This window comes from Perca flavescens, chromosome 18, assembly GCF_004354835.1.
Source record: "Perca flavescens isolate YP-PL-M2 chromosome 18, PFLA_1.0, whole genome shotgun sequence".
NCBI classification, from domain to species: domain Eukaryota; kingdom Metazoa; phylum Chordata; class Actinopteri; order Perciformes; family Percidae; genus Perca; species Perca flavescens.
In genome coordinates, this window is record NC_041348.1 from 2207503 (window position 1) to 2279591 (window position 72089).

At 40.7% G+C, this 72089-nt stretch overlaps 2 protein-coding genes across 3 annotated transcripts in view; both read left to right on the forward strand.

Moving 5' to 3' along the window:
- The first annotated feature begins 1104 nt into the window (after positions 1–1104).
- lama4 (laminin, alpha 4) lies at positions 1105–57382 on the forward strand. Its single transcript, XM_028604499.1, has 40 exons — positions 1105–1913; positions 9269–9370; positions 9715–9842; positions 9937–10017; positions 11731–11945; positions 13133–13233; positions 13712–13892; positions 14350–14433; positions 14549–14700; positions 15732–15842; positions 16161–16272; positions 17680–17844; positions 18885–19078; positions 25477–25593; positions 26132–26280; positions 27127–27268; positions 27809–27902; positions 28010–28126; positions 30077–30262; positions 30924–31063; positions 31616–31780; positions 33700–33845; positions 34702–34864; positions 34969–35102; positions 37275–37446; positions 37971–38102; positions 38182–38324; positions 39512–39641; positions 39891–40028; positions 42599–42732; positions 43232–43396; positions 44628–44781; positions 45165–45346; positions 47627–47816; positions 47933–48088; positions 49488–49647; positions 50822–50949; positions 52650–52743; positions 54677–54796; positions 56415–57382. Exons 1-40 carry the CDS (start codon positions 1812–1814, stop codon positions 56558–56560), a joined length of 5625 nt encoding a protein of 1874 aa, XP_028460300.1. The 5' UTR covers positions 1105–1811; the 3' UTR covers positions 56561–57382.
- Positions 57383–61121: 3739 nt separating this feature from the next.
- Positions 61122–72089, forward strand: part of tube1 (tubulin, epsilon 1) — a 22874-nt gene continuing 11906 nt past the window's right edge. For both annotated transcript variants that reach the window (XM_028605123.1, XM_028605124.1), the window contains exons 1-8: positions 61122–61339; positions 61602–61675; positions 63368–63420; positions 63519–63576; positions 64162–64277; positions 65903–66024; positions 67058–67245; positions 68767–68939. In XM_028605123.1, the coding sequence (XP_028460924.1) occupies positions 61315–61339; positions 61602–61675; positions 63368–63420; positions 63519–63576; positions 64162–64277; positions 65903–66024; positions 67058–67245; positions 68767–68939 (809 nt within the window). In that variant the 5' untranslated portion in view covers positions 61122–61314. The remainder of the gene's footprint in view (positions 61340–61601; positions 61676–63367; positions 63421–63518; positions 63577–64161; positions 64278–65902; positions 66025–67057; positions 67246–68766; positions 68940–72089) is intronic.

A 72089-nucleotide genomic window follows, 5' to 3' on the forward strand; every position in this document is an offset into this window, starting at 1 on the left:
ATGATGTGTGATATGTGTGGACTGACAAAGAGACTGTAACGCTCCTCACAATAAGACATGAGATAAAAAGAAATGGTTTGACTGGAGCTATTTTAATTCCATCATCTTGTTGGGTCTACTTCTTCTTCTACAACAACTGAATGGCACCCGAATGGACACTCCAAATAGAGGCTAGGTAGCCTAGCTTGCTAGCTTCAACTTCCCAAGTGGAATACAAACATAACTGCACAATGGGTTTTCTCAATGTTCAATGTTGTAAAGGGACAGACATCTTAAAGAATGTATAACCAAAGCGATGTGTTTTTTTTTTTTTAAAGGGGGGAATGTCTTATTCCAACGTTCAAAGGGTACAATGGCTTATAATGTGTTCCAGTCGGTTTACAACACATCTCCTAGCAATACCAGCTTACAGATGTCCGTCAACCTCTTTCATTGCGAAACACACTCCGATTTCTTTTGTGTGTTGAAAGAAAACATCAGTAGAAAACTAACGGTCAGGATTAATGTTGGTGCCTTTTATATTCAACTCAATGTTCAATGTGTTCAATAAAAGAATGTTGCAAACGATTACCTTACATTTGTTTTAAATTCAACCAGCAATTTATTGTATTCTACAGAATACTGAAAGCAGCAGAACTGAGTACACTTTAAGATCTGTTTAATTATCGTTAGTAATATAGTTATCGTGATATTCAACAGCGTTATCGCAAATCTCCTATTTTCCTCATATTGTGCAGCCCTAATACGGCCTGTGGCCTTGTTTTGGTCTTGTATGACATCGCTGCCATACATAACTGGAATGTGACAACCTGTTTATTGGTCACTTGAGACATATAACTCCCACATGGTCCTAAGGGCTAGCACAACATAACTTGGACGTATTTGGAACTGCCTACAACATGGTCTTTGTGGTGAAGTCACAACAGTCTTTGGACCTGTTAGCTTTGATCACGTGCATGCATGTGGCCTTTACAGTATCCAGCTATTCAGATCTTACGGAACTACTGTTTTTAGCCTCTGACAATACATCCTTTGTGCTGGGAGTGTTACACTCAGGCTCTTCCTGTTTGGAGTCTCACACAACATTCATAAATTTAGCAGCGTTTTGATGGTCTGACCTTGGAAAACCAACTCACGTCTGGGGCTGTGAGCTGGAGAACGGGCCGGGATATCGGAGCAGCTGTTTCTTTCCTGCCTGCCCGAGTGCAGAGTGAGTGTTGAAGCTTTAGACCCTCTGCCCACTGAGGGGAGGGGGAGTGCAGAGGGAGGGGTGCTGCCTGCCTGTTGAGCCCAAGGTGAAAGGGTGCCACGGATCTGCAAATGGAGACGGGGAGCTAACACTCAATCTGACTCTGCCAGTCAGAGGGGGGGATATGCAGTTTGGATGGGTGGACTGTCTGCCTGCCTTCTGCTCAATAGACAGAAGCCCTCTATGACTCATTCGCCTCTCTGTCTGTCGTTCTCTCTCTCTCTCTTTTTCTCTCCCCCCCCTCCTTCTGTCTCTCAGTTTTCAGCCTTCCCATCTGTATGTGATTTAGGCACAGGCTCAGGGGAGAGGCAAGTCCGCTAGGGGAGAGGAATCAGGGCAGGGAGGGAGGGAGCGAGAGAAAGGGAGGAAGTCCACACAAGTTTGTTTTACAGGACTCTGGCCGGGCCAGGACAAGACGCAGTGCTGCATCTGGAGGTCGGAGCAGCGGAGAAGTGAAGCCAACGGTGCAGCCGAGCAAGAGGAACTGCCCAGAGACGCTCCTACAGCCAGGAGAAACAGACAGAAAGGGGGGATCAGTGCTCTACTGGGCAAACACACAAATATGGCTGCTAAATCCCTGTCCTGCCTTCTCTGCATCCTATCAGGGATTGCCTATCCAGCTTCTGCCACCAGGCTGGGGGAACAGCAACAGTCGGTGCTGAAAGTAAGATATGGTTTAATCTTTTTTTTTGTGCATGCTATGTTTAGTTTCTGACCTTTTCTACCCACTGCACATGTATGTATGGAATGAGGTAGATGATCATGTACACAAATGTTAAGGTCAAAACTGTGAAAGATAAGGCAGGTTTGGAAGTGTTTGGGTAGTGATTTGTTATGGCAGAGCTCTCTGAGGACTTCTGTGTGTCTGTGTGGACTTCACAATGGTCCTGCTTTGTGTTTACTCATGTGTGTGTGTTTGTGTCGTCAGACGTGCCCCAGAGCTAAAGCTCGGATGGTCTCTGAATTACTGTCAGCACCACTGTCATGCACCCCCTGCCCCTCCCTGGCAGTTACCTAATGGAAACCAGCTGCCAAATGTTGAGCAACACCCCAGAGAGAGAGAAAGAGAGAACACAATAGACAGTAAGGGCATGTGAAGCAATACATGACCACTGGCCAATGTTTCCTTGGCTTAATATGCTCCAAAGGATCAGCTCAGAGGCCAAGCTTTCAACTGGGCGATCAAATTGTACTTTTTATATATAGAGAGAAAGAATGAGAAATATATATACAGTATATACAGTATCTTCTGATATTTATATTATATTTATATTTTCTGTATTACTCTAAAGTTGTATAATATGTAAGATTTTGATTATTTAAAATCCATTTTCGTAATGCAATGCATGTACGCATGCATTCCTCCCCATACAGCAGTTAGATGTTACTGGTAATTCAGTCTTCAGCCCACGTTTCAAATTGTGTATCAACCGACAAAAGATTCACAGGAAACGATGCATGTACTGGATAAGTTGCCAGTGCATCTGCACAGTTCACGTAATGCGGAATACAAGGGGGTGGAGGTTGCAGTGGTGGATGTGCGTGTTTGGCATCTTTCATGCAGGAAACTGTCACAGAACTGCACATGATTTTTGGTTTTTATGAATAATACCTGTGATCTTTCCCTAGCCCTGACTTTGTGTATTAGTTGTCTAATAATACTGTAACCATCATTTATTTGCCATAACCACATGCTTTGACTAACCTTGACCTTACCATTGTTGCATGCATAGCCTTGGTAGAAAGCCCTGGCATTGGAAGTAAAACAACATTTTCTTTATCTTAATCTTGATTTTTGCAGAGTTGACCAATATTGAAGTTCTTGTCTAGCAATAGGGTTGTTATCATGAACTCAATCTAAGCAAACTGTTCTAAATGCTTTACAGAGAGCAACATCTGGCTTGCCAGATTGTGTGATGTGCAACAAAGTTCTAATAAGCCAATGCATGTTTGCATGTCCTGATTTCTTGTTCTACAATCAGATTGCTTGGTTGACAGCATTCTTTGCTGCACACCCTTGTATAATGTACATGTGCTAGCTGCCTGCAAATGCAAACGAGTAGAACAAGATGTCAGGCCATAGATGAACCACAACTTTATCCTTTTACAGACATTTTCCCTTACACTGTGACTGTAATTATGTGGCTCCTTTGGATGCTTTTGGGGTTGATTTGTGTCCATTGGCCCCATAGAACTGTACCGGAGAGCCATGATTCTTGGCTCTGTAGTGACTTTGCTCAAAACTGATCAGTATGAAGAAACATCCTGGGGAAATGAATGTAGAGGTATTCAATCCTCAAACTATTTATTTTCTACTGTATGTGTTTATGAGTTTTCTGAGTTGAGGGTCCCCAGAGAGGAGGCCTCGCCCCCTTCAGCCAGACTGTCTGTGCACAGTTATTGAGTTAGGATGAGATTCTCATGACCCGAGATCTGTCCCGTCCTGAGGAGTTAGCATGACCAAATCCAGTGTCTGAACCCCTCTTCAAGGTCAATATAAATACAGCAGGCAGATCCAGTTGGGAAGCAAAGCGGAAATGAGACACAACCTTCAAGCTTTAACATTTAATCTGCTTAATTCTCCGAGTCTGGGAAAACTCTGTCGGCAGGCAGATGTACATAGAAACACACAGAACACATGGCATTTAAAAGTTATCTTTATACAACATAATTCTTGAGATCCATTTGTATCATAGAGGCTTCCCACCCCCTCACACACTGCAGAAAGAGGGCATGGCCACAGTTTGAAGCTACATGACCAGAGAGTTTGTTGACTTTGGACAGCACTCATCTGTAGAGCCAAATCCTGTTTTGTGCTTGATACCTGCTTGTTCAGCTCTGTATCGCAGAGATAGAGCCTTATCGTGTAACCTATAAGCTCTCAGTCAACACACAGGAAGTACACTGATAAATACTAAGAGGTAGCTTCACATGAAAACAGAGAGAGGCTATATAACATGAATGTCATCTTTGTTCTCCACTGTAGTGGTCACGGTGGGAGGGCCACAGAAATAGTTAACATTACTGAGTGTGCTCATACAGTAGTTGGCAGAAGGCTGCAAATGTCAATTGTTTTAATTCTCATGATAGCTATTTATTAAAGTAACCACAAAGTTTTAAATTCCATTCAAACTTTCAGATGTTGTATTACAGGACTACCCTCAAGAGAAATGGGTCTTAAATAAGTAGTTTAAGATTGCAGAAATACACTTATTTGCTCTTTTTCTGAGAGTAAGATGAGAAGATTGATATCAACCTTATGTCTGTGTGTTAAGTTGGGCTAGAGCATTGGTTCCCAAACTGGGGTACGCCAGGGGTATACAACACCAGGGGTACGCAAAGTGATGTAGACGGTACATGAAAATAAAAATGACATGACGGGACTGTAAAACGTTGGGGAAACGCTGGGCTAGTGTAAAAGACTAGTTAGCCTAGCTTAAAAAGTGAGAAGGAAACAGCTTGCCTGGCTCTGCCTACATTTAAAAGTAAGGCTACTAACAGCTTTGGAGTTCATTAATGATGTTTCACCCAATGGGTCTCAACTGGTGGACATTACAAAAAGGGAAAATGTGGAAACAAATGTTGAGTGAATGATTAATGGGGTACCAATAAACAACATGAGTGCTGGCTAGAAAGACTCAGGTTAGTTCAGACAGAAAAAGAAGTTTGGCATATTTGTTAAGCTAATCAATGCTAATCAAACAAACATGTCAGTCAAAACTAAATTATGACACAGCCATCTTACTTTCAAGTTCACTGTCAATGTAGTGGGAGAGCTTTGTGTAAGAAAAAGTTTGGGCAAAGAACTTGCTTTAGAGTTTATATGGCTAACTTGTCAGCACAATATTAGCCCCATACACAACAAAGGCACAGAGCAACATTAGCATTCATTTAGAGTTGTGTCAAAGTGTGTCCAAAGGATGTAAGTTCAAAATTCACTACTTTTATCTATGTTTTTGGTCTCCAGCTCTTGAGGGAAATGTCTTTCTCTGTAGCTGCTAAATGCTCCACTACGTTCACAAGCTAGTGTCCGTCTGCCGTTTGCTGCTGAGCAGGGTAGGATGATATTAAAAAAGTAGTTCCAACACGCCTAAATTCCCCTTCTTAAATTTCTGTTTATGTTCCAGTTAACAAGATACCACATGTTAATTGATGAGTTTTTGATTAGTTGGAGGCATATTTTTAAGATAAGATAGACTGTATTAATCCCACACTGGGGAAATTCCTGTGTTCTGTGTTTTAAATCTTAATGCTATGCTATGTGTTAGCCTAAGCTTCATACTCAGATGAGATATATATCAATCTTTGCATCTCACTCTTAGAAAAAAGTGGTTAAGTGTCAAAATGTTGAACTACTCCATTTAGGTCTGGAGCCTAAATTATAAATGCAAATGATTATGACACCAAGTCATCCAAACATGGGCAGAAAAATGTTATTCCACAAGCTGCTGGGTTGTATACTTGAGATGCATTCCTTTGTTGCATTTTAGAAGGATCTAAGGAGTCCATGTCCTACCTCAAGACCATCTGCTGCACAATCCTCTAACCCTCTACCCTGTGCTCCCCTGTGTATACACACTGCATCTGTTTGACCCATCACAGACTGTCACACAGCTAATAGGTCGGAAGCAATTCAAAACTCTTTTAAGTGGCTTTACAAATGGTAAGTAGCTTGGGATCTCAGTTTTTCCCCATAAACCGGTTTATGGTTCATTACTCCTAATGGCTTGGACTACCATTTGGGGCGAAAACTTGTATCTTATTTCTCTGAGCACCGAACCCATTTGCATCATTAGCAGCATTTTACGATTTACGATCATAGGATGTGTTGTTTACGTGAAAGGTCGACAAATTGAATGTTTACATGGTAATGATGTATGGGTCTGGTATCAGTGTTCACTATGGGTCAGGAAAAGCAGCAGGAAGAATCAGTGCTGCTATTCACGTGTTGTTTCACATTTAGCTGGCTACAGAAGCACGTCTTTGTTTCACAGCCCATCTGTGAATAAATCAAAGGAAAATGTGACTCATAAATAGGCATGCAGTACTGTTTGTCTGTGGAATGTTCCATCTTCTGGCTGTTCTGGATGCATCAATGTCCAGTTAACTGAGCGGAACAAGGCGGTCAAGCTATGAAGTTCTTACAGACTGCTATTGTACAGTAGGCCTCATGAATGGTGCTGCTGCTTCAAATGTTCAAAGATGTTCAAAGGGCTCTGTGTGTGTGTGTGTGTGTGTGTGTGTGTGTGTGTGTGTGTGTGTGTGTGTTGGGGGCGGGGGTGGGTGTCTCTGAACTATGACATCACACCATCCTGAGAAACCGTGGTGAACAAACATCAGACAGGATGCCGGTTTTAAAATCACATTCTGTAAATGGAAGGTAGCTGCTGCCTTTCAGAAGACTTTCCTTACAGCTCACTTGGTACAGAAATCATAAGGTCAATGCCTAAATGAAATCAAACAGAAAAGTTACACTGCAAAAAAAAAAAAAAAACAGACTTACCCAGCCATACCGCCCAGCCCTACTACCCATAATATAATAGCACATGTCATGTAGACCATAAGCTATAGATTATGGTCAGTGAGTATAGAGCTGAATAGCTTTTAACAACCTTTTAAAGTTGGTTTTCCTCACATGGTCAGGCAGGGAGTTCCACTGATTTTACAGCAAAAAAGCCGATTGCCCGAATGCAGTGTGGCGAAATTGTATGGTACAATCTTGTAGAGAGGATCTTCTTGAAGATCTTACACAATTTTCTTAGCGAGTAAACACAAAGTCACATAGTGTGAGAGAGGCCAAACCATTTAAGATTTCATAAACCAGGCACAAAATTGAGTATTTCTGCAGTAGCCTACACTGATGAGAATGTGACGTCTTTTTGTCCAATGTTTTTAGTCTGTTTTGTATGACTCAAGAGGTCATATGGCTGTTTCTCCAGCCTGTCCCCAGCATGTAATGCAATAGGATATGCAGTATAGGAAAGGATCATAGTATGCATTAATATCTTAGCTCAGTCCACAGAGGGACAGTTTCTGATATGTCTCCAATTTGACAAGTTGTACTTTTTTTATGATCTTTCTTAAAGTTCAAATTCAATCCAGTATCACGCCAAGATAGATACTGATACTGATGAGTGACAATGTTAATCCTTTCACCTTTAATAAGAATAACCATGTTAGGAGGTTGTAACCATGGATTTAGAAAAAAACATACTTGTCATTCATAGTTGAGGCTGAGATTTGCAATACCAAGGGTTGAAGAGTAACTGTGTTAATATTGGAAATACAATATTGTTTAGCTTTGGCGCGGATATTCACTTGATCATGAATGCTGCAGTATGCTTTTGGTTTCATTTTGCATCCCTATCTGCTTGTGAAAAATCAATCTATCTTTGAATTGCCTCTCCCATTAGGTTCCATTTCCACTTGAATTGAATTTGAATTTTTTCAATTAAATGTATTGAAAGGGTAGCCCCCTTGAGGGGAGCCTATAAACACAAATATATACAGTACCAGTCAAAAGTTAGGACACACTTTCCCATTCAAGTGAACGGGAAAGTGTGTCCAAATTTTTGACTGGTACTGTAGTTATAAAATACATACAAACAAAACAGCATTACATAACAAAAACACACTGCAAATACACATACAGAAATCTTGCTTACCCTCTGTCACCCACACCCCCTGTTACACAAAATAGAAATTAGATACAATAATAACCTGGAAAATAAATCAATTCCATGAGAACTCTGACAGAGCTCAGGCTGACTCAGGAACAGTTGATGTTATAGGCCGATAAACCTACAAAGACACTGTATGTGAGTTTGGACTACACCTCACTTGAATTTACTTTACCATTTAATTTACCAAATTAGGGCTGTATATAATTTTTTTATCCTCATTCTGATATAAACTGGCGCAATAAACCCCTTATTCCTTTTTTATAGTGGTGCCTTTTTATACTCAATTCAATGTTCAATTTGTTCAATTCGCTGAACTGAGTACATTTTAATATCTGTTAATATATCGCAAGTAATATCGTGATCACACATTGCATATATTCCTCATATCGTGCAGCCCGAATCCAAATGTACACCGCAGATGAGAGTAGTTTAAGTGATTCCTGGAATCTGCTGTCTCAATTAGTCACTGAATGATTGACTGGATGGTCTTTAGCCAAATCAAGCAAGTCAAGTCAAGCTTTCGCTGCAGTATTTTTGCCAGCTACGAGTGGGACCTCATGATGGTGATGTTGGTTAGTCTGTGGGTCAGTCTGCTAATCTGCCTCCAATTCTGTCCTAGAACACAAACTTTTTAAAACAAAACAAACTTTATTCCTTAATGGTCACGTACACAGAGTAGCATGTAGAGATATTCTCTTACTGCATACTAAGTATTGAGAGCAGTAGACAGCTAAACATACAGCGTCCAGGGAGAAACTTGGGGTTCAATGTCTTGCTCAGGGACACTTTGACATGTGGCCTGGAGGAGCATACGATTGATCTGCCAACCTTGTGGTTATGGAGCGACCATTCTACCTCACGCCACCAGCCACCCCGACATTATTCACATTGATAGTATTGAAAGGTACGAGCCAAATCAACATGTGGATTTTAAGGTGGTCTCCTAAAAATGTGGGTAACCCCCTGACCTTTGCACTCATCTCGTTGTAACTTCCTAATCTAATAGACAGTTTGTTTTGACATTCACTGAACACATTCATGCTCCTCAGATGAATGGGTTAGGGTTAGGCTGGGGTAAGATGATTTGGACCCTCCTTTCCTCTTCTGCCACCATCTTTGCACAAACACCAAAGGTGTGCGAAAGACTTTAACTCCCTGATTTCAAAAGGAGCACGGGCATTTTACTCAACATGAGCATCTTCACCGAGAACGATGGAAGACAGAATATGCGTGCAGTTTACAGGGCTCTTGTGGTTTAGAAGACTTCAAACTGAAGTCGCTGGCTTACACTGCTGTTCTACTTAAGTAAGAATGTATATTTCTGTTCCCACTGCAGGTGTGTGCAAAGGGGTTTTTCATGAGTGAGCAGAACATTTGCTTGCCATGTAACTGCAAAGGCCAAGCCGACTACTGTGAAGACATCACTGGCGTTTGTTTTGTAAGTTTCCCCCACATTTATGATCTCTCACTGAAGCATCAGGGCAAACACACCACTTCAGTTCACTTTATTTTAATACCACGGAAAAGGATTAGGGCCAATGTGGAAACTGTATTTGAGTTCTGAGTTTGAAGTCAGATTTTACACTTAGAATTCTGACTTCTGATTTCAAAGTTTAAAGTCAAAATTCTGACTTTAAAACTCAGAATTCTGACCTATTCTCACATTTCCAACTGTTATCTCAGAACTCCAATACATTATTCACATGTGGCCCTAATCCTCTTCCGTATAATACCAATAACCAATAGATCTTTTTATTAATATTTTTAATATCTCCCTTTCAGAACTGCAAGGACCACAGTACAGGTGATTTCTGTGAAATGTGCGAGGATGGCTACATGCTGGCTCCCAGCCTGGACGGACGCCACACCTGTCGACCCTGCGCCTGCCCCCTCTCCGTCCCCTCCAATAAGTAAGCCCTTCTGTTCCTGTTCCTGCAGCCGCAAGACTGCATGTTGGCAAGCAGTGGCTAATCTCTGAAATACTTTCCCCGTGTGTCCGGCCAGCTTCGCAGTGAACTGTGACAGAGGAGGTGCCATTCTGCGCTGCAAGTGCCAAGAGGGCTACGCTGGTCAGTTCTGTGAGAGGTCAGTGCTGAGCAGGCTTTAAACAACCAGTCCAGAAGTTATATATTAATGCTCTCTGTGCACATTCAATAAAAACTACTGACTTCATGGCAATATAACAAACATCCATGCAGAAGCAGTGGTGGAAGAAGTAATACAGTTCCTTTACTCAAGTAAAAGTACAAATAGCACGTTGTAAAAATACTCTGTTACAAGTAAAAGTCTTGCATTGAAAATGTTACTTAAGTAAAAGAATGTAAGTATCATGAGGTACAAAATCCTCCCATTTTAGAAACTGGAAACGATCCCAACAGCGATTAATAGTCTAATCATTTCAGCTGGACTTCTACATCTGTATATTGTTGGTTAGTTTAATTTATAATAACACGTCTTATTTTATAAACTACATGTGTTTTGTGTGCAAAAATCTATATTTGTAAAGTAACTAAAGCTGTCAGATGAATGTAATGGAGTAAAAAGTACAATATGTATCTCTGTAATGTAGCGGAAAGAAGAAAATAAAAGACAAGTAAATTACAAGTGCCTCAAATTTGTACTTAAGTACAGTACTTGAGTAAATGTACTTAGTTACATTCCACCACTGTGCAGTAGGTTACAGTGCGAGCAATCATAGAATGCCTGCGACATGTGGTATCTATGTAGCAACCACTGTATCTTCCATAGACACACACACAGGAACTACATTTTTCGCGTTTATACACACATTTTCTAGGCTATGATTACAGGCCAATCTCTTGGCAACCACCCAAATCCTGCAACCATTGACATCACGTGTGAGTGTAAGAAAACAACGCCTACAACAACTGGCTGAAAAGAGATAACACACTTCATCAGGTTTTAGTTTAGAGCCACCGATTCTGATGAAGATGTAAATGTGCTACCTCTCTGTAGAGCTTCCCCATTTCTCTCATCCAAATGTAGCATTTGTTAACTGTACCACTTTGACAACACATATGTAGCATTTATCAATCACTCAATTTATTTGTCATGTGAAATCATACAAAATACAATTTCAGTGTAACATAAAAACAGAAAATAAGAAAACATATTCAGCAGTTTAATAACACACCGGCTTCATACATAAATATGCTGCATGCAGCACCAGTAAACCCAGAAACAAACAAACCTAACACAAAAATATGATTTTTCGGTAACACTTTACTTGGAGGTATCTACATAAGAGTGACATGACACTGTCATGACACAGTCAATACATGAACCCTAACCTTAACCATAACCTTAACCAGAACTTGTCATGACAAAAACCGAATGACCCAAAAAGAAGTGTTATGTCATAAAGATTTATGACTTGTTTATAATGTTAATGACACGTTCATGACAGCGTCATGTCACTCTTATGTAGATACCTTCAAGTAAAGTGTAACCAATTTTTCTTTTTGTCTTTTTTTTTTATACGTTTCAGTGTGCTGAGCTCTCTTAGCACCTGTAACTTGTCCAGCTGTTGGCCACATGTACATGACATCCCATTTGCAGTTCAGCCACTTTCAGAAATATCATATTATACCCATTATATGCTTGGTGCCTGTGTTAGTTACGTCAGTCTTTCCGTACGCCATCAATTTACCCCAGTGTTCAACAATTGAGAATCGAGTATGAATCCCCAGTCAGTTAAATAAATGCCCACATTGACTCCGATTCCGATACTTCCCGATCCAATCGGGACATCACTAATCTGCAGTCTTTCCCATCCAGGTGTGCTCCAGGTTACTATGGCAACCCAATGGCGATTGGTAATTCCTGTAAGAGATGTGACTGTAACAGCAACTCCGACCCTAACCTGATCTTCAGCGAGTGCCACAATGTGACGGGCCACTGCCAGCACTGCTGGGGAAACACTTCCGGGGCCAACTGTGAGAGGTGTGCCCCAGGTTTCTACGGCGACGCCATCAGTGCGAAGAATTGCAGAGGTGGGGGCAACGAATAAACGCCTCTATCAAGATATGTTTGAGCCTTAACCTCCCACACATTTTTAAGGGTTAGGGTTAGGGAGATAAAATCTGATACAAATTTATGAAAAAGGAAATGAGGGAACATAGGGCCTAATTTTGTAAAAAAAATCTTTGAAATATGGGAACTGTGGGAACATTAGGCCTAATTTTGTAAAAAAAATCTTAGAAATGTGGGAACATAGGGCTGTGGGAACAGGCACGCTCCCTTTGATCCATGCTTGAAATACTCACGATGCTAAGAGTAGCTTCCATGTTCAACAAGAAAGTTGGAGACAGCTTAGAGCCCAAAAGGACACAGAGTTGGCTAATTTCCACCTCAACTGGTAGCTAAGCATTAGCTTCAGGCTAATTTTTTATGGCTACAAGGGACAGGCATTTTATATAATTTCAACATTCGTGTATTCACATTGAATTATATCCTTTAGCCTGTTCAGCGGCCATAGCCGAAAACTGTGAGTTATTTTAAGCCAAGAGGGGGGCCTGTAAATCGGGAAGAGAGGAGCGTGAGTTTGCAGTGTGTTTAATGATTGTTGCCGTAATTGTAAGCCGAGAAAGTGCGTTCAGTCAGGTGGAGAGGACGGCAAGGTTGTGTTTTTAGTGGTTCATACCGTAATTTTAAGCCTAGGAAATGTGTCTGTCCATCGGGTGGAGAGGACAGGGAGGTTGTTGTGTTTTTAGCGGTTCATACTGTAATTTTAAGCCGAAAAAGTGTGTCTGTCAGTTGGGTACAGAGCTCCGCGTGAGCACGGACTTTTATGACTGTCAATATAGCCAGCATCTACCGTTAGCTACTCGGCTGTGCTATGAAGTAATGACTGACTATGCGAGACAAGCGTTTAGCAACATTGTTGTGGATGCTGCGGTCTCAGCCTGGCAACCTCCGTGAACTTTCAGTCTGGGGAGGAGGGGGCGGGGGAGACAACTCTCTCCAGCATTTTGGATTTGGACTGCAGTAACTATTTTCAGTATTACATATTGCACCTTTAAGTAAAAGTACTAATACCACCAAGGTGACAATTCAGGGTTGAGGATTACTGTATGCCTTGGGAGGCCCTGCAGGTCCAAAAATAACCCTTTCCACCATTGCTGTGACATCACTTGACCCTCATGTTCTCATCATTAAATGTGCCCTGTGTCTGCCGCAGAGTGCGAGTGCAATGAATGTGGCACCTCTTCATGCGACGACAGGAGAGGAGTGTGTCACTGCAAGCCGGGGGTCACCGGACGACTCTGCGACCAGTGTGAGGTGAGAGGAAACATGCAACTGTGCGTTCAGAAGTCCAACTGCTGTTTCTTCTGGGAGACTCAGGGATTTAATCTGAAGCAACGTTGAAAGGATAATTCCAATTTATCACAACGTGGGTCTTATTTTTATTCCTGTTAATAATAATAAGTATTTCTGGCAATGCAGCGACGTATGACGTGGCAAGAAACCTGACCCAGGTTAGCCACAATTATTTGGAAGACAAAACACAAACAGAGTGAAAGTAGAAAAGGGGGTATTCTACTCAGTACTGGTGAGTACTGGACCATTTCAGGAACTGGGTGTCATACTGAGTATGATGCTGCATAATTGATGATGGCCAAAACTACCAAAATAAGACCCCAACTAATAGACCAGAATTATCCTTTGAATTGTGTAGAACACTATGTTTCAAAATGGCCACGAACAGCCAGATACTGGGATCTAATGGTGTTTTTTTTCTTTCATTCATGTAATCTAGGAGGGCTACTCTGGTTTCTCCAGCTGTCAGGGCTGTCGGAGGTGTGAATGCGGGCCAGCTTCCCTTCGCTCCACCTGCCATCATCTCACCCACAGCTGTCCATGCCGCCCGGGGGCCGGAGGTCGTTACTGCGAGCGCTGCCTGCCGGGCTACTGGGACTACAGCCCTGCCGGTTGCCAGAGTAAGTCATCTGTCCGTCATACTACATGTCAGATGTTCTCTCACTCTCTTAAAAAAAACACCCCCAGACCCTTTGTCCAAACATTCACCGCAGAAAATGCTTTCCCAGAAGAAAGGCTGCGCTGAGTGTTCATTTTCCCACACCCACTACCACAGTAGTGCTCATGATGTCAGAGAAACATCTGCTGAGAGCTGTGACCCTGTGGCCGGAGACTCTCTGCCGAGCGCTGGATGACATCACCATAGAGCCCAAATCTATACACACAGCTTTCAAAACCATCAGTCCCACACAAGAGAGGCCACAAGACAGATGTGCAGGCCTCAAGCCAAACTACCATCTGGGTCTTTATATATATTTGGCAAATGCACTGAGCTGTTTCCAGCTGATCATCCATTTAGGCTGAAGTGCAGAACTGTCTGTTTTACAGTCGATGATGAGGTGCATCTGTTTTTTACAGAGTGTGACTGTGAGAGCGGCCACTGTGATATGCATACAGGAGAGTGCCTGCCAGAGGCTGCAACGGTCAACCTGTGCAACAACAGTAAGTGGACTTAACAGCTGTAGCAGAGACTCCACTTCAGCAGAGTACTGTTCTGAAAAGGATAAAACACAACTGTGCTGTAATGCTGTGATCCAGGTATCTCCTTTGGTTTTAGGTTGTGATAATTGCATTTGGCATCTGATTGGGGACCTGCGGCTGTCCAATAAGACACTGGACCAGCTGAAAGTCGGAGTGTTGAACATCTCCACTGGCGCTGCTGCCAACGACAGGCTCAAATACTACAACTACACTGCTCAACGACTGCAGGTACATACACACATAAAAAAATAAATAATTCAGTAGTACAGTAAATGCAAGGACAAAAATAAATGCATTGAAGCATGACAGATGCATTAAAAGAAAAGTTAAAGCTGCACTAATCAATATTTTTATATGAACAATCGATCGATGTGTAATGTGAAAGCTGTCGCTTGTAGAGACAAACCCACAGATAATTATGACTCTAGCTCTCTAGAGATGATATCAGCCTCTTTTAACTCATTGTTTTGGTTTTTGGCTTTTATGCAAGTGGTTTTAGCTCCAGTAGAAGAACTTATCTTGGTTTAAACTAACACGCCCAAACCTCATACCTCATCAACATTCTCAGGATACTGGGCATGCGCATGACGGGGTAAACAGAAGACAGCATGTATACTCCGCCCATTGTCATGGTAACGTTATTGGCTTAGTCTCAGAGACCGAGACGTCGTGACCCAATCAGGCGCCAAAACCTTGGCGTCAGTGTCGGTGTTTCCAAAGGTCTCCGTTTGCGGCCGTTGAGACTGCAACACAACCCCGCAGATTCCAAACCATAACGGGTCAGAAGTGCTTCCAAATGTCTCCGGTTTAGGGGCTCGGAAACTCCAGAGCAGGGGGAATGAGAGGAGGAAACACCAGAGCAGGGGGAATGAGAGGGGGAAACACCAGAGCAGGGGGAATGAGAGGGGGAAACACCAGAGCAGGGGGAATGAGAGGGGAAACACCAGAGCAGGGGGACTGAGAGGGGGAAACTCCAGAGCAGGGGGAATGAGAGGGGAAAACTCCAGAGCAGGGGGAATGAGAGGGGAAAACTCCAGAGCAGGGGGAACGAGAGGGGGAAATTCCAGAGCAGGGGTAATGAGAGGGGGAAACGCCAGAGCAGGGGGAACGAGAGGGGGAAACGTAGCAAAAGATATTTGGTTTTTTAAACCAAAGTAGCAATGTAAATTTAGTCTGAGGGTTTATGTTTTTTTTTTTTCTGTTTTTCTGTTCTTTACATGAGCTGGTCTATTAAATTCATAAATGTGCTTTGCTCCCAGACTCAGTTTCTTGGCTGGAGAAACAAGTCCTCTGTGATGAAGGACCAGACTGGGGAGCTGGAGGAGGACACAGACGCTGTGGTGTTGGACATCAAACAGCTGGGAGAATCGGTCAGTAAAGCCATCGTCTTTCAATTGCGTTAACCATTTAAGGAGAGTCTCAAATGCTTTAGACGTTTAAGCATCAGTTCTTAACATGTGCATCACAGTCACAATCAGATTAACTACTATATTTAAAATTACACTATATCCATATGCTACTATACAGTATATGCCAATACAATCCTATACATTCTTTAAACATCATAGCATAGCCTACAAAGTTGGACTTGACATCTTCCAGTTATTTTGACTTATTTAGACCCCTGCATGGTCTTCACCCACTGATTGATGTGTCAGTGATTAGTTTTTGGGGTTTTCATTTTCCAGGAGAGCGTGGTGAAGACTCTGGGGAACAAGCTGGACAACGACACGCTGGAGACGGTCACTCTGGCTGAGCAGCTCAGCACAAACCTCACGGATCTCAACCTACGCATCGAAGGTACCCAACGGCTCCGGTCACTGCAGCTTGCCTCCTAACGCCTCCTCTGTCCTATCAGGGACTACGTTGACATGCACATAATATTCTGCTTTTTGCCCTTATTCCGAAAAAGACAGATATTCCAACTACGATGTTTACACGGCTAATGAAGTAAATATTCTCCTAATATCCCGTTTATATGTAGCCGTGCAAAATAAGACTTGTTGGACCATGCGAACACAGCGTCCCTCTTTCATTCCTTCAACCAGCTTCTTGAAAAGGTCGGCGTAGCGATGTGTATGCACATCCAAAATCCTGTTGATATCCAAGTCTTTGATAATGTTTAAAAGTAACTGTGAATTCTCCTTCTTATCGGGTCTGCAGCCTTGCAAACTGTTGGCTGGTTGGTTTGTTTACAGAAACCATAGCAACGCACAGAGCTGACTGTAAGCCGTAAACAGACAAGAGGCCAGAAACTGGGCGTAAACTGCGGTAAAAACCCAGATTGAGACGCATATTCTGAATGCGCTGTATACATGTCCAAAGAATGCCTCTAAAACCCAAATAATACCGGAATATCACAATTCAGTGATTCAAATTCAAATCATGCTATATTCGGAAAAATGCCTTATTCTGAATATTCAAACGCAATATGCTGTTTACATGGCCTGTATGAATTTCGGAATATTGTCATATTCGGAATAATAGTGGAATACTGGGGTGCATGTAAACATACTCACTGTCTCACGCGTTTCCTGCAATCATGAAGTTGTACTAGAGTTGGAGAGATTAAATGTTACTAACTTGGAGTTGATTTTGCAGGCTGCATAGTCTTTTACATGAACAACATTTCATTTTTTATTTTAACAAAACATTATTATACATTAACAACAACTGGAAACATGAACATACCCTCCCCTCCATCAACACCACCCCCCATGACATTAACTGCAATATTCAAGACCATAGAAAAGCATAATAACAAAATAGCCACACCATAAACCAAATAAACATATGTACAATGACAACACCATAAGCCCATCATGCACATCTCTCCCCAGCACAAAGCTTCTTAGGAGCCCTCCAGAAAGTTCAAGTACCGTTCCCCATTTCCTAGTGTAGACCTCCAATCTTGAAAAATGTTTATATTACATATTTTTAAACGCCGCCACATCTAGCCATCTCACAAGAACCTCTTGAATGAACGGCACCCCTTCATTCCTCCATCCTCTTAAAAGAATCTGTCCGGTTATCATGAAACTAGTTTGAGTCCAGCTTCTTATGTACATATCTATTCCGCTTAGGATTCATTTGCATACAGTCCTTTTGAAACACACTAAATGGGCAGTATCTTAATAGTGCTGCATTTTTTTAAACCATAAGTCTGACTTATGTAACTCATCTATGTGTGTTAATGTATGTGCACAGAGATGATCCATGACTGGGAGCTGTACAGTGTTCACCAGGATGTGGATCCCGAGGTGGCCAGGCGGAACACTGAGCGGGCCCAGGGAATGGTGGACTGGATGAGGACACTGGACCTGTCCCCACGAGAGCCCATCGCCACGGACGAGTCGACTGAAGCCCATGACTGTGAGGAGATATCAGAAATGCTCGCAGAGCTAGAGTCCAAGTCAAGTCTCAAGTCTCTGAGCTAGAGTCCAAGTCAAGTCTCAAGTCTCTGAGCTAGAGTCCAAGTCAAGTCTCAAGACTCTAAGCTAGAGTCCAAGTCAAGTCTCAAGTCTCTGAGCTAGAGTCCAAGTCAAGTCTCAAGTCTCTAAGCTAGAGTCCAAGTCCAAGTCATGTCTCAAGTTTCTGAGCTAGAGTCCAAGTCATGTCTCAAGTCTTTGAGCTAGAGTCCAAGTCATGTCTCAAGTCTCTGAGCTAGAATCCACATATTTTGCATTCAGCTTTTCTCTTGTTTGGGTCTTGTTGTTAGGGCTGGGCAATATAAAGAAAATCTAGAAGAAAAACTAAATTGAAATGATAATGCCTGGTAAAAAACTAAAGAAAATTACATAAGTTAATCCTTTTAGTTTTACTTTTTTAGCTATAATATATCACTACTGACACCATGAATATCCGTCAACTCTTGTGATATTGAATCACAGATATTGAACGGAGTTGACGAGCTGGCGCTGTGCCGTAATTGCTTTACATCTGACACTTAGGTAGCTAGGTTAACTATTAAACATCATGGCCATTCTCCAACAATGTATTATGTATTATGTATATGTAGCTACAAACTTCTGACAACATAACATACAAATAACTAAAACTTAGCCTTTCTGAAAAACTGAAACTAAACTTAAACTAGCAAACCCACTCTGAAAACTAACTAAAACTACAATTAAATGAAATCCAAAAGTCAAAACTAAAATAAAATTAAAACTAATTGAAAATGCAAGACTATCCAAACACAGATATCTGTATCTAATGTCATAGCATCCAATACTTGTCAGAACCCCTTGTTATCTGTACATAATTGCCTTTTCATTAGAAAGTTTTCATGTATAAAGTTATCAAGTGCAATGCTCTCTATTGCTTTGGCCAGTGTGTCTACAGTACCAGTTCATGAGCGACTCAAATATGTAAATGATAAAGTAATGGCTCATGCGGCCCGTGTTTTTCAGTGCTGAGGCGTATCCGTCAGATGGAAAAGAAGTTGATGAGCACAGACGGCCGCCTCCCGCCTGTCAGGGAGACCCTGTCCCGTTTCTCCGCCAAGCTGTCTGACGCTCAGGGCTCTCTCCAGCTAGCAGCCAGCACCATCCAGCAGACGGAGGACAGGAACAGAGCCAGCGTCCTCAAATTCCAGAGGAATGAGGTGATTTCCCATGAAGCCTCAAGGCTCCTGCTGAGCGTCACTCCGCTTTGTCCTCTCTACCCCTCCCTTCTCTTTCTGTGTTTGTCAGTATGGATGCATTAATAAAATGTTGGTCTCGCATTGCCAGACCTTCCTCCACAGCGCTGCGGAGGAGGGGCTAGCTAGTCCACACACCATTCCTGGATGGGAGACAAACGTGCTCTGGTTTATTGGCATTTCTTTAAACCAATCACAACCGTCTTGGGCGGTGCTAAGCTCCGGACTGAGCCACAGTGTCTCTGCTAAATAGCCTCGGGAAGGAACTTGTTTTGGTGGAACATGAGTACGCTCAAAAGTTGTTTTAGTCGTGCAACAGAAAACTCTGATTGGACAGATAGTCTAGCTAGCTGTCTGGATTTACCCTGCAGAGATCTGAGGAGCAGTTAACCATAGTCCTCACAAATTCACCGGTTTAGAATGCCAACACAAAAAAGCAGAAGGTGACGGACATCTGGATGAAAAATGAGGGACATCCGGCGGAAATTCCGGCGGCACCGAACAATCCTGTCATTGAAATAGACTAGTAAACTGTTAAAGAGCTCACAGCCTTTCCTCACTGCTGTGAGGAAGTGTACTGGCATGGAGTTCATCTCTGTCTTTGGCTGGCTTTATCGTCTCAAACAATGTTGAGTTTTGCTCAACCACACTGAGGTATCTGGCCTTTTCCTTGTAGGCATGCACTGCACTTATTGTGCATCCACTGCACATGCAGAAATTGAGAGAGAGAGAGAGAGAGAGAGAGAGAGAGAGAGAGAGAGATCTGGTTGTTGTTTGCCACGCACATCAGAGAAGTCTATTATTGGGGGTATTTAAGTGCTGAGAACCGAAACACAAAACCATCTGTGGGAGCTTTGCACTGTTACATTAGGAGGAGGCCCGCACAGGGGGAGCAGCAATGCTGCAATACAAAACATTTCCCCATGATAATATCCAGAGCCTACACACAGAAACATGACTTTATTTTCCCATGATACAGCCCACAGAATCATAACTGTACAGGGGAGATTTGTCCTATCCCAGATCCACGAGAGCAAACCAAAATCATTTAGACTGCTCAGCAAAACATTATTCAGTCTGATAGATGCAGTAGATAGGAAGTGACAATATACGCAGCGATAAAGCATATACTCTCCTTTGGGCAAGAGGATTTGCCATATATCTACTATAATGTAGACACACTGTATCAGTATCTGTCTTGCAATCTCCCTGGCAACAGAAGTAGCACCCTAAAGGCCCAGCCGCACCAGTATTTAAAATGACTGTTTGTAGAGGAATTAATGTAATTCAATGGAATCAGTGGAGTTCAACTTTGGTGAACTTTAAAATGCAAATCATCTTCTTAGTGCTGACCTCTGTGGAAATGGAGAAAGCTATTATAGCATATTAACTGTATTGCATCTGCTTTTTTTAAACATGATGGCATGATGCTCACTGTGATGGATTACCAGCAGTATCCAGCCTCTGAATGTTCATGCTGTAGTGAGTCATAAAAACCATGTGCTGTCTGACAGGTAGGACACACATAAAAAAAATAAAAAAATTGAAAACATATGCTATGGGAAATGGTTGGCAGTAATGTCAGTGCACATGATTTTTGATAAATGGGTTGAAACCCCATTATGGACTTCCGAGTCCTTGAGTTCATATGCTGTCTTTTAATGTGGTTTTCCTGGATGTGTTGATTTACAACTCATAAAAAACATATGTGGTTGGCATTTGGATCCAGGAAGTTGCGATCCAGCCCTGGTCGCCATGCCGTTTGACATGATGGGTCTGCTGTCCAGCAGTTGTTCACTGCTGCTCAATGCTGTGTGTCTGTGTTTGTGTATTCTTTGGTTGTGCGTGTGTTATCAGGAGTGGGGATCTCCATGATCAGGGTCTCTGCTGTAAATCAATGCCATGAGTGGTGCACTAACCAAACACGGAGCCTCTCCTAATCCGGGGGCTCTTCCTCGCCTCAGCGCAGACCGGTTGACACCAGCTGCAGCCACGGTGTGTGGGTCACCCAGCCAATCAAATGATCGCATCATTGTGCCATACCAAAGATCCTTTATACTAAAGATAGTGCATTTCAAGCATCGCCAATGGTATGAAACGGTACATACTTCCTGTCTCCTAAAGAGGCGTGGCCTCGTTTGAGCATGTAGTGAACGTCATGTGGATAAATGAAAAGTTATATTTGTATAATTTATTAATACGTTCTTTTGCTAACGTTAGATATTTACACAGCTGAAAAAAAAATAACTATTTGCTATGTTAATATAAAGAGGAAAATATTTTAACTAATAGATTTCACCATGAAGCTTCCCCAGTTGATTACTTACATTGAGAAAATTATTTTTGTATTACAATTTTTCTGACATTTTTTTAATGTTTAAATATGCAAACAAGTCATTAGCTAATGCTAACCTTCGGTTAATTTAGGAGAAACCTACAAGCGCAAATAGACAACGTATAGTACAATAAATCCCCAAATATATATAATATATATATATATATATATATATATATATATATGTCAGCGTGATGGAGCGTGAAATTACTATTGAAGATCCCCCTGCCACTTTTAAATCATTTGTGTGGCAACATTTTGGTTTTCCTGCGGAAATAATAAACGGCGAAAGAGTGAGAGCTGTGGTGGTGCTGTAAGTGTTTTTGCATAGTGCTCGTGTTAGCCGCGGTAAACGGCATTTTTTTCTTACAATGTTTACATATTGCGTTTGTCTTGTCTGTCACTCTTTCGCCGCAGCTATAAAAATGGCAGAATTATCCATAGTGCATGATATTTCAAAAAACGCGTTTCATAGATGGCAATGAGTTGTTAATATTCACGAAGAGGTATCAAGCCCAGCAACAATCTATCTAAAATAACACCTTTTGGGAGTACCATTCATGATATATAGTAAAATATTGAAGTTGTGGGAAGTTTATATGGCTTAAATTGTATGTTTCATTCGTCCCCCCATGCTGTTTCAATCGTCCCGACCAGGAACCTGGAGCTCACCGCCAGTGTTTCAGTTTGACTGTTAAAAAGTGTTAAGATAATAAAAAGGTATTTATTTAGAAGCAGGCTGGTTGGTTAGTTGGCTAACGCTAGCTTGCTATTCCACTAAGCTTCCATGCTAGCTCTTAAGCCGGACAGAGTTGTTCCTCATCTGGCGATAGAAACCCTGCTTTCCCCGTTCCGTTGGCTCAGAGCTCCACAGACACAGTCCAGTTACAAATTAGTTTTGCACCAAATGTATCGCAAGAAGTGTTGCAAAAGTTGAGGCGCAGATGAGCACATATGTGAAGTTGCAGTGACAGATTCGAGAGTTTGTAATCACTGAGTTGTGGTTGTGATGGAAAATAAACCTGAGTAAAAAGAAATAAAGTACACGAGTAAATGTTGCATTACAAGTTTGCAGCTGTCATTGTGTTCATGCAAATATCAATCTACACATTTGTGAATATTTTTATACGACTTCAAATTCAGATCACGTGTGTGAATATTTTTTACAAGTGCAAATTTTAGCATAGTTCAGATTTTTTGTTCTGCAAGTTCTCACATTCTATTCTACAAGCTCTCACCTTTTACACCATATTTACCTTCATACCCTGCTGGTAGAAAGGGGGAACAGTTTGGTACGGTGGAAACCACATTAAATATTAATTTAATTATATAATACAGTGCTAACAGTAACAATTCTGCACACACAATAAGTTTTAGGTTAACTATTACCAACTGTATTGAACCAATGCATGCGCTCATTAAACGTGACTGGTGATGTGTACGGGATAGGCACGATATTAAATCACTGTAATAAACTACTGTTGCTAACATATTTCTTTCGGTCCAGGTTTATATAAGCCTATTTATTGATTGATTTTTTTCTTCTTCTAACGTTACTCTGGTATAACGTTAGTGCTGCATATTATGACCGTTCTAAAAGCTTGGATTTTATTTTTATAGGCTTTATCGCGGGCCGTGGCTTTTAAATCTGGTAACGCCGCTGCTTATAAGCTGTCCAGATATTCTTTGGAGCGGTCCATAAAAGCTGCTAAACGAGCTTATGGAGCTAAGATAGAGGGTCATTTCATGGAGGGGGACCCACAACGTATGTGGCAAGGGTTAAATTCTATCACTGCTTGGAAACCTAAAAGAGGATCTGTCACTAATGTTGATCCATCCTTGCCAAACGAAACAAACTAAATGAGTTTTATTGTCGTTTTGAAATCGGAAATGTTGAACTTGTTTTTCCTGCTTGTAATGAGCAGAGTTTTAACATCATTCAAGAGGATGTCCAGAGGGTTTTGGCCAGGACGAAGGTTAGGAAGGCCCCTGGACCGGATTGTATTCCTCCTCGTGTCTTTAAACTGTGCTCCGAGCAACTTGCTCCTGTTCTGACAGATCTTTTCAACATATCACTAAAGAAGTGCACTGTTCCAGCTAGCTTTAAAAGATCAATTATAATTCCAGTGCCCAAGAAGACACCTGTGACGTGTAGAATGACTATCGGCCAGTGGCCCTCACATCTGTCCTAATGAAAACCTTTGAGCGGTTGGTGTTGGATTTTATCAGAGATCAAATCCCTGTGTCTGTGGACCCACTACAATTTGCATACAGGAAAAACAGAAGTGTTGAGGACGCCATTTCTTTTGCTTTAAACTCTGTCTATAAGCATCTAGATGCACACAAATCATATGCTAGAATGCTATTTATAGACTACAGTTCAGCTTTTAACTCAATGGTCCCAACAAAGCTCATTCATAAATTGAACTGTCTTGGACTTGATGATGCCATTTGTAAATGGATTTTAAATTTTTTGACTTGTCGACCACAAAGGGTCAAAATCAATGGTTGTATCTCAGATGAGCTGTATGTTAGCGCTGGTTCACCGCAGGGGTGTATTCTGAGCCCCCTGCTGTTTACATTGTATACTCATGACCTCGCAGCATCTCATGATAATAATGTCATAATCAAATACGCCGAAGATACAACTATCTTTGGGCTAATCAGCTCAAACGATGAATCTCATTATCGCGAGGAGGTGGAGAATGTTGTTCAACGGAGTAATGAAAACAACTTGCTTTTGAACACTTCAAAAACTTGTGAACTTGTTATTGATTTTTGTCACAATAGGATTCAGTTGCCCATTACTATTCATGATTCTGATGTTCAGATTATTGAGAAATGTACATTTTTGGGTGTGACTCTTTCTCATGATTTGAATTGGAGATCTAATACGACTAATATTGCTAAGAAAGCGAGACAGCGCCTTTTCTTTTTACGTAGGCTTCGAGAGTTTACTCAAAATACTACGATTTTATTGAATTTTTACTATTGTGTAATTGAGAGTGTCCTAACCAGTTGTATTACTGTGTGGTTTGGTAATCTCACTCAAAAAGAGAAGAAGGCTTTGAATAAAGTGGTTCGCTCAGCCAGCAGAATTATTGGCTGCACTTTTCCGCTCCTGGAGTTCACATATAAAGCTAGACTCTTGAATCGAGCTTTACAACTGGCTAATGATGCCTCAGGTCATCCAGCAGGGGCTTTCTTTGAGATGCTTCCCTCAGGGAGAAGGTATCGTTCTGCCACACAGTTTCTTTCCACAAGCTGTGATTGCTTTGAACAAAGCATCTTAAACTAGGCACTTTAAATTTATGTATGGATTTCATTGTACGGCATTTTTATATTGAGCATTTTTAATATTGAGGCTTCATGTGGCTTTGTTTGTCTGTTTTGATGTTGTGTCCTCTGATGTGTTGACTTTGCACTTTGAGCTACTTGCACATTTTTTTTCCAGTGCAGGTTACACTGCAAATGGCTAATCAAGTGAATCTGAATCTTATTTACTATTACTTCCGGGTCACGTGGCCAGCCTGTCTTTCTTTTAACGGAGAAAAAAAGGAATTTCAAAAAACCAAAATCGGACCGTTATTTGAATTTGGTTTAGTCGTTTTTCGTATTTGGATTCAGAAACCAAAAACGGAGAACGGCTCGGAGAACCGTTTCTTTGTTTTTGGTTTGAAACGACAAATGAAAAACAGCTGGTTTCTCCTTATTTTGTTTTGTGGTTCAAACGAAAAAACAAACTATCAAAACGTACACGGACCCTCGTGGAGTAAGCGTCTCGTCACACCTCTAATATATATATATATATCTACTGTATCATAATTCTGAAGCTTGAATTGTTTGTATTTTTTGTATTTTATTTTGTATTTTTTGTATTTATTTTTGTAATCCTCAAACACCACCTTTTCACCACAGCCTACAACCTCCCTCAGCTCTGTTTCCCCGGTAATGTGTTTTTTTTGGTTTTGTGAAAGGCGCTATTATTATTATTATTATTATTATTATTATTTCATTGTGCCTCCAGGCAAAGCAGCAGAGGCTGACAGAGGACCACGCTGCTGTTAACGATACATTGGAAATCGCCAGAGGCTCCGTCTCCGAAGCAGAGAGGACTGTGGCTGAGGTGGATGCTATGGTGCAGGTGAGGCCTACATGTCTGTTAGGAGGACCCATGAGTATGTATCATAATCTAATAGACTGTGATATGGGGCTCCCGTATCTCAGTGATAGCATTGAATTTATTCATGAAATGGATTCCTGAGACGCAGCCTGTGTTCTATTCTAAAAGTGGGCAATTTGATTTGGAAGCAATTTGTGGATGGCCATAGATTGAATAAACTGTGTGCTCAAACAGCTCTCCCTTTTTAGTCGAGTAGCTCTCTATTGGGTTACTCTGTCGGGAATTACAAGCATCCTGAGGTAACAGTGTTAGCGCTGTGTGTGTGTGTGTGTGTGTGTGTGTGAGTGTGTGTGTGTGTTCTCATACTTGGGCTGGACTTTGAGTAAAAACAGGGTAAAAGGAATCAATTTCTGAGGATGTAACACAGAATAGCACCTTCACAGAGGTATTTGTGGATTCTGAGAATGGGACACAAATGCAAAGCAGTAGAATGTCCTTGGTAATAGTAAATGATATAACTATGTGTTTTTGCGTGTTTGCCATGTGTACGTCTGTACAGAACGTGAGCGGATACCATGCAGCGATCGATGGCGCCAGCCAAAAGCTGATGGAGAAGACTGAGCGTCTCTCGCTGGCTGACAGAGATCTGGTGCAGAGGGCCGACGAGCACGCCGACGAGCTGGACCGACTGGCCAACAAGCTGGAGGAGTGAGACACAATTCTGGATTCAATTTCTTAGTTACAAATAATCAGACCCATGGAAAGAGCAATTTATAGTGTCAAATCACAACAGGAGTTATCTTACTTTACAGATAGAGTAGGTCTACACCACACTCTATAATTCCCAAAGACCCAACAATTTCCCACGAGCAAGCATTTGGAGCGACAGTGACGAGGAAAAACATCCTTTTACGGGCAGAAACCTGGGACTGACCCAGGCTCTTGGTGGGCGGCATCTGCCACTGCCAGTTTGGACACAGAGACACTGATACAGAAATATAGAAATACACAAATACAGAGATACAGAGATACAGACATACAGATATGGAGAAATGTGATTCATAATAATTATGGCAGTTGTAATGGTGAACTGTGGCAATTATAGTACCAATAAAGATAATAGAACTATGACTAAAACTACTATTAGCAAAATAATGCATTAGTCCATCTCAAGACTTCTCTACCCGGTCTGTGGCACTGACAAATATAAACCTTCGAAAAATGAAATGTACTTTTTGTTAACGGCTCACTAAAATTCAAATATAGCAGGGCACTGTAGTTTTTAGATAACTGCATATGAGTACTGTATATAGTGCATTTGTGGAGACTAGCCGTAGATTAATACACTTTTTTTTTTGCATGATAATTCTCGTGGGTATCATTCATTTCATTCAGTCATTTGATCTAGCATTGTAAATATAGAAATATTGATTAGTGCAGCTTTAATTTAATATGGTTTCCAGGAGCATTGGGAATTTGTGATGCTGTTATATATACGTACCATATGGAAACCCTGAAATGAAACTGTAACGTCTATCATCCTGTCTTTACCAGGGACCTGAAGGAGAGCGACGCCAACGGCTTTGTGCAGAAAGCCATAAGTGCTGCCAACGTCTACAACAACATAGTGAAATACATCCACGATGCCAATATCACCTCGCTCACCACCCACAACTTATCCCAAAGAGCTGAAGATGTATGTCATATCACAGAACTACAAAGCACACATCGCTGTAATACACGTGTCAAACTCAAGGCCCGAGGGCCAAATCTGGCCCCTCGCAGATTTTGATCCAGCCCGCATATTCATTTAGGTTCACAATAAATTTTGGTCCACCTAAGTTTTTTGCTTTTTCAAAGTTTTTGGCATTCCGTTAGATGCTTTAGGCGCTTTTTTGACGCTTCTTTTAATGTTTTTGCCACTTTTTGCAACGTTTTTGTTGCTTTCTTCACCTTTTTTGGCGCTTTTTTCAACATTTTTGGCGCTTTTTTCTATGAAGGCTAAGGACCTTTATGAGGCACAAACTGTAAGTTAGAAAGCTATATGAGCCATGCAATAATACAGTCAACATATTTGACTTTTTCTGTTAAATAAAAGCATTTCAATAAACTATACATGTCTGGCCCTTAACAGGATTCTCATTTTCCAGTCTGGCCCTTGGTGAAATTGAGTTTGACACCCTTGCTGTAATACCTGTCGACATGCTGTAGCTTAGTTATGTGTTCTGTGTTTCAGGCCATCGCTGGGATCAATATGCAGCTCGGGTACCTGGTAACGAAGAGCGACAACGTTTTTAAGGAGTCTGTTTCATTACGTTCAGAACAAATTGGTATGGGGCTGCATGGGTCACTGAATGAAATACCAGATACTTGTTTTAATTGCAATATGTGCACTGTCCAATGTCCCTTTGACATTTAATGTATCTCCCTGTGACAGAGGTTGAAGCTGAAGTGATTGACAAGCTGAAATACATTGAGGAGACCAAAGAGACCATGGACCAAAACCACAAAAAACTTGCAGAAATAGTGGAGGATATCAGTGGAATTCATCCAGGTAAGACAACACGTGGTTGTTTTGAAGTAACAGTCTGACATTTTGCTGTCAATTCAATTCAATTTTCAATTCAGTTGTATTTATAGTGTCAAATCACAACTATACAAGGAGTTATCTTGGAACACGTTACAGATAGAGTAGGTCTAGACCACACTATAATTTACAAAGACCCAACAATTTCCCACGACTTTGAAATCGACATCCACCAAGCCAAAATGCTTATGTTATCAATAGTTAGCTCATTCTGGTTTCCTAACTGCATCACGAGTTATAGGAGCTTAGCTGGGAGCTTCATGGAGACAGCTAAAGTTAATGTTGGCTGCCCTACAGCTGTCAGAGTTAGCTTCCACTTCATAGATTACCTTCTAACAGCTGGATTCTCAGTAACGTGACAATATACAAGAAACAGGTTGCTTATAAATCACTAAAATAGTAGTGACAGCACCATTAGCATCATGGCTAACACTATTGTTACTTTATGACAAATCGTTTCGGCTGTGCTTTCTAACATGATGTCGTTGTGCTAACCAAGCTAGCTACACTTGTTAGATAACGTTTTGTTACAGAGTTCTCTGTTGATTTGTGTTTGTCGCTGTGTGCTCGTGGTGGAATATAATGTAAACAGAGAGCGGCGTGCCAGAAATGCAATGTGCCGTAGATGAACGTAGATCCCCTTTAAGGCCAGGCTGATGTTGGAAGTCCCTCTAGTGGACAGAAGGTGTAACAACCACCACATGCTTATAGTGGCATTGAAAGCCTGAAAAGTGTAGTACATATTAACAACAGGCTGCATTTTAGCATTAAATATTTGAATATTATTTGAATATTTAACAAAATAACAAATGAAATTTGAATGGTATTATGGAGGAAGACTGACAGCTCTATTACAGATATAGAGAACTATGTTTCATAATAATTATAGCAGTATTTATGATATACCGTAGCAATTATAGTACTGATAAAGCTAATAGAGCTATGACTACAAATAATAGTAGTAGCAGTGCAGGGCATAGCAGGGCGTTGAGCAGGACCACGGAAGCAGTCACAAGCATTTCTGGGACATGAATGCTCATGGATGGAAAGAAAGAGGAGCTCAGTGTGTCAAAGGAAGTCCCCCGGCAGTCTAAATCTATAGCAGCATAACTATTAGCTGGTCCAAGTCAAACCTGAGCCAGCTCTATAAGGGTTGGTAGATGAAACTATGAAGAGAAGTAGAGAGAGGGAGGAAAGCGTCAGCAATATAGAATAGAATATCTTTATTGTCATTGTAACAGATACAACAGAATTAAGTGCAGGCCTTGTCAGTGCCAAACATCTATAAGGTAATATATGCCTAAATAAATAAATACATAAATAAAAAATGCTAATACAGCAAACATATTATATTATTGCTAAAAGCACATGGGAGACACACTCATACAGGCATCCACTTTTAAAAATTGCATTTAGCCCTATTGACATATAGATCAGTGGTGGGAACTATACTTTAGCAGCATTATTCAATGCACTTACGGCTGTTGGATAAAAGCTGTTTCGTAGTCTGTTTGTTCTCGATTTCATGGACCTGTATCTGCTGCCTAACCTACGGCAGTAGTTCAAACAGTGTGTGACCGGGGTGTGATGAGTCCTGTAGGATGGTTTTGGCCTTTTTGAGGCAGCGGGAGCTGTGAAGTTCTTCCAGGGAGGCTCTCCCCTCAGCCAATAATTTTCTGTGCTGCCTTTATTTCCGTGTCAACAAGTGTAGTTCCTGTCAAACAGTTCTTTTAATGTTTGAATTAAAGGGTTGTTATAAAAAAAGATAATTTCTCAGGCGTACTTAGGCTGCAGTGATAGATTTTTTTATTTGCCCAGCTTTAAGATATGCTATCTGCCAGTTTTTGTTCATTTAGATAAACTGACCATTTGAAGCATTGTGTTTCAATGACAGTCATCCTCTGCATCCATTTACAGATAGAACACCACGTCGACTGGAGTTTACCCTGGAGGTGGCTGAGGGGACTCTCAACCGCTCAGCAGAGGTCCTTCAAACCATCACCCCCATCAGCAGCAAGGTGGAGGAGTGGGCCAACAACATGAGGAACAACGAATACTCCACAGATGCTTATGAGCAGGCCATCCAGTCTGCCGGGGAAGCAGGTATCATAAGTGTTGCAATGTTCACAGCACATACATTCATATTTTAAAGGTCCTCAGTGGAAAATCACCATTTTTAATACCATTTTCAATCAATCAATCAATCAATCAATCAATCAATCAATCAATCAATCAATCAGCATTTATTTATATAGCGCTTTACAGCAACCAGCAGATATCCAAAGTGCTTTACATGAAGTAACAACAGTAAAACATAACCTATACAGTAACAGTCAAACGTTTAGACACGTTTTCTCATATACTTGTATGGGTAAGCATGTCCAAACTTTTGACTGGTACTAAATCAGAAAAGAATAAAACATACAGTAAAATCAGAAAGGAATAAAACATATATGGGGTTGCACTGGCCAGTTTTGATTATTAGGGGGGGCTGTTATCCCCCCCCCATTCCGCCATGTACAGAAAATTATACCTATGCGCCAGAGTCCTAAAAAAACAAACATTAAAATATGAAAATCAATTCTAAAACACACTGGAAGCTAATGGGGAGATGTAAAGAACAGGGGTAATGTGTGCACGCCTGGAGGACCATATATATATATATAACAGAACAACTGATGTTCACTTTCACTTTTCATTTTCTACATATAATATATATACTGTTTTAATTCTTGTTTTCGTCTCATTCTATGTACTTTTTTAGTGGACAACCTGAATGTTCTCGTTCCTAAGCTGCTGGACAAGCTGAAGGTGGTCGAGCAGAAGAAGCCCGTCAACAACGTGACCACCAACATCATGAGGATCAGAGAGCTTATAGCCCAAGCCAGGAGTGTGGCCAAGAAAGTTAGTTGCTTACAATATGGATGACTTAGGACAGTTAGTTTTAGAACTGTCCCATTTACTTACCATTGAGGATGCACACGCAGACCAGATTGCACAAAACTCCTCATAGCTTATTTAAGGACATTTTCACTATTTTTAAATGTAGCAACTTAACAAATTACTTTTATGGAGCCTTCAACTTTGCATTTCCAAAGCTTTTTTTACTGTACATATTACACTGACAGACAACTGTTGGCTCTAGATAGCTAACATTACTCATGGAATTTCCAGCTCCTAGCTGTATTGATGCTAACGGAGACTACACAAAGTTAGCTTTTGCAGGTATTAAGAAATAAAGTGTCAATGTGTTCCAGACCATTGATTAGTAGCACAGGTTAAAGGGGGAACACCGCTTAAATTAGAGTCTGATAAATGTCCTTTATTAAAATACGAGGACTCGGACCAAATAGTAATAAGATGCTAAAAGCTAACAGGGAGGCTTATTTGCATATATTTCTGTGCCATAAATTTGAAATGTATGGCTCAGTCTTTCTGGTTTGTTTTCTGCCCCAGGTCCAAGTGTCCATGAAGTTCAACGGTCAGTCCTCAGTGGAGGTTCATCCTCCCAGCAACCTGGAAGACCTGAAGACAGTGACGTCCATCAGCTTGTTCATGAGAGTGGACCCTGACAAGGATCCCATAGAGGACCGTTTCATCCTATACCTGGGAGACAGAAATGTGAGCAAATCATGGAAAACATATGCGGTTGCTTTGCCAGTAATCAGTTACTATAAAACATAGTAGGCTAAGTGGATACAGATGGGAGCCATTACACCAAGTAAAAGCACTTGTGGGAAACAACTAGGCATATGGATTTACCTCTCAAGAACTGTACAACCTGGCCGTTCTTTCCTGTTGTATGTGCGGAATAGCTGCTAGTTAGAAAGGAGATTTCATGGTGGGTATGCGGCCCACATCTCCTGCTGAAACTTCACAAGCTTGCACCCAGGGGCCCCGGGGCAAAGATGAAAGGCAGGGAGTAGCTTGTGGACATGAATAGTTTGTTGTGATCACGGAGGCAGGAACAACAGGCTTTGAAAGTGCATAGTTGCCCCTTTTCAAAAGGTCTTCGAGAGACGCTGTGACAATAGTGCATGTGTGTGTGCCTTCAAAGTTAGAGTTCATTAACATAAATACCGTTAGCCCGCGCCCAGCACAGTGCAGCTACCCAATGTGAGGCCCCTCTGTTCCCTTTAATGACACGTTGGTGATTTTGCTGCCACTGTAAACTATGCAGTGGTGTTTTCAGTGTGAAATAATAGCCTCAGCATGAGCTCCGGAGCTAGTCTCAAATGAAGGATGTTTATGTATTTCAAACCACTATATTTTAAGGTTAAATAACATGAAATATTATTTGGGCTGAGTTCCAATTCACATACTTCTTTTTTTTTTTTACTTCTAGTATGTTTTGCAGCTGCCCTTACAAAGTACTTACGTTTGTATGAAGTATGCATACAATTGGGACATACTACTTTTTCTTGCCATTGCGCCTTAAAATGTGACCCTCTTGCCGATATATACTGCGCAAAGGATTGTGGGTCAGAATAGCCAGAAATACAGCAAAATCCATCCGGTTCAGTAGGACATTCTGGTATTTACGGCATACTGCTTTTGATGTAGTATTTACTGGGTAGGGATGTCCCGATTCTGAACGTGAGTTTCGGTTCAGAGCTGATATGGGCATTTTTTAACTGATCAGGGATCGGCATTCACCCTGATTAACTTACTCTGATCATTTACATCAGCTTGTAGCAATCGCCGCCTTTAATCACACACGCCCGGGTGCGCCACAGACACACCACCAGACTGCCTTGATGCCGGCATTTCCAAACCAAGATGGCGCTGTCACTCACCAGTGTCCGTCCTGAGAGTGTCTCGTAGCTTGCCAGTCCTTGGTAACAAGTACAAAAGTCTGTCTTTCTTAGTGAGTTACAGAAGCGGATTACTCCAATTCTCCACGCTTCTTAACCACGCTTACAGGCTGTTATTCCCTGGAGACGGAGTTGAACACAGAAAATCAACGATTGACTATCAAGCGCAAGAGGCTGAACTTGAGACTGTTTCTTTTTTGGTTGGGGGTATGCTGGGATCCTAAATAGAACTGTTTTAGTGATGAGAGAAAAGACTAATTTGCTGCACTAAGTTAAATGTACTGTATTAGCCCTCATGTCAAAAAAATGTTTTTTTGAAAAGAGACAACAAAAAATCTTAATTTTCAATTTTTACATGGGAGGACAAAACAAGGGTTAAGATTAGGACATATTTTGGTTACTTTGTTTACTTAGTTATTTTGTAAACAAAAGAACGGTGTGCAGCTCTATTATCTGGGCAAATATAAGTATCGGATCGGGACTTGGTATCGGCAGATTTTCAATATTTAAAAAACTGGATCGGGATCGGAGACCAAAAAAGCTGATCAGGACATGCCTAGTATTGGGACATATTACATATATTTTTGACATAGTAAAGATGATGGTAGTATGGGTATTGGAACGCAGGGCATGTCCCTGTTTCAAAAATGATTCCACAGTGGTACTCAGGCCATGATGGGAAAATGAACACTGACCATGAGGTTGTTCTGCTGTTTTTTCTCACAGGGTAGGAAGGATTACATGGGACTGGCTATCAAGAATGACAACCTGGTGTACGTGTACAACCTCGGGGGGGAAGATGTTGAGATTCCATTAGGTTCCAAGCCTGTCAGCCAATGGCCCGCAGTCTTCAACTACATCAGAGTAGAGAGGTAATATCTGTTCATGAACTTTATACAAGAATGACTTTTTAAAGTAAAGCCTACCAGACACTAGAAGACTCTGAACAGACTGCGGTCTGACACCGTCTCACAATACCGCTAACGTTAAAGACTGTCATAATATGTAAAGACTGGGGATCTTGCAGGGTCATACATTGCAAGATTACAACTAGATTCGTTTTTAAAAAATGAACCAAGCTAGCTAGCTACTGCTAGCGTTAGCTGCTAATTTAAGGGAAAGTCTGCAGATGTTCTGTTCTGCCGTACATGTAGATGAACTTCTCCAGTACCCGAAGGTCTGTGTTTATCTGGCGGTAAAACTCCCGTTAGATGACTTGCTTCAGAAGGTTTGAAAATCGGAAACTTTCCCTCTTTAGCGTTTAACTTAGCGCGGCGCCATAGCAACCATAAACAACACTGGCTCCAGCCGTTTGCTGCTTCCTGTTTGGTGCTGGAGGGAGCGCTCCCATTGGTTGTCGACAATGTTCACATGATTTAACTTCACTACCAAGACTTAAAACTTACGATAATATTAAACACGTTTGATTTTGTCGGAACGTCAAGATGGGAAAAGACTGACTCGGACGGAGTTTTATGACCACCTTACACCAAACGATCGAGACGACTGGAGCGCGCCCCAACTCTAGCAAGACTCTCAGGATTTCATTCTGATACTGGAAAATAGTCTGCGACAGTGGAATCGCTTGAAAAGTTGTTTGGTGTAAGGTCGGCTTTAGAACTTTTCAATTTCAATTCTGCAATCAACTAAAATAAAGGTGTCAAATAAAAGTTGTCAGAGTGTCAGCCAGATTGATTACCCATGCTCCTTTGTGCTCTTTGCTTGCAGGCTGGGCCGACATGGAAAAGTCTTCCTGACCATCCCCAGCCAGAGCTCCACAGACGAGCAGAAGTTCATCCAGAAAGGCGAAGCTCCAGGCACCGACTCGCTGTTTGACATCGACCCCAAAGATATAGTGTTCTTTGTTGGCGGCGTCCCAGCAGATGTCAGGGTAATGCCTTTTACGTACACACAGTCCTTGACACAAATAAATCCATATCTAATCATTAGTTTTTCCTAAATGATGGCATGTGTTTGTCTTTGTGAATGTACTAGCTTCCACCTCCGCTGAGTCTAGCACCTTTTGTGGGCTGCATCGAGTTGGGTTCACTGAACAACGACGTGATCAGTCTATACAATTTCAAAGAGACTCACAAAATGGATGTCATCACGTCAACCCCTTGCTCCAGGTACAGAACACTATGCATGAGTGGATTAACCTTTTATAGGGCCCCTCCTGACCCCCTCCTCCCCACTGACCACTCACTGGCATTATGTTTTTGCACTGCCATAGGCGTAGATTTCAAGGGGGATGCAGGGGATATGTCCCCCACCCCCAATATTTAGCAGATGTAGAATTGTCCCCCTCAAAAGGAGAAGGCAACCCACTCTTCAAAAGAGGTAAAAAATAACCGTTCAGGAGGCTTAAAACATGTCGGAAAACAAGAACCATGTCTACTTTGCTACATCAGGGGGTTAAAGAACACAACAGGAGCGTGAAAAACAAATGAGATTTCTTGTGTTTGTATCTTTTACATAAATGTAAACTTAAGAGCTTTAACAAGGTCTCATTCTCTAACAGATGTGTTGTTGAGGTGTACATGATTTCTAAAAAAAACATCCCAAAACATATGAAATGTTTCTGAATATGCAGAAAGTTTTGAACAATACAGGATAATAACTATAACTTTTTACATAAATAAAAGACATTTGCACCATAAATTGATGCAGAAAAGGCACAAATTGTTGCAAAAAAATTCAACAGAATGCAGGAAGTGTTTGACGCTCAATGTTATTTTTTTAAGTTTAGCTAAAGTTCCATATTCACTGTGTAACAGACAAAACATGTCACGGAGCATTATAACATGACACACCATCACAACTGCTCTATATTCTTATGCAAGGATGAGAAACTAGATATGAATTGCCAGCAATCAGTGTTTTTCTTTTAATAAGCATGGAACATTGAATCTGTGATATGTAACATTCCAGCATTTACCTTGTGAAATTACATTAAATATAATATTAAAAAGAGGAACAAAAAATGTTTAACCAAACATTTAACTTTAATATTGCACATTTGATTAATTGCGTGCTTATCACACTCACAGAGGCAGTGGACCCACAATGCACAACTCCGGTATGTTAGAATTCCAAGAATTTTATTTGGAACAAAACTCACAGGCAAAAGTTTCCAAATCGACAGGCAAAAACAGGCAATGGTACAAAAACATCAGAAAGAAATCAGAAAAACAGTAAAACAAGGAATACGCTAGCCTGACAAGCCTGACCCACATCCAGATGTTGGGTCTGGGAACTCACCATTGGCAGGGCTCAATCCGAGGGGCGGGATAAACGGTTGTCTTTCAAATTCTCTCTGCATGCAATAGGATAGGGCTACAACCAATCAGAGCAACGAAAAAGGTAGCAGAGCTAGTTGATAGATTCAACTTTAAACTCCGAACACATCTTCCTTTTTTAAGAATGACTTCAGTGCTGTTCTTTGTTCTTTTCTCAAAGAAAAGCTGAACTCCAAGTCTTCCAGAGTCGTGGCCAAAGCCGATTCCAAAGACTGCTGTTAGCCAGCAGCAGCCGCCATCTTATTTGGTTTAAAGTAGCAGGGAATTCACACAGAACCATCGCAACTCTGCTGTCATTATGTTAAGGCCTGACTAGAGTTTGGTTTTTCCAGCTCGCAAGCCAACGGAGAGTTGCTAGACTGACCCTGGCTGCAAATTACATTTGATGCCGCTAGGGTGGTCTAGATTTCTAGGCTAGGGAAACGCTCAAATGCTGACACAATGGAACAGATGATCTTGCACTGAGGTGAGTAACAAATAGGCACATATACACAGAGATAGGGGAGACAACGAGAGACAGGTGCAACACATTAGGGCGGGGAAAGGTAATCACACAGGCGGGAAGGCAGACAAGGACCAGGAAGTGAACAGAACTGAAATGAGACAAGACAAGACGGTGAGTATCAAAATAAAACAGGAAGTGGAAAACATAAAAGGAACTCAAAACTAACACAGGAGCAGGATGTGACAGTGCTTCACGATAAGCTAATCGCATTTGTTCAAATCGCGATTTCGATTTGAAAGTGATTATTTCTTCATCCCTAATTAATACTATACTATAGTGGTGCAAATTCCCTTACAAATGAGCTACCATTCAAGACTTCTTGGGGTCCCTGGGGGTCATGGCGCCCGTAGGAGTTGCCCATTTTTCCCATTTGGTTCCTAGCCTTCTAATTTCTTGTGTTGACTTATAAAGCATGTATCTGAACCAGATGTTACCTTCATTCTTAATCTATAGACTGTTTAAAATGTATCAAATGCCATTTCTCCCTCTATTCTCAGGTACAAGTTGGCATTTTCCCAGAGCCGTATTGCTAGCTACCTGTTTGATGGAACGGGCTACGCACTCATCAACAATATCGAGAGGAGGGGCAAATTTGGTGTTGTCACCAGATTTGATATTTCGGTGCGAACTGTCGCAAACAATGGTGTCCTTTTCCTCATGGTCAATGAGGTAAGTCTGACGACTTTTCAAAGTTTTCTTTAGTTTTCTTTAACGTACACACACATAACAAACCCATAAAAAATATTTTTTTTTAAATTTAGTAAGTGTCCACTCCAAGGTATAGTAAATGAAAAAGATGGTATGGGGTGTGTGTATGTGATGTGTGTATGTGAGTATATGTTGTGTGTGTGTGTGTGTGTGTGTGTGTGTGTGTGGGGGGTTTGTGTATGTGATGTGTGTATGGAACAAATGTAAACCTAAGAGGCTGAGCACCACCAGTGGCAATCTGGCCACTGTACCCCACTGAGAAATAAAACCCCTAAAACCCATTTCACACTGAAAAATATGCATAACTTCTCAACAAAATAATATTTACCACCACATATACAGTACCTCTCATGTTAATATCACATTTCCTTTTTTTTTTTTTTTTTTTTTTTTTTAGACACAATAAAAATTATGAAGCATATTTAAGTTTTTGTAGCTGAAATGTCACAGGCAAACCCTAATCTATTTTAACTTCTTTGTTTCAGGACAAATTCTTCCTTTTAGAGATAAAGAATGGCTTCCTGCGCCTAATGTACGACTTTGGCTTCAGCAAAGGGCCAGAACTTTTGGAGAATAACTTACCCAAGCTGCAAATAAATGATGCACGATACCATGAGGTAGATTCCCTCTTCTCCAATTACAACTTGAACCTCGCCAATGAGTCACGTGTTGCTCTAACTGTCCTGTTCTGCACAGGTGTCAGTGATCTACCATCAGTCAAAGAAGGTTATCCTACTGGTGGACAAGAGCCATGTCAAATCTATGGAGAATCCAAAAACCACGCTGCCTTTCTCAGATATCTACATAGGTGGAGCTCCCTCCAGCATTCTCAAATCCAGGTAAGTTAAATACACTTTCACCCTTGTGTCGTCTTCTGGTCAACCATGCAACGTTTTGTTTTTTTGCGTCAACATTTTAAATTAAAATAAAGTTTTGGTCATCTTTTTCAACACTTTAATCGCTTTTCCCAATGTTTTTGTCACTTGCTTCCAATTTGGTTGCAAGAAACCAACAGTTTTGATATAGGAACTGGCAGCTGAAAACTACGTACTTCATTTTTGGAAGAGTCCAACTTCTCTGGAGGAGACAGCTGCTCGCTCTGTTGAAGCTGCAGTCATAGATTTCTCTCCCACTTAGGGGCAGGGCAACACGCTGTAATCACAGTACTGACTGTATCACCTTATTAAATTGCTTTAATAAACGTTTAAGCAAACAGTTGTTCCCAAAAGTGCAGAGTGTGGAGGCGAGGAGGCAGTGAAAAGGTTTAGAAGGTTTATTAACGTAAAAAAAAAGAGAATACGGGAACACATGAGACTGTAAACAACAAGGAAACAGGGAATTAATTAACACAACAAAACAGGAACTACAACTGAAAACCACAACCATGGCAAAGTGGTTTTCATGGCAGAGTTGTGTTCCCATTGAAACAGGGACAGTGCACAAAAAACATTAATAGATGTCTTGTGCCAGTTTGTAGCAAATTGCTAATTTCCGCCCATCAGTCACTTAGACACAAAAACATAGGAAAATAGGTTGAAAAAAACGGTAGTTACCCTTTAAGTATAAGTACGTAAATATCATCAGGAATGGATTTCAGGGTTTTCCCCCAGAAAAGTTGTTTAGCCTTGTGGAAAGTGTCTTATTTTTTTTCGACTAGGGCCCGGCTGGGGCCAGTCACAGACCGATGGCAGCATAATATGATCACAGAATCATGGACAGAATCGTGAAATTGAGAATTTAAAAGAGCTATAAGACATATATATATTCCAAAGGGCCCTACATTGAGTCAGTGCTAAAAACTAACTGGAGATTTGAAAATATGACTACGTCTAAGTTTCCAAACGTTTTAAAAATGTCTTAAAATATATTATAAAATAATTCCCAGTGGCTTAGGGCCTGGTGGGGGGGCAACTTAGGCCCAGTGGGCCACCATGCTTGCAATACACTGGGGGAAAACTATCTATTCCTTGTCTAGTGCATCTTAGAATTTCACTATAAGATGGTGACAGTATGTGTATCACCACAGGCCTGAGCTGTCTGCTGTCGTCAGCCTGAAAGGCTGTGTGAAAGGTTTCCAGTTCCAGAAAAAAGACTTCAATCTGCTGGAGGAGCCTGGCACCATCGGCATCAGCAGCGGCTGCCCCGAGGAGTCCTTTGTGAGTGCTCCCTCCAACACTTCACACACTCTCAGTGATAATGCACTGCGTAGGTCCCTCTGGAAATCAATACCAAATGTGTCTCACAATCAGTAAAACACGCATCTAAATATGCTCTTTCAGGCTGAATCGAGAGAAAATAATTGGCTGTTCTAGTTCAACAGCTTTCATATGAGTCAATCGATATTCCCATTGGGGGATTACTGTACTGTAAGCTGATGGAAGTGAGATGTGTTTGTATTGTGACAGATGTCCCGTAAAGCCTATTTCACCGGAGAGAGCTACCTGGGATCCACAGCAAAGATTTCACCCTTCGACAACTTTGAAGGAGGACTCAACTTCAGAACGCTGCAGCCCGGCGGACTCCTGTTCTATCTGAGTGACGGGGTATGCACGATTTTATTTTATTTTTTTAAGATACATTTTAAAAATTACAAAAATGCTAAATTGCAAATGGTTGGGTGGGAAATCAGTTTCTCGTGCAGTTTTGAAGAATTTGGGGTAACACTTTATAATAATGGTACATGAATTAGCATGAATCCATGCATGAAAAAGCATGAATTCACTTATTTAGTACTTCATGAACTATCAGACTATCAGACTAACGTGCGTGCGTGCGTGCGTGCATGCATGTTTTATTTTTGGACACTTTTTTCCACTACCACCAGTAGCCTATATACACCACTAACACCAACTTATTACCTCTAGTTTGACACTTTTTTGGGGGGGTTAATGGTCAATATACATCATTTATATGGAATTATATGTCATTTTTGTGTTCAAAAAGCAGAAATTATGAATTATTTTGACTAATATTTAAGATCAGAGGATGTTGATGGATAATCACAGACTGTCAAAGTTTAGTCAGGATGATGCTATAAAATTGAATAAAACACCCAAAAGTCAATGAAAGTAGTAAATAAATCCTTAATTTTACTTGCAGGGCTTGACATTAACTTTTTGAGGCACTTGTCCTTCGGACAAGTACATTTACGTTTCACTTGTCCATGAACAAAAGTCACTTGTCCGGGTAAAGATTAATCATTTTATAATTTTTTTGGTGTTTTGCTAATGCAGAATTTGAAGAAACCATTGAAAGCATCCAAACACTATCAACATTAATACAATTCAGTTTAAACAGTAGAAACAAATGTGTCCCAAGAATAGATTTCCCCTTCAACAAGAAAAAAGGATCTCCAGACTCATAATACAAAGTTATACTTTGCACGCCGGTGTGCAGAAGTTAATATATTGAGATTCTAAGTGAATATTTTAAAGTTTCTCATTACTTTCAGATTCCTAGTCAATATTCTAAGTTACTATGTCAATATATTGAGATATTGAGTCAATATATTGAGATTGTAAGTCAATATTTTGAATGTTCTCATTGCTTTGAGATTCTTAGTCAATATTCTGAGTTACTAAGTCAATATATTGAGATACTGAACCAATATGTTGAGTTACTAAGTCAATATATTATGATACTAAGCCAATATATTGAGATTAAGTCAATATTTTATAGTTTCTCATTACTTTGATATTCTTTGTTTATATTCTGAGATACTGAGTCAATATATTGAGATACTAATTCAATATTTTGACCAGAGGTAGTGGTGACTTGAACTTATACTATATCTAAAATAATTTTGTAGACATAACAATGGATTTTGCCACTAAATGTTGGCGTCAACGTTTTTTCTTTTTTCTTTCTACAATTTCACTTACCAAGGGATCCTTTAAAAAGGTGTAGCTACTTTACAGTTGATTATTACCTGATATTTAATCCGCTACAAAGCGAGTAGCGGGCAGCAAATAACGTTACGAGGCAGAGAGCCAGCCGTCAAGAGTCAAATTAACTTCATGCTTCATCCGCACAAAGCACACTTCTATCGTCACGAGTGACAGCTTTATTCGGCTCGTTTTCTGTGAACGATGTGGGGACGGGGTAATGTTAAAGCGTAGTTAGCATGCTAACGTTAGCTAACTAACACCGGCTGCCTGGCTTGCTGGTTCCGCGGTGCTTTCATGCTGTATCGCTTACAGAGAAGGAGCTGAACAGTGGGCTGGGTCTAACGTCAGCGGTCCGCTCTCTCCCGCTGCTGCTGGGTCTAACGTTAGTTAATGTATTTGTTTCAAATCGGTAAAGTAAAATCTGTAACATAAACGGAATGAGTGGCACATAATAACGTATATAATGCTTCATCCACACAAAGCACATTGCTATCGCCACGAGTGACTTCTGTTTTCAGCTTGTTTTCTGTGAACGATGTGGCGAGGAGGTAACGTTAAGGTGGAGTTAGCAAGCTAACACCGGCTAGCTCGCCGTGCTTTCATGCTGCTTCGCTTTCGGAGAATTCGCTGAACAGCGGGCTGGGTCTAACGTTAGCGGCCCGCCGACCCGCTGCCCGGGATTGTGGGGTAAAATATGTATTTATTTCAATTCTGTAACATTGACGAAATGAGTGGCATTTTGATTTGTTTGAGTTTTAACTTGTCCAGTGGGGCAAGCGGACAAGCCTTAATGTCGAGCCTTGACTTGTGAAGAGTGTTTTATGGAGCCATCTGTGTTATTTGTGGGTAATTTGGTTAAAAATAAACCCAAATTTCTGAAATAGACACTTTGAAAACGGGTCAAATTTGACCCTAAGACAACAGCAGAGTAAACATATTGTTCCTGCATAAAGTCATGCATGAGATACTATTGATCCTTGTACATTACTAATAGCTCATAAAGTTCTGCATGAATGAATTCATGTTTTTTCATGCATGAAGTCATGCATTAATTCAGGATAATTGCTATTATTATACCATTATTATAAAGTGTTACTGAATTTGGGGTCATAACAGATATTCATAAAAAGAAAAGACAAATCAAGAACTGATCTTGTATTTTTTTTTTAATCATTTGTAGTTGTGCTACTATGTAAAAGGTATGACCTTGTTTTCTCCAACTTCAGTCTGATGAGTTCAGCATCTCCCTGGAGAATGGAGCCGTGGTGATGAACTCCAGAGGCACACGAGTTAAATCACACAAGAAACAATACAACGACGGAAGGACACACTTCTTAGTGGCCACAGTAAACAGTCAGAAGTAAGTACAGTATTCAGCTTCACAGAGTCCTGCCAACTAATGGCTTTCATGCACAACTGTGAGCTCTACATCCTGTTTACTCTCAACTGTTTTACCTTAGACTTCTACAGAAGAGTTTAAAGTCAAAATTCTGAGAATAAAGTATGAATTCTGAGATATAAGTCAGAATGTCTGAGATTAAACTCAGCACCATTCAGCACCAAGAAAGTAGAGGCCTGTATCCCTAGAATCCAATAATCATCAAATGCTGATCTCAGAAATCTGAATCAGTGCCAAATATAGCAACTTATTCACTGACTGAGTAGCTATCTGTTTAGTTCAGCGTACACCTTGTGAAAAATTGTTGATACATATTTGAATTTACTTGCAGACGGACAGCCAAAAAAGTGTGTTGGTACAACAGATAGTATGATATGTGGGGTGGTGTGTACAATAAGTACGTAGTTAGAAAAGACTAAGTGTCACAATGTAATGTCCGACTGGTTGAACTGTACACCAGGTATTCACTATTGGTGGACGACAAAGACAAGCAGGAGAAGAAACGTCCGTCATCTGCCACACGATCCTCATCAGGTACTGCTGTGAAGACCTTCTACTACGGAGGGTCTCCAAGCAGCAGCTTCAAGAACTTCACAGGCTGCATCAGCTACGCCTACATCAACAGGTAAATCCCCACTAAACAGTCACTACAGCCTAGAGTAAGGGACTCAAATCAGCTGATGGTGTAGCTGCTACTCAGCTGGTCAAATCTCCAGAGGCTGGTTTTAGAACGTAAGAGACGTCTCCTGTTTCCACAGCCAATAGAGAAGTCATCTTGTAAAGTCCGCTACAATAAAATGATCCATAATCCATTTTATTTATTTTACAAACTGTTAATGTAGGCTCAACGTGCGCATGTACGGTGGAGCGAGCTACAGAGTGACTGATGAGAGGGAGCGCCTCAAACAAAGGCGTGAATCAGTGAAATAAAACATGTGTTTGTCAATTCATCACTAGAAATGTAACTGTAGCAAGGAAGGTCTGGCTAGTCCACACAGCATTCCGGGATGGGAGAAAAACGTGCTCTGGTTTATTGACATTTCTTTAAACCAATCACAATCATCTTGCGTGGCGCTAAGCCCCGTATAGAGTGAAATAGCCTCGGGAAGGAACTTGTTTTGGTGGAACATGTGTACGTTCAAAAGTAGTTTTTGTCGTGCAACAGAAAACTCAGATTGGACAGATAGTCTAGCTAGCTGTCTGGATTTACCCTGCAGAGATCTGAGGAGCAGTTAACCATAGTCCTCACAAATCCACCAGAGTTTAAAATGCCAACACAAAGGCAGCCCAAGGCAACTTGGAATTTCCGGCGGCAATGGAGCAATCCCGGAAGTGGAACATCGAGGATATAGACTACTCTCAACCACAAGGAGTACAATTTCCCAGACTATTGTCGCCGTGAACTAGCTTAATTTACAGCTAACAAAATTAGCACTAACAACCTGCATGAAAGATATCCATATAGACACACAATAAACATGATTTAAGTTTGAGTTTAACTACAAAGCTGGCATTAAATAAAAAATAAATTAGGTTATAAAAAATTACTTTCCTACTTTCCTACCTAAACATTTTTTTTTTTCCCTTCTAAAATGTGCAGTGTCTGTCACAGGGTGCTGCTTCTTCACATGTGTAGTAAGGACTTAACAGAGCATGTGCAGAGTGAATCGGGTCATTCGAAATTTGTTCCTGATTGGAGAAAGTGGACGTGTACAATTGACCCGTGTTACAATTATTCCCGGTATCCCCTAGTTAAGGACATGGAGTTTGTTACTATGGAGACATGCAAGTGTGCTGTATCTGCAGCTCTCACATGCTAAGCACTCTGTCACTCCCTTCTACCTGTATTTCTGTAGACAGGACAGGGACATTGAACCTGAGGACTTCCAACGATACACTGAGAAGGTCCAGACCTCCCTGCAGGACTGTCCAGTCCAGCGCCCCCCTGCTGCTCTGATGTCAAGGCACAGGGAGCACACATCCAGAGCCAAACAGAGCCAATCACAGAAGGTAAACTGAAAAGAGTGCAGAGAACATTGACTTTAGGGGGCTCTTTCCTTCTTCATGTAATGTATTGTCATTTTATTTAAACGGGGACAATGCACAATTAAACATTAATCTTGTGTAAGAACAAGGAGAGATGCATTGCACCAAATTGTTGCACAATTGCAATTTTCCGCCCGCAGTCATTGGGCAGATAGGTAAAACAATAAATATTTAATGAAAGTGAAGTTCAAAACATCAGAATATACAATTTTACAAACACGTTTACACCTAATTTACAAGTGGTAATTCCCAACACACACACACAAACACACACCATTAATGTGTACAGGTTTGTTGGTTGCAATGATCTGCCTCATCCTGACATTCAGTGAAAACCACTCTCATAGGTCAGCAGCCTCCCTCTGGGCCTGACGGAACTGAAGAGTGATGACCAGGAGCCATCGGAGCTGAACATCAAGCCCTGCTACCTCTCCTCAAGTCCCAGAGCAACCCGCCAAGCCTTCCACTACGGCGGCATCGCCAACAGCAGGCAGCACTACACAGACCTTCCCGACTCCCTCTCTGAGAGGTATGTCAGGCAAAGAACCCATTACAGGGGACCTCAAGGTTAAGTTAGTTAGTTAGTTAGTTAGTTAGTTAGTTAGTTAGTTAGTTAGTTAGTTAGTTAGTTAGTTAGTTGGTTATATTTTATTTCTGTGTCATGCCAAACATCTTGGCCCATCCCACATTGGATTACAAGACACCACAAATTCACTTATTCAACAAACATCTTCCCGTTGCATATACAAATCCTTCGAACAAATACATGAATACAAATATATAGACAGACACATACAAGTCTATTAGGGCTGCAAGCAGGGTCCAAAATGAACTTTTATCGTCCACCAGCCAAATGGTTAAGTGAATGTTCAAATTTTAACATCCGCTCGATAGATTAGCATTGTTTTTTGGCTGGTGATTGAAGCAAATCTACCAGCCACTTGCACGTTTTACCAGCATTTGGCTAGTAGATGGTGCTAATTTTGGACCCTGAATGCAACTAAGGATTATTTTCATTGTCGACTAATCTTTCGATTATTCCCAAAGCCTAAAATGACGTCCTCAAATGTCTTGTTTTGTCTACAAATCAAAGATATTCAGTTAACTGTGATAAGGGAGTAAAGAAACTAAAATATAAAAATTGACAGTAAGCAGTGGTTGAAGAAATATTCAGGATCCTTTACTTCAGTAAAAGTAATACCAAACTGTAGACATACTCTGTTACAAGTAAAAGTCCTGCATTGAAAATGTTACTTTAGTAAAGGTATGTAGGAATTGTCAGGGAAATGTACTTAAAGAAATAAAAGTAAAAGTACTCAATGCAGAAAAATCCACCCATTTTATAAACTGGAAACGATCCAAACAGTTCTGTCAATCAACTGTTTAATGGACTGATCATCTCAGCTGGACTTGTAGGCCGTTATATTGTTAAGTAGTTTAATTTATAATAAAACATCAGATTTTATGTGTTTTTTGTGCACAGGTCCCAGTGTGTAAAGTAACTAGTAACTAAAGCTGTAACAGATGAATGTAAAAAGTCCAATATTTCTCTCTGAAATGTAGCGGAGTAGAAGTAGAAAGTGGCATGAAAAGAAAAAGACTCAAGTAAAGTACAAGTAACTCCAATTTGTACTTAAGTACAGTACTTGAGTAAATGCACTTAGTTACATTTCACCACTGCGTTTAAGGAGCTGGAATTAGAGAATCTTTCCTTTTTTTTTCTCATAAAATTACTCAAACCGATTAATGGATCATCAAAATAGTTGTTTGATTAAAGTGATGGTTCGGAGTAATTTCACCCTAGGGTCCTTTGCACCATGACCTCGAGCCAAACACCCCCCCCAGAAAAAAATTTCAGCTGGGTCTAACATTGGGAGAGTTAGCGTAGAGTAGCGTTATCAGCTGAATAGCTTAGCGCAGGGGCTAATGGACCCACGTTTGTATCTGGTAAATGACCCCACTAATAATCCCAAAATGATACCAAACGTCTACTGTAGTACATATAGGTTATGTACTCATAAAACGATGGATTGGAAAGTTTGTAAGAACAGCAGAAGTTTATGAACACTTGCCTGCTCTCTTCTGCTCTCTGCTTTTGTTGCTGCTGCCGGCAGTAAGACGAGTGCTTAGGGCTGTCTACAAATTACAACACCGAAAAGAGATGCAACAAAAATATTTTTTTATTTAACTTTTTTTTTTAACGAAGTGCTGTAGTATAACTAGCAGGAGACAAGTAATAATTGAGGTAAGTTTGGAGACATTACCTTATTTAATCATTAAATTAATAAATATTTTTGTTGTATCTCTTTTCGGTGTAGTAATTTGTAGACTGCCCTAAGCACTTGTTTAACTGCAGGTAGCAGCAGAGAGCAGAAGAGAGCAGAAGAGAGCAGGCAAGTGTTCATAAACTTCTGGTGTACTTACAAACTTTCCAATCCATCGTTTTATGAGTACATAACCTATTTGTACTAGTGTAGAAGTTTGGTATCATTTCGGGCATTATTAGTGGGGTCATTTACGAAATACAAACGTGGGTCCATTAGCCCCTGCGCTAATAAGCTATTCAGCTGATAACGCTACTCTACGCTAACTCTCCCAATGTTAGACCCAGGTGAAAAAAGCTTCTGAGGGGGTGTTTGGCTCGAGGTCATGGTGCAAAGGACCCTAGGGTAAATTACTCTGAACCATCACTTTAATTTTACTAAATGATTATTCAATTCATCTTTGCAGCTCCAAAGTCTATACCAAAGCTCTTTCAAGGGTTTCTTTGTGTCTGCTTGAATGACTTCATGTCCCTACCACCTCCCAGGTCCCACTTTTCCTTGTCCCTGAAGACCCATTCATCCTTTGGCCTCATCTTTTATGTATCGGACGTCCAAGAGGACAACTTCATGGCTCTCTTCCTGGCCCACGGGAAGCTCGTGTACACCTTCAACGTAGCAGACCAAAGAGTCAAAATCAGGAGCGAGGAGAAGTACAATGACGGCGCATGGCACAATGTAAGTTCATGAACTTATTCCATCCGTCAGTACTGTATGTATGCATGGGTGGATGCCAGTTTTGTTATGCGTCAACAGTTTCTACAGTGACGACCTCCTCTCTTCTCCCGCTGAAGGTTATATTTATCCGTGACGGGAGTACGGGGCGGTTAATAATTGATGGGCTCACAGTGCTGGAAGACAGAGCTCAAGGAAGCAACGTCTCCTGGCATGTCAGCAGTCCTCTCTATGTTGGAGGAGTTCCTCCAGAGAGAGCCCAGAAGAATATTCAGGTATGGGTTTAAAGCTTATGTGGAAGAGATGTAACAATTAAAAAAAACATACACGGCACAGGTCATTTGAAACACATGAATATTATATGAATTTCTGTAGCTCTGAAGAATAACCTCTGACAAATCTCTGTCATGTATGACCTTTTGGTGTCTTCCGGAAACTTATATGGTCATCCCAGCAGACAGCTGCGCGTGCTGTTCCCAACAGGGGCAGAGCCGGACGTTGTAAACGTTTAGGGCTCAGCCCAAACTTTGGAAGTAATGTAAATGGACTGTTCTTAGCATTTGGAAAAAAAAACTGATAATTGCCAAGGAAAAAATACATAATGCGGAGCCTGCATCCTATGAAGTTTAGTAGTTTATAATGTTGTGGACAGTCCCCTTTAATTAACTGCACTGTAAAAGGAGCAGCTTTAGCCTCTATAGCTAATTTCCAGCTGTAGTCCCTGGCCAGTTGTTAATAGACATCCTAAAATACAATGGTTAAAACATTTAAATAAAGTGACTAAATGACATTACATTACAGCAGGCCTAAGCAAAAGACATACAAACATGTGGCACACAATTGAAGCAAGCACAGATGATGGCAAAGTCATGCAATAAAAACAATACAGAGGAGACAAGGGAAAAGAGAACCGGCACAGAGGCCACGTTGAAAGCACGTACAAGACATGACACGGAGGATGACTTATTTTCACTCCACCTAAAAAGAGCCAAAAATGGTCTCATGTAACTATTTTTGGTTACACTTTACTTGAAGGTATCTACACAAACGTGACATGACACTGTCATGAATGTGCCATAAACATTATCAATAAGTCATGACATAGCCTAACAAGTGTCATTCGGTTTTGTCATGACAAGTTAGGGTTAGGGTTCATGTGTTTATGACAGTGTCATGTCACTCTTATGTAGATTCCTTCAAGTAAAGTGTTACCCTATTTTTTAAGTTAGGCTACATAACAGGTGAAGTATGAATTTGGCATAAACAGCATTACTTTTCTTGAAACCTGTTTTGGTTAGAAGAAGCAGACCCCCCCCTCCGCTCCACAGGAAACCACTATTGTGATCCTCTCGCCCTTAGAACTCACAGGAGGTCATCCCAGATTTGTTTTTTTTTAAAGCAATATTAATGGATTGTTTTCCCAATTGGCAGAAAACTGTACACAGAACATTGACTAACAACCACCTAAAGTTGTTTCTGCTAACGTGTCAGCAAACAGAGGCCTTTATACACTACATTAGCCACAGCAAGCTACTGGTCCTTCGAGAATAAGTTACAATAGTTGAACTGGGCGATGATGTGTTTTATTGCATATGAATTCAACTTTTTATTTGTAAGAGGAATTGAAGTGTTTATTTAACCTTGTGATGTGCGTCTCCATGTGTGTCCCTTTAGAGAAACTCTGCATACAGCTTCACCGGCTGTCTGAAGAACCTTCAGCTTGATGGGCAGTGGCTGTCCTCTGTGGCCAAGACTTTTGGGGTCACACCGTGCTTCGAGGGACTCTCTGAGGCGGGAACATACTTCTCAGAGGAAGGAGGATATGTCATGCTAGGTACATTTGTAGTAACTTTTTCAATGAAAAACAAAAGACACAGGAATTCTACATTCTGTTAGTCTATATCCACGACGTTCCACTTCCGGGATGTCTCCTTAGCCGCCGGAAATTCCCCAGATATCATTCTTTTTGGATGTCCGTTACCTTCGGTTTTCTTTGCGTTGGAATTTTTAACTCCGGTGGATTTGTGAGGACTATGGTTAACTGCTCCTCAGATCTCTGCAGGGTAAATCCAGACAGCTAGCTAGATTATCTGTCCAATCAGAGTTTTCTGTTGCACGACTAAAACTTTTGGGTTGCCCGGATAGCTCAGTTGGTAGAGCAGGTGCCCATGTATAGAGGTTAACTCCTCGACGCAGCGGGACTGGGTTCGGCTCCGACCTGCGGCCCTTTGCTGCGTGTCATTCCCTTTTCATGTCTTCAGCTGTCCTGTCGAATAAAGGCCTAAAATGCCTCCAAAAAAACTTTCTAAAACAAGTTCCTTCCTGAGACTATATTTAACAGAGACACCGTGGCTCTGTCTGCCTCTTAGCACCGCCCAAGACGATTGTGATTGGTTTAAAGAAATGCCAATAAACCAGAGCATGTTGTTCTCCCGTCCCAGAATGCTGTGTGGACTATCCAGACCCTCCTCCGCAGCGCTGTGGAGGAAGGTCTGGCAAAGCGAGACCAACATTTTGTAAATGCAAAGTTTGCCCGGTGTAGATTTTGTGCGTTCCTTTTTTCCCCAAATGTAACACCACATACAATGAGCAGGATCTGCAACTGTTTTCAAACTGAACATCTGTTATATTACACGGCTCATTAGATTTCCTTTTGGAAAACTCACAAGCCCCCTCTGGTCCCCTCACCATCCCATGTGCATGGAGAGAGTTTGGTTGGGTGATGGAACATGATACCCTCAGTGCAACTGTGGTGAAATTGTGTCTATGCTGAGAGGGGGGGGGGGGGGGCGTAGGTGGAGGGAACTTGGGAACTGGGCTGCAGCTGTCGAACAAGTAGAGTCATTTCACACGTGCACGCACCACAGAGCACCATGGCTGATTCATGTGGCAGAGACATGAGGCCCAGAGTGGAAGAGGTTACCCAGAACTCACTTCATCTCTCTCTCTCTCTCTCTCTCTCTCTCTCTCTCTCTCTCTCTCTCTCTCTCTCTGCTTCTCTCCGTCAGATGAAACATTTGACCTCGGGCTAAGGTTTGAGCTAGTGATGGAGGTGCGCCCCCGTGTGGCTTCTGGGGTGCTACTGCACGTGCGCTCAGGAGAGGGCTATTTCACTATGTACATTCACCACGGAGAGGTAAGTCCTTAGCACAGTAATCCAGAATACTATACACATAAAAATAACATACACATAAAAAGTATGTAGATCCTTTACTAAATTAAAAGTACTTAAACCACACTGTAAAAACATACTCTGTTACAAGTTAAATTCCTGCATTGAAAATGATACTTAAGTAAAAATATGTAAGTATCATCAGGAACCAAAATTACGAATCCCACTATGGCCACGCCAAGACCCGCCCTATGAAGCGGCTTGATTGGTTGGGGTTAGGCATTTGACCTAGCCTGACAAGCCAGACCCACATCAAGATGTTGGGTCTGGGAACTCACCATTGACAGGGCTCAATCAACGGTTGTCTTTCAAATTCCCTCTGCACATAATAGGATAGCGCTACAACCAAGCAGAGCAACAAAGAAGGTAGCGGAGCTAGTTGATAGATGAAACTTTTGCCGTATCCGGTCGGCAAAACTCCGAACACATCTTCCTTTTTTAAGAATGATTTCTGTGCCGTTCTTTGTTCTTTTCTCAAAGAAAAGCTGAACTCCAAGTCTTCCAGAAGACCGCTGTTCCCAGCAGCAGCAGCCATAAGCCCCGCCCACTGACTCTATACACGATGTGATTGGCCTGACCAAAATTTGGTTTTTCCAGCTCGCAAGCCAACGGAGAGTGCCTAGACTGACCCTGGCTGCAAAATAAATTTGCTGCTGCTAGGGTGCGTCTAGATTTCTAGGCTACATTTGACCTTGAGTGGTTAAGGTTAGGATTGGTCAGGGAATAGGACCTGTACAAATGGGGTTACATTACCTCGCGTAAACATGGACGCCTGGCCAATAAATGCTATTGAAGGGCGGGTCTTGGCGTGGCCATAGTGGGATTCGTAATATCGCCATCAGGAAAATGTAAAAGTACTCAATTCAGAACTCTCCTCTCATTGTAGAAAGTGTAAAGGATCCAACCAGTTGTGTGTTTAATGGTCTAATCATTTCAGCTGGACTTGTAGGCCATTATATTGTTGGCTAGTTTAATTTATAATAAAACATCAGATTTTATGAAATGTGTTTTGGATGCAAAAATCTTAATTTGTAAAGTAACTAGTAACTAGATTAAAGTAAGATTAAAGCTTTAGTGCGTAACCTTTTTGATATTAATGAACGTCCGTTACATTCACGCCGTTGCTAAATGAGTTGCTACAAAGCTAATTAAGACTATCAGCTCCACACAACTCTCTCTGGATTTCTCAGTATGACCATGTTCAGAAGATTTGGCCACTTTTGTGCGCAGAATACTCAAATGAAGATAATGACCTCTCCTGAAGAGTCTGTCATGTGTTTTTAATCCTCCATGTCCTCCTTGGCTACTAGCAACTGCGTGAAGGAGGGCGGGGTGGGTGCTCGATCATGGACGGCTTGTATCATGTTGTATCACAGTTTTCTTGTAATTACTTAGAATTCCTCACGGGGGCGACAGAAACTAGGCACTATAGCTTTAATGTAAAAAGTAAAAAGTAAAATTTTTCTCTCTGAAATGTAGCGGAGTAGAAGTAAAGTGGCATTAAAGGAAAGACTCAAGTATAGTACAAGTACCTCACATTTGTACTTATGTACAGTACTTGAGTAAATGTACATAGTTCCATTCCACCACTGCATTTAGGGCAAGTATTGTTAATTGAATATGCATCTTCAAAGTATGGACCCAGTGTCGCTGTGTGTTTCCAGGTGGTGGTTCTTGTGAACGACGGGTCTCATGAGTTCTTCACCAAGGTGTCACCGATACAGGGTCTGTGTGCTGGCAACTGGCACAGAATCACAGGTGAGAGGTTTCTTATTGACACTTAAAAGCCATTAAAATAAATAATGAAATAGAAGTACACTGATTAATGCATTGCTCAGGTCTGATGTCTTTGGTCAATATCAATGCCAATGGACCAGCATATCTACAATAATTAAACCAAATATGTCACATTTGTAATGTTAATGCAGAAGATAAGTTGAAGGGACTGACAGACGTGTATAGAGCCAACATATTGTCACATGTAAATCGGTAAACTCTGTGTTTATTTCAACCAAAACTTGTGTTGTGATGGTTGGAAAAGTGGAAAGACGACCCAAAACGGCTTTTCATAGTTGATTTTGTTTCTGTCGACTTTGAATGACGTGTATTTTACGATGCTAAAATTACTGTTTATTTACATGGAGTCTGGTGGATTTAGCAAACGCAATTTTGCAGATGTTTTTATGTTTAAAAAAAGGATCTTACTCTTTAACAGAAAGGTCGACCTCCTTAGAAATCCTTTCAATAATGTTGTCAGACACTTAGAATATGAATCTGAGCCTGTCAGTGGCAAAACCGGCACTTTAGTGAAGGTAAATACAAACTGCACAATTGCCCTATATAACTTATATTGTAGCTTGTTTCACCGCTGCCGACTGCAGCGATCTCGCTTAATACTGGACCAATGTCAAAGATTGGTGTTCCCATCAGTCACTTAGACTCAAAAACAAAGAAAATATGGTCCAGGCTGAAAAAAACGGTAATTACCCTTTAACAGTATATCATATAGCCTACAGTATACTGTTTTGTGTTACAATATTAAAGTGGTAGGCTACTCCAGTGGTTTAGCACTTCCATATTCCATAATTTGGGAAGTCGCAAGAGACAGATAAAAAAAAAAAGCAAGGGCTAAAATATCTTGACGTTTAGTCCCTAAAATGTGTCAAGCTCCAGAAAGATACTACATTTCCCACAATTCAACTCAGTAGTGCTCTTTTGACATGAATCCTTCCATTAATGCCAACGTCTTTTCTCGCATTTTAAAACGCAGGCTTACTGATGTCAATTAGCAGTATCCAAGTCAAAGTGAAGATAACACTGATGATGTCATAGTTAGGTCATTAGGGTTTTTAAAGCTCCCTTCATATCAGTGCCATAGACAAAACATTAAACAGCTGTTTTTCACAGGCTGAGTATCACTACCAATTACCCATTTTTTTGGAGAAACGTGTAAAATAAATACACTGCCCCTTTTTAAAACTCTGTTTACACATTAATTCATCAATATTACAGTTACAATCCTGTACTAAAAGGGGGTTATTCGGCATTGTGACTGCTTTTACTTTTGGCACTTAAGTATATTTTTGTGATTACACTTTTGTACTTTTACTGAAGTCAACTTTTAAATGAAAGACTTTGACTTGTATCTGAGCATTTCCACAGTTCAATATAGCTACTTTTCTTAAAAGTGAAGTATCTGAATACTTTTTCTCCCACTGAGATAACGAGATAGAAATAATAAAGTAGTAAGCCACAGTGCTTTGGTTTCATTATGAAAGCTAGGGCTGCACAATATATCATTTTTATTTATCATCATCGCGATATCAACTGGTGCAATAAACACATTGCGAAAGGCTGCAACGTTGCGAAAAAAAGGAGAAATTGTGTGTTACTTGAAAGAAAATATCAGTAGAAAACTGCAATTTAAAATGTAACATTCTTTTTTATAATGGTGCCTTTTATATTCAATTAAATGTTTAATTTGTTCCATACGCAGAACTGAGTACACTTTAATACCTGTTTATTGTTCCAAGTTATACCGCTATTGTGATATTAAACAACGTTAACGCAGATTGTACATTTTCCTCATATGGTGCAGCCCTAATAAAAACAGCCATTCTTTACAGTTGGATCAGGGATTCTGTAGAGGTTTTTTGGTTAAACTGATGCACTCTCTTCTCCTTGATCTTAGTGATCCGGGATGCCAATGTGGTCCAGCTTGATGTGGACTCCGAGGTCAACCATGTGGTGGGACCTCTGAACCCCAGCTCTACAGATACCAGGAAGCCAGTGTTTATTGGTGGCGCTCCAGGTGAACCAGGAAGTTACACATTTCAGATTTTCTCTTGTTACACGTTGTAGTGCATTCCATTTACCTCGGAACTCGGAAGCCGGAGCTGGGAATGACCGCACACCCGGGTTGAATGCGTTCCATTTACAAGCCGGATTTTTCACTGTGGGTTTAGCTCTAGCCAGGTTAGCCATTGTTAGCTACAGGGTGTGATTTGTCGGGGGGGATGCGTTGGATTTCCCCCTTTCTGGTCTATAGCCTATATCCAGTGGTGTAGTCTAATGTATTGTAGTGGGTATACTGTACTGTATATTGGCCAGAATCTGCCTTTTTTGGGGGGGGAGGGGCATATCATAGTGGGGGGTCTGGGTGTCCTCCCCCAGGGAAGTTTTGAGCATCAATGACTTCATTTCCTGTATTCTGATACACTTTTATGCACCAATTTACGGTGGAAATACCTTTATTTAGCCTATGTGAAGAAGAAAAACACAGATGACATTCAAAATATATCAAAACTATAATGGAAAGTATGTTGTTGTGTGTCATTTGGCATTTTTAAGTGGATGTATGGAAATCCTGGAGCTTTCTTAGTGGTTTGCGTATACCTGTGTATCACGTAGACTACACCACTGTCTATATCCTTGCCTCAGCTGAATTATTTTGTATCCCCGGTGAGGACAAAATGTATCCCCCCCTCAAAGTGATCAATGCTACTTCACCAATAGACCATATATTATATACCTGAAATAGAAGTAATTTAAACTAAGTAAAGCGCTGTAACGTGAACATATAGTGCCATAGAACGATAAAATCGAGAGGCAGTTGCTGGTTGTATTTAGCCTAGTCTACCCTACGTCTAGTATACCACGACGTTCCACTTCCGGGATTGCTCCGTTGCCGCCGGAAGATCCGCCGGATGTCCGTTCCCTTTACTCTTTCTTTGTGTTGGCGTTCTAAACTCCCGTGGATTTGTGAGGACTATGATTAACTGCTCCTCAGATCTCTGCAGGGTAAATCCAGACAGCTAGCTAGACTATCTGTCTAATCAGAGTTTTCTGTTCCACGACTAAAACAACTTTTGAACGTACACACGTTTCACCAAAACAAGTTCCTTCCTGAGACTATTTTACAGAGGCACTGTTGCTCTGTGCGGCGCTAAGCTCTGCCCAAGACGATGATGATTGGTTTAAAGAAATGCCAATAAACCAGAGCACGTTTTTCTCCCATCCCAGAATGCTGTGTGGACTAGCCAGACCCTCCTCTGCAGTGCTGTGGAGAAAGGTCTGGCAATGCAAGACTATATTTAGCCGCTACAGAGCTCTGGGACAGTTGTTTAGCCGGCCGCCAATAGGTGACTGTGAGCAGGCTACAGGCACCGCCAGATGATGGTCTTTTCGGGGGCCGTGGTAGTGGAGTTTAGCCAGAAAAAGAGAGCGTCATGCAGCGATGGCAGTTAAGTTTAGGCACCAAAATGACCATTTTGAGCTTGGGGTACTCTGAGGTTGTCTGAGTTCTGAGTCAGGGGGCATGTTTCTGACTTTGACCTCGGAAAATCTGACTTCTGAGTACAAATGGAACGCACTATAATTGTATTATATTACACCTTGCTAATGATGTGATGCCCTCTTCCACCTCTCAGATCTTTTCCTGCCAGAGAGCATCGCCACCAGAAAGGCCTGGGTGGGCTGCATGAGGAACCTGACCATCAATAACAGCCGAGTGAGCTTCAGCAAAGCTGTTCTGGTCAGCGGAGCCATCAGCGTTGGAACCTGTCCAGCAGCATAACACTTCTGTCAACGCCATCACTAGCCCCAAATACAGCACTGACACATTAAGGCTACATTCACACCGCTACGTTTTGGTTTTTAAGTAGAGTTTTGAGCCAAAAGCGATCTAAGTACAGTACACGTGTTAATAGTTAACAAGTGTTTTTAGCTCCAGTAGTAGAACTAATCTCCGTGTAAACTAACACGCCAAAAGCTCATCAACATTCTGGTATACTGGGCCCAAACAGGAGGCAGCGTGGAGACTCCTCCCACTGCTGGTAGTTACCGTGGGTTGCGTCTGAAATCGCATACGCTGCATTACATACTGAGTGCTGAAATTACTGGAATTGTTGGGTCTTTGTAAATTATAGAGTGTGGTCTAGACCTACTCTATCTGTAAAGTGGCCTGAGATAACTCTTGTTATGATTTGATACTATAAATAAAATTGAATTGAATACTCAACATGCATACTATCGTTTAACATACTTTGGTGTAAATAAACAGTAGTGTGTATCTTTTTGGGCTCACTTAGCTGTAATTTTCAAAGTCACTTCCTGAGAGCCTCCTTGCCGTTGAAGACGCGTAACCACGGTAACCCAATGCCGACCTTGCCAGATAACGCTTAAATTACTGAAATAGATAAATAACTAGACCAAAAGTCATTTAAATCTGTTGAAATGTAAATTAGAGCGTTGTTGACATTATAGAGCTCATTGGTTTCTGTCCGTTGGTCTGTTTTGATTGTTGTCATTACTACCGCATTGCATTGTGGGATACTTTTTCTGGCGTAGTGTCCGGTATTGCATATTGTAATATTTTACCAGAAGTAGTATGCAATTTGCGTACTATTGGTTTCAAACTGAGGTTTTAAACATACTACAAAATGTGTGTTTCCAAATGTCTCCGGTTTAGGGGCTCTGAAACTCCAGAGCAGGGAGAACGAGAGGGGGAAAACGCCAGAGCAGGGGGAATGAGAGGGGGAAAACGCCAGAGCAGGGGGAATGAGAGGGGGAAAACGCCAGAGCAGGGGGAATGAGAGGGGGAAACATCAGAGCAGGGGGAATGAGAGGGGGAAACATCAGAGCAGGGGGAATGAGAGGGGGAAACATCAGAGCAGGGGGAAACATCAGAGCAGGGGGAATGAGAGGGGGAAACATCAGAGCACGGGGAATGAGAGGGGGAAACATCAGAGCAGGGGGAAACATCAGAGCAGGGGGAATGAGAGGGGGAAACATCAGAGCACGGGGAATGAGAGGGGGAAACATCAGAGCACGGGGAATGAGAGGGGGAAACGTAGCAAAATATATTAATTTTTAAACCAAAACATACTGTAGCAATGTAAATGTAGCCTAAAACTCTCATTGGGTTAGGGTTAGGTCACTGTTTTTTTCTCTCTGCCGATTGGTTGTCCTTGTTTCTTTCTTTTACTGTTATTTGTCATTTCTTGTTTATTGTTTCACATGTAAATGCCAGGAATACGACCAAATCGTCCACGTATAAAAATAACCATAACAGATTTATAAGAGACAGTGACCAGATTTCAGGTTCAGAACCATCCTGAGGAACCTAAAGTGTATCCACCAGTTAGACATTTTACAGTGCATAATATGAAAAATGCTTTTATGTTCCACCATCCCAATGGTATAATCACAATGATACGTTTTGTTTTACAAGCTCGTGTTCAAAACTTTCCTTTTTGTACCGTTTTATTTTACATAAATAAAACATATTTTACATCCATGTCAGCCTTCCATTTTTATTTTTTATTTTATAGATTATTAACAAATACAGCCTTTTCATTTGTGAATTGAATTGTGCTGACAAAGAAATGTACCTGTCGTGTTATTTTTAATTGAAATGTTGGTTAGATTGTTGTTACATTACTGAAAGGTAAATAGAGCTGATTGGCTATATGAAAAAATTGTTGACCCCTAGTCATAATTTACAGTAGAGCTGGGCAATATATCAATATTATATCGATATCGTTATATGAGACTGGATATCGTCTTAGATTTTAGATATTGTAATATCGTGATATGACATAATAAGTGTTGTCTTTTCCTGGTTTTAATGGCTGAATTACAGTAGAGTGATGTAATTGTCTGAATTTACCGGACTGTTCTAGCTTTTCTATTATTTGCCTTAACCCACTTAGTTATTTTATACACATTAATGATGATTATTTATCAAAAATCTCATTGAGTAAATATTTTTTTGTATGCACCAATTGCCAACCCTACAATATCACCACAATATCGATATCGAGGTATTTGGTCAACAATATCGTGATATTAGATTTTTTCCATATCGCCCAGCTCTAATTTACGGGTTCTTTTAATTGGACCTGACAACTTTGTCACTGTTGTTGATCAATCTATCACCCCGTTTCAATCATATATCAAACCCACTACTAAGAATCTTCTTTGATCAATATATGTCTTTTGACCATCGTGTCACTAAGCTTATCCAGTCTAGTTTTCTTCAGTTACGAAACATTGCGAAAAATCCGATGTACATGTTGACCCCTTAAGATCTGGAACTATTAATTCATACATTCATTTTGTCTAGCATTAATAATTGTTACTGCCTCTACTCATGCCTCAGTCAAGCTGCTCTACGTTGTCTACAACTTGTACAAAATGCAGCTGCCAGACAAGTCGCCGGTCTCATATCATGCCAATCCTAGCATCCCTTCATTGGCTTCCAGTACAATTCAGAATACAGTACCTAGCTTTGTGGAAAACTTGGGTGTACATAAGATAAGATAAGATAAGATATACATTATTGTCCCTGAAGGGAAATTTGTTTTGGACTCTGTCCGTTCCGCTGCTTTACAAGGACAACACAAAATACAGAAAATAAGCATCTCTCATCACTTACTCTCATGCAACACAAACATGCTTTCATATACATTAGACAGGTACCTATATAGTAATACTCTCATATACATTAGACAGGTCCCTATATAGTAATACTCTCATATACATTAGACAGGTACCTATATAGTAATACTCTCATATACATTAGACAGGTACCTATATAGTAATGTTCTCATATACATTAGACAGGTCCCTATATAGTAATGTTCTCATATACACTAGGCAGGTACCTATATAGTAAGCACATAAACTACTCCTATATTGGCATATTCTCCGCATATTTGGTGGGGAGTTAAGGCATCCTTCCTGAAGAAAATATCACATTTTTAATAAAAATCATTGCAACTTTGTGTTTCTTTGTAGTCGTGTGTGTGTGTGTCTCTTTTTGGTCATTTTCTGTTTTCTTTGTGGTTTTGGGTTTTTGTGGTCACTTGGCGTCTCTTTCTGGTAGTTTTGTGTCACTTTTTCACATCATTTTGGACCGTTATTATTACCATATCTGTTTATAAAAAAGTTGAAAAGCTAGAGCAGATAAATAAATAACACTCAAAGGCTTAAAGACAAAACTTGCTAAAGAAGTTCAACTAAATCATTAGATCTGAGAAAAGTCTTTTAGTTCCATTCATTTGGTTTAGGTGCTGCACCTAAACCTTATAATGGCAGGGGAAAAGAATCTGTTGAGTACGATGGGGTGAATCTTAAGACATTAGCCTTTGTGTATAGGGCTGCACCCCCTTTATGATGTATTTTAAATTTAATTAGTATTTTGTAACTCATGTTTATTCTTATTTATTTTTTTCATATGTAGGATATTGCGCATGTGTGTGAAGCACTTGCATGTTTTTAAAAGGGCTACTGTATATAAATAAAGTTACTTACTTGGCTAGCCTACTTACTTGACAATTAGTTATTGTAGTAGTTAATTTTATTTCTGTTATAAAATGTATGCTTATTCTATTAGGCTTTTTTTTGTGTTTGTCTCTTGTTAGACTGCTACTTGAAATAAATATAGTTAAACACTGCCCTCTACTGCGTATACAGTGGATTTCCACAACATATTATTTACACTCGTTCATTCATTCAATGTTTGGCATATTGTTGCCTAAGCAACCATCGTGATACAGTCGAAGACAGAGTGTTGTTTCTTCTTTATAATATAGGCTACATTTAACTGATTCTACGAAAATATCTCTTCCAGAAGACGCTTTCTGTATTAAACTAATGACCAGTCTCATATTTATTTGGAGAGATGATGTAAAGTTGTGCGGAAGCCATAGACACATATGCGGAATTAAGCTACGTTTGTTTATTTATTATTTTACTTTATTATTTAAGTAAAGATACAACAGCACAACAAAAAGGCGTGTACACTTTACAATGAAGAGGTTTTAAGGCATTTTAGATGTTTAGAGTCCGGACGGCTTTCTTATTTGTCAGTCCTTTTAAAGTTTTAAAATAAAATGTCATGTCGTTTTTTAAATCGGTGAATATTCGGTTTTCTTTCAGACTATTTATATTAATGGATATAACATTTTCCAAATAAAGTTAAAAGATTCAAAACGAAAACATGGCATTTATCCAAATCATTTCCTTCTTAGTAAAAAATAACATGTCTACTTTGTAATTTGATCTTAGAGCCACACAATATTTTTTTTATTAATACATGAAGTTCTCAACGTCAATCCAAAACAACACGCGGAAGCTACGTTACGTGTACGCCGTTTCCATGGTAATACGTCATTAGCACTCGACCAAACACAGGGGAGGCGCGAGATGAAAGAAGCGTTCAAAACTATTTACACAAAGTAGTTTCAATGGAGAGTTATGGACAAATGTTAACGTTACATATGACTTAAATCCGCCCTATAGAGGGGTCTGCGTGTGGCTGCCGCCATGACACAGTCAGTTGTTGTCCAAGGTGAGTTCAAACTCCAGTGCATCTCGTTAAATAGACGTAGCTAGCTAACGTTAGCTTAGCTGTCATTTGCTGTGTTGGTTGGTAGGCATTGTAGGTAAAATTGAGTTGACTCGTGGAAACATTTCCCTAACCTATGTCGTTACTGTTACTAGCGTTACACTTTGAATTAACATAACATTAGAGGTCACTCGTGGAAACATTTCCCTAACCTAGCTATGTCGTTGCTGTTACTAACGTTACACTTTGAATTCGTGTTCTTCAGTTGGTCAGTGTGGGAACCAGGTTGGCTGCAGGTTTTGGGATCTTGCCTTGCGAGAACATGCCCACGTCAATAAAGTAAGTGCTAATACACACACACACACACACACACACACACACACACCGACAACACATTTTGAAATAATGATTCACTTTATAGTCCCTGTGCTGTGCCCTTCATCAGGAGGAACACCAAAATAGATAGAGAAAGACAAAAAGAGTGAGAGAGGTCTGCATGGTGTTATAATGAGATAGAAAAAGATTACAGGGGCAAAAGAGGAGGGCATGGAGCAGAGTAGGAAGAACAGTGGCTTATAGTAGTATAGTAGTCAATTCCATTGAATGGATAGACAGGAAGATGGGGAAGAGGAGGAGTGAGCGCCCAGACTCTTGACAAAGGGAGCTAATGATGGGCTCCGGGTGTCTGCCAGGGGAAAACCTCGTCTCTGCACTCCTAGCATGCCGTCCTGCCAGTGTCATGCAACACACACACACACACACACACACACACCCACTCACACACCCACTCACACTCAAGCAAAGGTACACTCAACTAAGCCAAACACAATCCTACGGACAGTAACATTACACTGTCCTCTTAAATGCGTTGTATTTGATAAGACTGAAGGATCCCAATTAAATGCTTTTTCACAAGACATTTTTACATGGCATAACAAGAAAAGCACAGGTGTAGCGTTAATTAATATTAATAGTAATAATGATGGATGATGTACTTTTTTACTGGGACTAGGATTTTGAATGGAATGGCGCAAACATTAATTAGTTTAATTACTTAGACCTGTTCTTTTTTTTTTTTTTTTATATATATATATATATATATATATATATATATATTATTAATTATTCCTCATATTTCAATAATATCACAATTATTAGGAGAATTTCTGAAACATCATTTGCTGTGTATTTCTTACTTCATGGATAGTTGGCTGAAACGAGTCAGTTAGTTACTTAGTTAATTAGTTAGTCAAAAACATTACAGATTTATCAATAATGACAAGAATGGTTAGTTGCAGTCCTAGAAGACAAAGTCTTACTTACACTATGGGAAATGTAAAATGTTATAAGCCCAATAGGATACATACACACACATAAAGGAATGGTATAACAATATCACCAGCTAAAACAACAACTCATACAAAAAACTAAATAATAAAATAGATTTAAAACAATATAATAAAAGTTTCCCATTTTAACCACCATGGTTTTAACTGAAGTGTTGTTTTACATCAAAGAGTGTAGTTTAGACCCTTAGAACCTTACACTACAGACAGACCGACAGGCAGACAGACAGACAGACAGACAGACAGGCAGGCAGAGAGACAGACAGGCAGGCAGAGAGACAGTGCATATACACACTCATACAGAATTATTGTTTGATTACACAGACAAAAGAAATAACATTTTCATTAGAACATTAATGGTTCCAGTTTATTACAACTTGGGTCTTTTTAATGTTTTTTTTTTTTTTTTTTTTTTTTTGCCTTTGTTCCCATCAGTTATGATACCATTGTACTCACCAAAATAATTGCTGAGAACTGCGAACACAACTACATTGCTAGAACGAAGTCTGATGGACGGGAATGATTGCCATTACTATGAAAATAAAACCTATGTTTTGATAAACCTGAATTATCCTAAGGGAAGCCCACTGTTGTGCCCTAGCACAGCTTCTAAGAACAGACATGTTAGTCACCTACCACGACTTGTTAGGGCATCTCTAATATCCTGTGTTTCTCTCCTATTCAGAAAGGATTGTACGATGAGGCCCTCAGTAGCTTTTTCCGAAATGTGGACTCAAGGTAATCACACCTGCCTTCACCCAGTTACTGCTCCATGGGTTGAGACATGTGCCTCCATACAGACGCCCGAATGTAGTTCTGTTATATTTTGTTTCCAGGGAAAGTGATGGGGGAGCCCACGTTGTTGGTGGGAGAATCCAACATCTGAAGGCCAGGGTAAGTTCTGCTCATTACTAGGAATCTGCTTAAGAGAACATTCTCTATCCTCTGGTCTTCACAGAGGTAACCGCTGATTGTTGGTCAGGGTTGAATTCTGCATTTCAGGTTTGGCATTCATCGATTCAAGTCACAAAGAGGAGTTATGGAATTATGGCAGGGGGTCAAAGGCATATGTGCTCAGTGTAATAAAGCATTGGAACATACAGTGGCTTGCATAAGTTTACACACCCATGCTAAAGTTGACTAAAAAGAGGAATAAAAAACTATTTTTTGGAAATTGATCTTGATGCCTTAATTAAAAAAATAGGAAAAATCCAACCTTACTGGTGTACTACTTATGCCCCCTGTATTTTAAGGAAGAACATTTATTTATTTACAATACATTATTTATTCACAAAGAAAATTGGTGTCCTTAAAGGCTGGATTTTTCCTCATTCTTTTTTTTTTTTAATTAAGGCATTAAGATCAAATTCCAAAAGATGATTTTTTTATTCCTCTTTTCAGTCAACTTTAGCATGGGTGTGTAAACTTATGCAAGCCACTGTATGTGCTGGCGTTATACTCACACATTTGAATTCACAGGCAGTGCTGGTGGACATGGAGGAGGGTGTGGTCAATGAGATCCTGCAGGGCCCATTGAGAGAAATGTTCGACAGCACTCAGCTCCTCACAGACGTGTCAGGTTCAGGCAACAACTGGTGAGAGACAGACTAGACACAGGACACGAGCTCACATGGCTGGTAGCAAAAAAAAGTGACGTTACATCGCACAGAGTTGTGATGGAGCGGTGTTCAGGGATTCAACGCAATAGACCTTTTTCACGGCAGACATGTTGACATGTCATAGTAAGAAAAGCACAGGTGTATTTAAAACCATTACTGATGGCTGCATTCCACTTAGGAGAGGTCCTGGTATTAAACCATTACTGATGGCTGCATTCCACTTAGGAGAGGTCCTGGTATTAAACCATTACTGATGGCTTCATTCCACTTAGGAGAGGTCCTGGTATTAAACCATTACTGATGGCTGCATTCCACTTAGGAGAGGTCCTGGTATTAAACCATTACTGATGGCTGCATTCCACTTAGGAGAGGTCCTGGTATTGTGCATGCTGACTCACTGAAATATCTTACTGGGACAATTGATGGAACTGAGCCATCGTTAAGGTTATCAATTTCAGCTGTGCTTTTCCTAATATGACAAGTCAACATGTCTGCTGTGAAAAAGGTCCATTGGATTGCCAGAGTAATTTTCTGTAATTGTCACAAAGTTGACATTTAGGTACTTTATATCCCCAGGCCTGACACACTCACTTACTCACTCTCTCGCACGCACGCACGCACGCACGGTTTTAAAATTGTTTATATGGTTTTCTTTTACTGTACAATAAAATGCAACAAAAGAAGGGACTACAGTCTTTACCCTGACAGTAGGCAGGGAGTACCAGCCGACTCTTCCTGGTCCGTGCAGTGCTGGTGCACCGATCTGCCCAGACGTCCGCAGCGCTCAGGCAAGCAGAGAAAATAAAACAACCCAAAGAAAAACACCACACTCAAGGCTGTTTATAGTAAAAAATAAAAAAATGCAAAAACGCTAGCTGCCTTGGCTACACTTTGTGTCATGAGTTCTAAATAATATGTGTTGTCCTTGGCTGGAAGATTAAAAGCTACTATCTCATACAGCCACCACATTTCAAATTCCCAGCAATATAACAAAAGATGATTAGTAGCTTAGTAGTCTCAACAATGGATGTTTTTCCGCTATCTAACTATGTTGGAGCTGTGATTATCACAGCATATTGATTTCCATTCCAACAAAAGCCTTGTTCAGCCTCTTATTCTGAAGTGCACATGCACAGCTAACTGACTACATTCTTACAATTGGTTGTATCTTCTGTTACATAACGTTTAGGCACATTGATTTTTTCTGTGGTTCCACCAGCTTAGTTTGTAAGTGTGAGCCCGAACAAACTGATATTAAATTTGAGAAGTCATTCTTTGTTTACTAATTATGAAGCACCTTTAAATTATATTATACAAAATCTCTTTATAAATATTCGGAAAATCCTGCAAATACCACACCTACTAAACACCTACATTTCTCTTCAATTTAAGCCCTATCCTCCCACAACATTTTTAAGGGTTAGGGGTTAGAGGGATAAAATCTGTCTGCTGTGAACTTAAATTAAATAATTGTGATTTCAGTATTGACCAAAATAATTGTGCTTATGAGTTTTTCCATAATCGAGCAGCCCTACCTGCATCCCAAACGAAGACATTGTTTAACAATTTTTCCCTTCATTAATATGCCTCTTCTTCTCCAGGGCAGTTGGACACATGACGTATGGCTCAGCCTACAGGGAGCAGATAGTAGATAAGCTGCGGAAGGCAGCAGAACACTGTGACTGTCTGCAGTGCTTCTTTCTCATTCACTCTATGGGAGGAGGTAAGGCACAAAGACACTTGAGCTGGGTTGGAGACCGTTCCCTATCACAGAAATAGTGCACTACTGTATGTTATATAGTGTGTTGGCCATTTTGTAGTGGTTTCCAAATTCTCCGTGGTTAATTGTATTCACTATATAGTCCACTATAAAAAACACACAATGCACAGCTATTTCGAGTGTACATACAATGTACCCTACTTTTTTTTTTTCCCTGTATACCACAATGCAACGCGCTTGTGTTTTCCCGGAGAAGAAGAAGCAGAAGGACACGCGAAAACTGAAAAGGAAAAATGGAGCGGGCTTTTGTTTTTAAACAGAGGAAATGTAACATGCACCACAATACAACCTTTAATTATTCTCCCGAGTGCTCGGTTTGTTTCAGGGACGTATTAGAAGTATTTTTGTTTTTCGGTTTGTTTACATGATGATGGGTGCGCCCTCTTCTGTCACACAAATAACCGGCGCATGCAACAATGTTTTCAGTTAGGGTCCGAAACCTTGTTTGGTCATTCCCGATATAGTTCACTATTTAATAAACACTATATAGGGAACAGTGAGTGAGGGAATGAAGGAATGGTTTTAAACACAGCTTTTCACTCCATGGAAGCATTGGTGTCCCTATACATGACACAGGTACAGAATGGAGTGTGTGGATGCTTTTCCTATCACTCTGCATTCAATCATTAAATCTTAGCTCCAACAAGCCTTTATTTTGATATCATTGATCTTTAGATGTTGGCACTCAACGTATTAGTGGTTTGAGACTCCGCTTCGGGATTTTATTTATGTATTTTGCGAGTGAGTATGTCCAAGCATTTGGCCTAACATGTTTTCTTTAAAGCATCAATATGTCTCAGTTTTACGACTGCCTTGTTATAGGTATACATGCCCAAGAAATGTGGTTTGTCTGGGGGAAATTGAGATGGGAAAACCAGGTCACGACGATATTCTACAATAATTACAGACACCAATTACATGACACTGAAGAAATCTAGTTACAGCAGAAAGTAAATGCATCAATTCTGAATTGAAGGTACGGGCTCTGGCCTGGGGACCAGAGTGCTGAGCCTGCTGGAGGAGGAGTTTCCTGAGGTGTGTCGAATTGTCACCTCCATCTATCCGTCTGCGGAGGATGATGTCATCACCTCTCCCTACAACAGCGTCCTGGCCATGAGGGAGCTCACAGAGCACGGCGACTGTGTCCTCCCTGTTGAAAACCAAGTTTGTACATTTTTATTTTTACCCTCTCTCTGCAAAAATCCCTGCAGTATTTACAAATTGAACTCATCAGTATTTAGGGCTGGGTACCGAACATCGATACTTTTATGGCACCGAAAAAAAAAAAAAAGAAAAAGAAAAGAAGAAAAGAAAAATTATTTATCTTTCTAATCTAATTTCACTTCCAAAAGCGTCTGAGCGCCTAAGCGCAAGCTTATCTGTCCTCTGCATATTGACAGAGCGGAGCTCCGACCGACCCACACACACACACACACACACACACACACACACACACACACACACACACACACACACACACACACACACACACAGACACAGAGGTGCGGACGGAGTAAACTGTCTGCAGTTTTGTTGAAGTCACGGTTGGTTTCAAGTGTAGTTTTTTAAAACTTCACGCAGACAGCGTTTGCTGCGATATGATATTAATGGCGAGCCGAAAGCGGTCGCGGTGCTGTTGACGTTACACTTGCTCTTAGACAAGCAGCCACAACGGTGGTTTCTCTGCCCTGATGACTGACTGACAGGCACTTTTAATAATGTTACTCTGAGTGAGCAGTTTTACCAGAATGTTTTAATTTTGATAACTGTGTTGATTCACAATTAAGGTGGAAAATAAAAGCTTTGTGTTTGATGATGAAATGGATTTTAAAACATATGGTATCGAAAAAAAGTATCATTAGGAACCGGCATCGAAACTGAGGTATCGAAATTGCCACCAGATCGAAAAATTTTGAACGATACCGAGCCCTATCAATATTAGGGCAGCACGATATGAGGAAAATATGGCATATGCGATAACGTTGCTGATTATTGCGATAACGATATTACTTACGATAAATGAACAGATATTAAAGCAGGGTTTCTGCGGGGTCAACATTTTATGCCTTAAAAAGTCATTTTGTGTTCTAAGTCTTTAATACTTTTAAACCGGTCTTAATTTTCCAACGTCCATGTAACACTACCTGTAATGCTCATTGAAATGTTCCCGCAGTGCTTTAGAATGTTTATTTTATTAATTCTGTGGTGTTCTGTTGCTGTATTGTTGCAGCCGATCTAGACACCAGACCTATAATACCAATGAGGAAAGCAGGGAATTGTTTTAGACAATGTTTCCGCACTCTGACATCCCACTTTGTTTTTGATGTCATGATATGGCTCTTAAATTTCATTCATAATGGTCTTAAAAAGGTCTTAAAAAGTCTGAAATTTGACATGCAGAAACCCTGTAAAGTGTACTTAATTCTGCATTTCTGCTGCTTTCAGCATTAAAACAAATGAAAGGAAATCATTTCCAATATTCTTTTATTGAACAAATTGAACATTGAATTGAACATAAATTGCACCACTAAAAGTGCAATTTTTTGTCTTTTGCGATATGTCGCAGCCTTTCACCATGTCTTTATCGCACCAGTTAATATTGCGATGATGATAAAAAAAACGGTATATTATTGCGCAGCCCTCATCAATATTAACGAGTATTTGTTCTCACTTCTCCTCCTCCAGTCGTTGGTCAACATTGTGGACAAGATTAAACATATGTCTCACAGTGGAAAGCCAGGGTCGGCGGTCAAGAGAGACAGCACCATCATCTCTGGGCAGGGCGGGCTCAGTGGGGCAGAGAAGCCCTTTGATGCCATGAATAACATTGTGGCTAACCTGTTGCTCAATATTACCAGGTATAGTATTTCTGTTTGCTCATATACAGAAGACCCCTGTCTGCATAGGGAGACAGGGGTCTGCCTGTTTATTTCACCACTAGACATGCTTTGGCACGGTTGTTTTTTTTGGGTGAAGTTTAATCTAAACAGACAGAATGTGGACATATCTGAAAAAGATTGATCCCGGGATAATGTCAAGCAGAGAGACGGCCCATGGTCCAGCAGTCGGCAGGAAAAACGAGGGCTATAACTACTAGGCTTTAATGATACATTGAGGCTGAGAGCAGCCCGCCAGCCAAATAATAAAATAATACCTAATTATCTGAAAGTAAAAGCAAACGGATAAGTCTTGGGTTTGGATTCAAAGGCCTCAACTGAATCAGAATAATGTCCATAGGAAGGTTATTCCAGAGGAAAGGGGAAAGGGCTCTGTGGCCTGCTGACTTATTTTTAACTCTGGGACATATATGGACCCCTGTATTCTGAGAGCAGAAATTTCTGATTGGAGTATAAGATTTAAGGAAATAGGAAGGGGCGTGTCCCTTTACAGTTTTGTAAATCACCTGAAAGCAATTTAAAGTCTGGTCTGACATGGATATGACATGGATCTGACATGGTGTTGTTGTGGATAGGGCTGGGTACCAAATACCAATACTTTTAGGCACCAACCAAATTGCCTCTAAAGTATAATACCTAATTTCAGTACATAAGGAGTAAATCTTTGCAATCATGCAGCAAGCTTCTACCATGATATAATAATGTTTGATATTGGCTGTCTAACGTTACACGTCGTAGAGGCGCGCTGGAAAAACTCTACGTTACACAGAGACTGCTCACGTAGTCGGAGCTAAAAGAATGTGTGGCATAATGCAATTTATTTTTGTTTTATAAAATTGGTATGGAAAAAGGTATCGTTAAGGAACCGGTATCATAGTCACGGTATTGGTATCGAAATTGTTTTACACAGCCCTAGTTGTGGAATTTCCAGCTTATTATATACTTATTGGCATACATTTTTGCTTGCTCATTAGGTCAAGTTTTGCCTTTTTAGATTGAAGTAGATGAAGACAATAAGGATGGAAAGACAGAAGAGAACAGATTCCCACTAAGAAAGCAGAATGTTGCAATTACCTTTTCTGACTAACTGACCAACCGGAATGCCAGTAGGGCTGTTCAGACTATAGCCCTCGGCAGATTACAGCAAGGCTCTGCGTTGTTGTTGTGTTGCCAGTATGAACATTTAAACCAGAGTCCAGTTTAAAGGCTTTGGGGTGGAATTTCCAGCTTATAAACTCATGCTATGTAAGTTGACACAGTGGTACCCAGGTGTCCTTCAGGTCAGTGTCCAACATAACCTCATAACCTTTCCAGGCAGAGGAAGGCTTTCACTTTGTGCCTCCATAGATGACGGGAGACATAGCAGCTGGATGATACAGTTTTTTACGATCACTATGACACTTTTTTCAATACTTTTAACAACTTTCCTAAACTCTTAACACAGTTAGCACAACATCCGTCTGTGTAGGCTATACAATTAACACATTTCTTGTTGTTTTGACACAAAATGCATACAGTTAACACAAATTTAAAATGCTTGAAATATATCCCCTGCATTTTATATATGCATTTATTGAGAAACCGCTGTTGGATACCCGTAGGGTACAGATTTGATCATTGGCAAATTATCAAAAGATGTTTTATCAATATTAATAAAGTTATGAATATGGTTATTAATAACTGTATCAAATCGACAAACAATCAAAACGGGGCACCACCCTGCAAGTCAGGGACCAATAATCAACCTGTGGGACAGTCCCATTTCTGTGTAAATCCTTTCAAAGGGAACAAAGGAAGGGGTGATTTCGAGCACGGACTGGTTCAGCCAGCAATTATTACAACAAGTACCCAAACAATCACAAGCAACTGCTAATTAAGTATAATAAGATTTATTAACGTCACAATTATCAGTAGCTAATCAATAATCCTTCAATAATAAACTATACCTTTTTACAATATCACAACCAAAAACAAAGCAAAAACAAAGCAGCATGGACACGTGTGTGAGAGTGTGTGAGAGAGAGAGTGAGGGAAAGAAGAGGGGTGTCGAAATGTAGTTCTAACACAAAACTACAAAATGGCTACTCCGGTGAGCTGCACATAACTATTTAGCCTCAAGAGGGCGGTAGTTATGCTGGGTGCACGAGGAGGGGCTGAAGAAGCCGGGGGTGGGGGGGTTGCTAGGCAACGCGCACGCTTACCCGGTATGGTAGTGTTATGGTGCGTTCTATTATTTATCCGTGTCGGAGTTCCGACTAGGAAAACAGACGTTGCCTAGCAACAAGCACCAACACGCCACCTTTCCTCGGATTTCCAAGCTCGGAACTCGGACAACCGTGAGGACACCAAGCAAGGATTCCGATATGGATTCCAAGATGGCAGCGCCCTGTGTGACTTGTAGAATGAATTGTTGTCATTATTTTTGGACCGCTTTGGCTGTTTAAGTGAAGATTTTAATCACTTGTATTACTGCAATACCTTACTGCGTCCGTTTCTCTGCCTGTTAGTATGGGAATTGGTCTTGTTGTGAGTGCAATATTGAATGAAGCCTTGTTTGTTAACGTGGCTAGCGTTACTACTCGGCCAGTGCTAGCATAGCAACAGCTTTCCGGGTGGTGTCCGTGTTTTTTCTCCAACTCTGACGCGCAAAACATACCAGAACGCTTGAAGTGTGGAAATTACGTCATATCCGAGGTCCGAGTCGGTTCATTGAGAATAATAGAACGCACCATTAGCTCTGTGGAACGTAAGCCGATTCCACGTGGCTAGGCTAGCAGCGTTAACTCGGGAGCTACGCGGCTAGCCTGTGTCGTGTGTCGTGTGTGTGTGTGTGTTAGTAAAAGAAGAAAGAGAAGAAGTATAAAGACAAGAGGCACTCTGATCTTAGTTATCGATAACCACTCCAGTGGCTAACAGCTGATTTACCGCGATTATCTCGCGGACAGTAACTAAACTCCGTGAAAGGAGTGACTTAGCAGGTAGCGATTACAGTTATACCCAGCTACTTAACACAACAACAGTATCGTGATCGCTGATACATTCACAGAAAAAGATTAATAATCACGTATAGACCAGTACATAATTAAAATCATAGATCACATTACTGGCAAC

Bases quoted from the DNA above. Each gene is read 5' to 3' on its own strand.
- lama4 (XM_028604499.1), top strand. From the start codon at position 1,812: ATGGCTGCTAAATCCCTGTCCTGCCTTCTCTGCATCCTATCAGGGATT. The intron at 42,733-43,231 runs GTAAGTACAGTA...ACTGTACACCAG, and splicing joins GCCACAGTAAACAGTCAGAA to GTATTCACTATTGGTGGACG. The intron at 44,782-45,164 runs GTAAACTGAAAA...CCACTCTCATAG, and splicing joins AACAGAGCCAATCACAGAAG to GTCAGCAGCCTCCCTCTGGG.